At 42.6% G+C, this 72,089-nt stretch overlaps 1 protein-coding gene across 2 annotated transcripts; it reads right to left on the reverse strand.

Annotated features, from left to right (window-relative positions):
* Positions 1–4,253: 4,253 nt before the first annotated feature.
* Positions 4,254–43,116, reverse strand: LOC149119996 (uncharacterized). 2 transcript variants are annotated; one of them, XM_089323203.1, is made up of 5 exons: positions 42,724–43,116; positions 41,959–42,035; positions 12,283–12,409; positions 11,946–12,038; positions 4,254–8,523 (listed from the first exon to the last, which is right to left on the reverse strand). In XM_089323203.1, exons 2-5 carry the CDS (start codon positions 41,971–41,973, stop codon positions 6,182–6,184), a joined length of 2,577 nt encoding a protein of 858 aa, XP_089179329.1. In that variant the 5' UTR covers positions 41,974–42,035; positions 42,724–43,116; the 3' UTR covers positions 4,254–6,181. The 2 variants fall into 2 exon arrangements, with proteins under 2 accessions (XP_089179329.1, XP_089179330.1); XM_089323204.1 differs by lacking the exon at positions 41,959–42,035.
* Positions 43,117–72,089: the final 28,973 nt, after the last annotated feature.

The raw sequence follows: 72,089 nt of genomic DNA on the forward strand, positions 1-72,089 counted from the left end.
AAATACAGAAAATTTGTGCTCTCTTAAATCAAAGAAAGCTTATGCCATTGAATTCAGTAATTTTAAAACCAAGATAAAATTGTCTTGATCCAATGCATGGAAATTTTAAAGAGAATGACAATTTTGATTCTCAAAATATAAGGAAGCTATAAAAAAGTGTCATTGAAAGTGTAAAGGAATGTAATGTTCTAAAATTATTTGATAGGCCATAAAGATGGAGGTTGCTAAGACAACTTGAACATTATTTAGTGCATTCATGATATGAAAATATAAGTGCCCAAGAGAATCATCATTCCTTGGCAGTGCTAAGATTGCTTTCCATGTGGATATTGACATACTCAGATGAAATTAATAAAATGAAAGACAAAATAAAAAATAGAAACCTGATGCACATGGAAATTAAAACTTTGCCTTGCCATTAGTAACAATGTATATTTTAATGTGAGCCATAACTAAAAAATATGTGGATGAATATTTGGTGAAAAAACAGTCCAGAATAAACTGGAAAAATTACAGTATGATACAGACTTGCAGTTTGGAAAATTTCCACAATCAGAAAATAATTTACAGTTCCAGGAGCATCTAGAAACATTAAGAATGTATCCTATGCTGATGACCATGATGGTGCTGGCACTGCAATGTACTCAAATCCTATACACATGACAGTTGCTTGGACAACTTCCAGCATTTAGAGTGAGTTGATGACCACACAATTATAAATCAAACCATGGTACCCATCATTTCCCTGTTAGGAATGTCACAAATTGGGTTATTCATTACACATGCAGGTGATAGTAGTAAATGACAAAATAAATATGCATTCCATGGAAGACATTTAATTTTGATTATATGGTGTATAAATTAGTAATTTGGAAGAAACAGAGTCATAATCATATAGAGATGGGCTAATAATGGGATGGTGGAGTAGGGAGGGAGCTTACTGCTCTAGCCCAGGAGAAGATAGTTTTAAAAAAGTGGAAATAGAGTAGTCTCAGGGAAGAGTTAGGGAAAAAATGACAGAGGAAATTCTACTGACATGAGAGGGACATGGTGGACCCACATGGAGGGCATGGTGCCCACGGCTCATGACTCCAACAGCTGAGAGTCTATGCACTAGAACTGGAAAGTGAGGTGAGACAAGACCACAGTAGCCTGAGCCACCAGCAAAAATGTGGCAGGAACCTAGAGGGAATGAGGCTTATATATCTGAGGGAAAGTGTGCCAGCCAAACTAGAGGAGAGGAAAAAAAGGGACAGTACAGACATGTTTCTCTCTCTCCAATCACCTCACAAAGGCATGCAAGCTGATAGAGCAGGAGCCATTTTGGTCATACATAACATCTGTGCCAGCTTGTGTCTACACCAGGCAAGCAGCCAAGTGGAGACTCCTGATGCTGGTAGGGAAAAATAACAGGAAACTAGGAACTTGTGACTGTGTGAAACTTCTGAAGCAGGACTGTGAAAAAATAAAAAACTGAGGGTGTGTAGGAAGATTTGTGGTGTGACTGGGACTTTGAGCACTCTCAGTGGGAGAGGCCACAAGCTTGGGAGTTCCTGGTTACCTTATGAGAGACATTTCTGGAGAATCTGAATTTATACTGAGGACTACACAGATCCTTTATGTGGTTCTTTGGACAGAGCGGACAAATATTATACCTGCTGTGAGTCTAATTGGAGATCCTCTGAGAGTAATCTGATGTTTCTCTTATGCATTTTAGAATCTTCTCTTTTTGTTTCACTGTGGCAGTTTGATTACAATGTGTCATGGCAAGGTTGTTTTCTGATCATGTCTATTCAAAGTTCTGTTTGCTTCCTGTACTTGGATGTCTCTTTCTTTTTCCAAACCCAGAAAATTTTCTGCTAGTATTTCACTAAAAATGCCTTCTAATCCTTTGTCTCTCACCATGCCTGCAGGAACTCCTAGAACCAGAATGTTGGTCTTATTTTTTTTTTTATAGTATCCTATAGATTCCCAACAGTCTTTTTTAGATTTCTAATCTCCTGTTCTTGTGTTTGGTTTGACTGTATACTTTCCTGTACTCTGTCTACTAAGTCTGGTATTCTCTCTTCTGCCTCACTGATTCTGTTTTTAAGGCTCTCCACTGCATTTTTTATTTGTTGTATTGAATTCTTCATTTCATTTTGATTTCTTTTTAATATCTCAGTTTCATGTTCTGTTGAATTCATTTCATCTTGATTCCTCCTGATAATTTTTATTTCATGGGAGAGATTTTCTTTCATGTCCTTCATGGATTTCAGTAGTTTGTGCCTTTGCTTTTGCTTACTTCTATGAAATCTTATGACCAAATTTTTGAGTTCTATTTCTTGCATTTCTTCTCTCATCATCTTCATGACCTAGTATTGGAATGTCATGTTCTTTTGGGAGCATGATGATGTTTTCCTTATTCTTGCTTCTTGGATTCTTGCATTTGGCATTTGTGGAAATACTCTTTTTTTTTCTGGCGGTTTTTATCATTGTATTATGACTGTAGATAAATGGACTTTCTGCTTTCACTGAATCTCTAGAGGCTTGTAGTGGGTGTGGCCAGAGAGCTCTGTTCAGTTTTCAAGGGTAAAGGGTATGCCTAAGGTGACACACCCAGGTTTGGCATGGTAAATCTTTTTTTAATCAGAAGGGAATTATATTCTGTTCAGCTGAGTTCTTCTCTTCAATGGAAACCAGTGCCTGAGTACTAAATCAAGTGGGTATAATATTCACTATGTCCCAAGGACCACATAAGGATCTGTGCTCTCAATGTGGGACCTCTGTTCTTAGTGAGAATTAACAGTAAATCTAGTCTTCAAACACCTGTTTAGCTGGGAGCCTAGGAAAAAGTGCTCAGGCAAGTAATATTGTGAAAAATTAGTTCTAAGTAATATGAAAGATAACCCAGAGAAAACAGCAGTCCAGCAAATCATTCAACCTCACTGAAACTACCAGCAGCTACATCATTCATTTTCTATTAAATCTATTTATAATAAGATTTAATTTGATGAACACTTGCAAGAAGCTGTGGGGACTTAAACAGGGATGAAGAGCTATTTCTTATGGGTAGTAATGGAGGTGGAATGGATTAGTTGCACAGCTATTATCTAGATGGGAAATAAAAGAGTTACTGAAGCTAGATGCATCATAGCATTTGTAGCCCTGTTATCATGGGATAGCCAAGCAACCTAGGAAAAGTGTTCCTCCTGAGGGTATCCTGAGGCACTAACTGAATGTAAATCAGATTTATATTAATCCAGAAAGGACTTTGTAAATTGGAAGGAATAAAAGTACACATTTTCAATAAAAATGAGGGCCACCTGCAGGAGCAGGGAATAATGCAACAAAAAAAGGTTGTAAAAAATTACAAGTTAAATTAATACAAAAATGTACTACAGGGGCCAGCACTGTGTCACAGCAGGTTAATGTCCTGACCTGAAGTGCTGGCATCCCATATGGGTGCTGGTTTGAGACCCGGCTGCTCCACTTCCAATCTAACTCTCTGCTATGGCCTGAGAAATAGTAGAAGGCCCAAGTGCTTGGGTCCCTGCACCTACATGGGAGATCTGGAGGAAGCTCCTGGTTTTGGATCAGCACAGTTCTGGCCATTGTGGCCAATTGGGGAGTGAACCATTGGATGGAAAATTCTCTCTCTCTGCTTCTGCTCTTTTTATGTAACTCTTTCAAATAAATAAATCTTTTTTAAAAAAAAATACTACATTTATGCTCCTGCTTCTCTATTGCAATGGGTACCACATGGATAGACTTTATTCCATGTTCTTGTCTCATCTCAAGGCAATTAGGAATAGAATGAAAAAGAGTAGAAAAGTGGCATCATGAATGAAAAAGGTATTATGCACTCAGTAATACAGGAAAATTCAGATGAGTGTTGCAACTTATAGGGTTTCAGGTTGTCCCTTTAAAGAATGAGAGTAATGTATGTGGCAACATCTACTTGCATATTCAAATAGACCTTGGGTAGTGGAGTCTAATCCAGATGTGCACACAGATAAGTTGAAATTTCTCATGGGTATATAGGTCACCACACACTCATTCCCTTGTGTTGCACACAACACTTATTATCCAGGGCCGGGGTACCCTATTATGGCTGGAACATGTGTCACTTGATATGCCTATGGTCACATCATTGGTTTCCACTACAATAATGTGGGGAAAGAGTCCTGGGTGGCCAAAAAAGCAGCTATAAAACAAGTAACTTTGTAATTGATGAAGATGGTATTCCAAATAACTGTTGAAATAACTGTTACTCAACTTTTAAATATTTATTAACAAAATTTACACAAGAGAGCACAGTTCAGTTCATATACTTGATTCCACTCAGAATAATGAGAAACCAAAAGTTCCGGTTGCATAAGAGAAAAATTTCTGAAGAGCGGTTAACCACTCTCTGTCACAATTCATTATGAAAACTGCCCAATACTCACTAAGGTGTGATTCCACCAAAGAATTCTTCCAAACAAATTATACTTCAGGGACTTCTCTCTGTAATCTTGCTATGTTCTGTGGAAGTTTGCCTAATAATAAAGGTATTTCCCATTACAATAAGTCATAGGATTTTTTCTTTCTGTGAGTTGTCAGGTAACCATTGAGAGGTGACATATGGTACATGACTTTTCTATACATGTATGTTTTCTCATTTCGGGGTCTCTTCATGTGAATTGATTAATGGCAGAAAAAATTTTTCACATTCATTAAATTGAAATTTTACTGTATGAATTCTCTGGTGTTAGTTGATGTTTCTTTTTTTAAGATTTTTATTTATTTGACAGAGTTACAGACAGTGAGAGAGACAGAGATAAAGGTCTTCCTTCTGTTGGTTCACTCCTCAAATGGCCACAGTGGCCAGAGATGCACTGCTCTGAAGCCAGAAGCCAGGTGCTTCTTCCTAGTCTTCCATGTGGGTGCAGAGGCCCAAGCACTTAGGCTGTCTTCTACTGCTTTCCCAGGCCACAGTAGAGAGCTGGATTGAAGAGGGGCAGCTGGGACTAGAACTCACACCTATATGGGATGCCAGCATAGCAGGTGGAGGTGGAGGATTAATCTATTGCTCCACAGCACCGGCCTGATGTTTAATTTCTGGCTATGGTTTTTTGAGGTCTATTGCACTTGAAGAATATCGCCTTTTTTGAGTTGCATATTTATGCAAGCCTGAATTCTATGAAAATATACTTCCACATTCATTACACTCCTGAGAAACCACTTGTGTGAATTTTCTGATGTATAATGCCATTTCTGACAAATGGCTTTTTGTCACACTAATAATATTTCTGAACTTCTTCATTTTCTTTAAAAATTTATGTTATTTATTTGAAAGACAGAGTTAGAGAGAGACAGAGAAGCAGAAAGAGGTCTTCCATCTGCTAGTTCACTCCGCAGAGGGATGAAATGGCTGGAGCTGCAGCGATCCAAAGCCAGGAGTCAGGAGCTTCTTCTGGATCTCCCACGTGGGTGCAGGGCCATCTTCTACTACTTTCCCAGGCCATAGCAGAGAGCTGGATCAGAAGAGGAGCAACTGGGACTAGAACCAGTGCCCACATGGTATGCCAGCATTTCAGGCCAGGGCTTTAACCTACTGTGCCACAGCGCTGGTCCCAACCTTTCTTCCTTATGGGAGTGCCTATTGTATGGGATGTAATTTCCAGCAAAAGGCTCTGTCACATGGTTATGTTGACTTTGGAAAAAGTCCTTCACATTCATTAAGTTCTCTCCCTTGTTTGATCTACATGTTATGAGGTATTCCTTCTGACAAAAGGCTTTCCCACATTTATTACAAGATTTCCACCATGTAATAAATTCTCTGATGTTATATTGTGTGATTTTAGCAGAGTTTTCCAACATTCATTCCATTCATAAGGTTTCTCCCCCATGTGAATTCTGATGTTTTATGAGGTGTTACTTATGGATAAAGGCTTTTCCATATGCATTATATCCGAAGTGTTTTCCCCCATATGAATTAGATGATGTGCAATGAGGGCTGAATTATGGGAAGTCATTATGTCCAAGAGGTTTCTCTTCCTGTGCATTTTCCGATGCATTCTGAGATGTGACTTATTGCCAAGGGCTTTTCTACAGTCATTGCATTCATAAAGTCTCTCCCTGGCGTGAATTCTGTGGTGTGATATGAGCTATGATTTATAACATATGATTTATAAAGGCTTTTCCACACTTATTAGATTCACAAGGTTTCTGCCCTGTGTGAACTGTTTTGATATGAGTATAACTTATACAAAAAGGCTTTTCCACAGTCATTACATTTATGAGGTTTCTCCCCTGTGTGAATTCGCTGGTGTATGATGAGGTTTGACTTTCGTCCAAAGGTTTTTCCACAGTCATTACATTTATGAGGTTTCTCCCCTGTGTGAATTTGCTGGTGCACGATGAGGTGTGTCTTTTGTCCAAAGGCTTTTCCACATTCATTACAATTATGAGGTTTCTCCCCTGTGTGAATTTGCTGATGTTTCCTGAGGCCTGACTTGTGTCCAAAGGCTTTTCCACAGTCATAACATTTATGAGATTTCTCCCCTGTGTGAATTCTCTGGTGTATGATGAGGTGTGACTTTTGTCCAAAGGCTTTTCCACAGTCATTACATTTATGAGGTTTCTCCCCTGTGTGAATTCGCTGGTGTATGATGAGGTCTGGCTTTCGTCGAAAGGCTTTTCCACAGTCATTACATTTATGAGGTTTCTCCCCTGTGTGAATTCGCTGGTGTATGAGGAGGGATGACTTGTGTCCAAAGGCTTTTCCACAGTCATTACATTTATGAGGTTTCTCCCCTGTGTGAATTCGCTGGTGTATGATCAGGTCTGGCTTTCGTCCAAAGGCTTTTCCACAGTCATTACATTTATGAGGTTTCTCCCCTGTGTGAATTCGCTGGTGTATGATCAGGTCTGGCTTTCGTCGAAAGGCTTTTCCACAGTCATTACATTTATGAGGTTTCTCCCCTGTGTGAATTCGCTGATGTTTCCTGAGGCCTGACATTTGTCCAAAGGCTTTTCCACAGTCATTACATTTATGAGGTTTCTCCCCTGTGTGAATTTGCTGATGTATGAGCAGGGCTGACATTTGTCCAAAGGCTTTTCCACAGTCATTACATTTATGAGGTTTCTCCCCTGTGTGAATTCGCTGGTGTATGATCAGGTCTGGCTTTCGTCCAAAGGCTTTTCCACAGTCATTACATTTATGAGGTTTCTCCCCTGTGTGAATTCGCTGGTGTATGATCAGGTCTGGCTTTCGTCGAAAGGCTTTTCCACAGTCATTACATTTATGAGGTTTCTCCCCTGTGTGAATTTGCTGGTGTCTGATAAGGTCTGAGTTTTGTCCAAAGGCTTTTCCACAGCCATTACATTTATGAGGTTTCTCCCCTGTGTGAATTCGCTGATGTTTCCTGAGGCCTGACTTTTGTCCAAAGGCTTTTCCACAGTCATTACATTTATGAGGTTTCTCCCCTGTGTGAATTCGCTGGTGTATGATGAGGTTTGACTTGTGTCCAAAGGCTTTTCCACAGTCATTACATTTATGAGGTTTCTCCCCTGTGTGAATTCGCTGATGTATGAGGAGGGATGACTTGCGTCCAAAGGCTTTTCCGCATTCATTACATTTATGAGGTTTCTCCCCTGTGTGAATTATCTGGTGTACTATGAGGTCTGACTTCCACAAAAAGCCTTTTCCACATTTAAGGCATTTATAAAGTTTCTCTCTTGTGTGAATTCGCTGATGGTTTATGAGGTATGACTTCTGTGTAAAGGCTTTTCTACAGTCACTACATTCATGAGGTTTCTCCCCTGTGTGAATTTGCTGATGTTTCCTGAGGACTGAATTTTGTCTAAAGGCTTTTCCACAGTCATTACATTCAGAAGGTGAATTAAAACTGAGTGATTTTCCACAAGGTTTACATGTGTAAAGTTTTTCCCTTGTATTTAGTTTCTGGTTTATTGCAAGATGTGACTGGTGAATGACAGGTTCAACATACATAATGTACTTATAAAATTTCTTTCTTGTGTGAGTTTGTTGATGCATATTGAGGCTAGCATTTTCATGGATAGCTTTTTCTATTTGCGTTGCTTTTCCAAAAGTGACAGTTGACTTATTACAGTTTTCTGCCATATGAACCCTCTCAGATTTACAGAACATCTTTCTTGTGAAGACTTTTGCTTGTCCAGTGGGTCCAAATGGCTGCTTCATGATGCGAATATTGTCAAGCTGGCTAAGAGGCTCACAGAACTGGAGAGATTTTCCAGGTATCTTAGTGTTATCAAATTTCTCTCCAGCCTGTAGTTGATCAGGCCCACTGGGGGGATACACAGTGTGACATTTATTGCATTCCTCAGGCTTCAATCCTGAATACATTCCCTTTTTAATAATCAGTGTTGGAACATGGCTTGAATTTAAACTAAGTGTTTTTCTTAATTCAATTCTCTTGAGAGCTGATGTCTTGTTATTTTTCATAAAATCCTGATTCAGATTTTTGTCCTGACTTTTCTGGTTGATCCTAATCAGGTCATCCCTTTTCATGACCACTGAAATGAGAAAAAAGCAATCATGTCACTGAGTCACATGTAACTGTTTCTCCTGGCATACTCAATGTAAAGGGAATGAAGTTACTTGTTATCCAAGTGGCATAAGATGTTCACAAAATCAGTATGAGGTACTTATTTGTGACCATTATATGGTTTTTCTCCTTAATACATTAATATACCATGAGGTTTCCCAATGTTCAAACATGATCCTTTTTACTATGGGAATTTGTCAAGGATGGTAGAATGACATTTGTGCTATGATGTGTGGGATACCTGCATCTCAAAACAGTGTCAGTTTGAGCCCTGGCTACTCTGCTTTCAGTACAGCTCTCTGCCTATGTAAACTGGAAGGAACCAGATAATGGTTCATGTGCCTGGGAACCTGTGAAAAACCAGGGAAGACTAGAGGGATTCTAGAGTTTTGGCTTCAGACTAGTTAGACCTAAGTGTTGCAGGCATCTGGGAAGTGAGCTAATAGAGGACCTCTTTCTCTCTCTCTCTTCTCTCACTATCACTCTGCCTTTCAAAAGATGAAATAACTATAAAATATTTTAAAGAATGGGCAAATATTTAATAAAAATATTCACCCACTACCTAGCAACCATTTTTTTCCCTGTCCTTTTTTCCCAGTTTATTTTTATAAAAATTGTGTGCTTTTTCCTTCTCTGATATCTCAACCATAAACATGAAAAAGTTTTAATGATCATTTACTTGCAGGTGGAGAAGAGTGAAATGTGCCTGTACTTTAAGCAGGACAACATTTAAGGAGTAGGATTTAAATCTATGAGTGTCTCATGCTCAGTCTTCCTAGGTAAACATCATTTGTGGGATTTTTCAAATGAAAAACTACTTTGTCTTTACTCTATGACAGCTTCCCCAAATTCCTAAGGACACCCAACACCTTCAGCTTCTCAGAAGTACAACAGGTACAGAAAATTCCCAAAATACCACTTTAGTTAAACACTCCCAATCAGTTTGAAGAATTTGTTTCTGCAAACCGGGAATTGCTCATCTTCTTTGAAAAGTGGTTTCTAACTCATTCTGAAATCATCAGTGCTGGTTACCTCCTCTAAATTCTTTCTAGAAACATTCCTGTGTGATAATTTGAATTTCTGGAGGCATTTGATCAGTTGCCTCCTATTTTCACTGAAAGCTTCCTTTCCTATGTTTTTCTTATCTTTTTATTTGCTTATTTTCAATGATACTGAAAATAAGAGAAAAATCATACTTCAAACTCCACCCTAAAAGAAATCTGAGCCACTCAACATAACCCCACGAGGCTACTTGACCTTGGGTCTCAAAATCTCATTACTTTCTTGGTGAGTCCAGGATCACTTATTTTCATGTTTTATGTAAGTTCATCCTTAGTGTAGGATTTCTTTTTTCAAACATTTACTTTATTTATTTGAAGGCTAGAATTATAGAGAGAGAGACAGAGAGAAGTCTTCCATCTGCTGGTTCACTCCCCATATGGGAACAACAACCAATGCTGGGCCAAAATGAAGTTAGGAGCCAGGAGTGTCTTTCTTGTCTCCCACATGGGTACAGGGGGCCAAGGATTTGGGCCAACCTCTGCTCTTTTCTCAGGTGCATTAGCAGAGAGCTGGATTAGAAGAGGACTAGCTGGGACTTGAACTGGCACCAATATGCAATGCTAGTGTTGCAGGCTGGAGCTTTAACACACTGCACCACAGTGTCATTCCTAGCTTCATAATTTCTGATGTCACAGCACAGAGGTTTACTCATGACCATCTTTTTTTTTTTTAAGATTTATTTATTTGAAAGTCAGAGTTACACAGAGAGAGGAGAGGCAAAGAGAGTAAGGTCTTCCAACCAATGGTTCACTCCCCAGTTGGCCACAATGGCCAGAACTGTGCTGATCTGAAGCCAGGAGCCAGGAGCTGCTTCTGGGTCTCCCTCAGGTGCAGGGGACCAAGGACTTGGACCATCCTCTACTGCTTTCCCAGGCCATAGCCAAGAGCTAGATCAGAAGTGGAGCAACTGGGTCTCAAACTGGTGCCCATATGGGATGCTGGTGCTTCAGGCTATGGTGTTAATTCACTGCGCCACAGCACCGGCCACATGACCATCTTATAGCATTTGCTTATTTACTTCCTTGAGAGTAAGAGAAACAGAATGAAAGATAAAGACAGACTGAAACAGAGGTTTGCCAACTATAGGCTCACTCCTCAAATGTCTCCAACAGACTATAATTTTCTTATTTATTTGAGAGGCACAGAGGAAAAGAAAAGAAAGAGACTAAGAAAGAGAGAGTTCACATTTATTGATTCAGTCCTGAGCAAGTTCTATGCCTGGGCAAAATCATGAGTGGGAACGCAATCTGAGCAATGAGTTAGAAATAAGTTTCTGGGGGCTGGCATTGTGGCATAGCAGGTAAAGCCACCACCTGCAGTGCCAACATCACTTATGGGCACCAGTTTAAGTCCTAGCTGCTCCACTTCTGATCCAGCATTCTGCTATGGCCTGGGAAAGCAGTAGAAGATGGCCCAAGTCCTTGGACCCCTGTACTCATATGGGAGACCTGGAAGAAGCTCCTGGCTCCTAGCTTCAGATCAGTACAGCTCCAGCCACGACAGCCAATTGGGAAGTGAACCAGTGGATGGAAGACCTCTCTTTCTCTCTCTGCTTCTCCTTCTTCTCTCTCTCTGACTTTCAAATAAATAAGTAAATCTTAAAAAAAAAAAAAAAAACAGAAACAGGCTGGCGTGGCAGCTCAATAGGCTAATCCTCCGCCTGCGGCACTGGCACACCAGGTTCTAGTCCTGGTCGGGGTGCTGGATTTTGTCCCAGTTGCCCCTCTTCCAGGCCAGATCTCTGCTGTGGCCCAGGAGTGCAGTGGAGGATGGCCCAGGTCCTTGGACCCTGCACCCACATGGGAGACCAGGAGAAGCACCTGGCTCCTGGCTTTGGATCAGCATGGTGTGCCAGCCACAGCACACTGGCCATGGTGGCCATTGGAGGGTGAACCAATGGCAAAAGGAAGACCTTTCTCTCTGTCTCTTTCTCTCACTGCCCACTCTGCCTGTCAAAAAAAAAAATTAATTTTAAAAAAATAAGTTTCTGTATGTTGCCTAATTAACAAGCACTGAAGGAACTAATATAATAAGTGCATGAAGGAAAAGGTATGAAAGTGTAGAGAAGGACAAGTTAGAATTGGAGGAATGTATCAAACCTAGATAAAAGCCTTAGTAACATCAGAAAATGACTGGATTTTTTTTTTAATCAAAGAACATCTTCACTAAGAACAAAAGTTAGAAAGATATTGGTATCTCTAAATGCCTGTGTCTGATGCACAAAAGCAGCTGTCATCAGGAGTAAGGCTTGAGAGAAATTCATGGAAAGAACACCAATCAACATCTGCACACTTTCTGCCTTGGCTTCCCTGTCATGTGCAGACTGACCTGAAAGGCTCAGATTCAAGCATTCATCCACCATCCATGGCTCTTCTCCTCGCTCCAACTTGAAGATCAAGTCAGGTTTGGTAATGCAGTGCCCTATTAATGGAAACAAAGTAAGACTTTGTAAAATTACTATCTTGGGTTATTTAAAGGACTACAACTTGGTTCAGGAGCTATGCAACAAATGTTCCAATTTGAATCTTTTGTTAGATGGTAGATATTCAGATTATTCATGGACTCAATTTCTAATCCTGCCCAATATTAAACATTATAAAGTGTTCCCTTATTTGTCAAATAGCAAGAAAATGTTATCACTGGGCATGTGATGGGTGTCACTCACCCAAGGAGAACAGGCTGCTGTAGGTCTCCAGCATCACATCTCTGTACAGGATTTTCTGAGCATTGTTCATTTTCTGCCATTCTTCCCATGTAAAGTACACAGCCAGGTCTTCAAATGCTGTCATCACCTATAATAATACACTTCCAGTCAACATGTTAATTCTGTCACAAAACAAACACTGACAGTTGTATATGGATATGAAGGAAAAAAGGAAGGATATGGTTTCACATTAGACTTGTGGAGTGTTTAGAAAGCCACACGGAGCATTCAACAGAGTCAAACCCATGATCTACAGGCTGTGAGACATGCCCAAGCTGGAGGGAAACAGGAGGTTCAAATCACAAAGGCCACATCTGTCAAGGGGAATTGCACAGCAGGCTAGAAGAGGGGCAATACTGACTCTTGACTGGGCAATGTTAAGGAGAAGTATGTAGAAGCATTGAGAAAAAAAGGCAAGAAACCATCAGTGAAACTACGATGGGAATGAACAGAAAACAATTTCCAGGAAAACACCATGCATATCATTTCCAATATGTCAGAGGAAAAATATATTAAAAGACAGGGCAGACATTTAGCTTAGTGTTGTTTATGATGCCACCTCAGAGTGTCTGTGATTTCCAATGCCAGCTCTAGTTTCTAGCTCCCAGATAATGCAAACCTGGGGAAGCAATGGTGATGTCACCAATGAAGGAGGCCTAGATTCCATTCCTCAATCCTGGCTTCAGTCCTGCCCCATCTGTTTGGTATGGTTATCTAGGAAGTGAATTAATGTGTCAAAGCTCTCTATCTCTCAGTCCATCAACTTTTTTCTCTATCAAGCTAATAAATATTTTTAAGTAAGAGAGGAAATACAGGTAAGACAAAGAATACAAATTAGCTTTTGCCCTTGTCTATGATTATTCTAGTGATAAACAATTGAAATAACATTATACCTAATTAAAGTGAAAGCAATGGAAATACTTGCCCAAAACATTCAAATGATAAACATTTGAAATGACATTATACATAATTAAATGAAAGCAATGGAATTATTTGCCCAAAAAGAGAACCTGGGAATGTCTGCAGTACAATCTGCATTTGTGACTCACTGAGAAAAATGCTTAGAGATTTGTTTCAGAACCTGCAATAGTCACCAGAATTGTGATCCAGCAGGCTAAGCCTCCACCATCAATGCTGGCATCCCATGTAAACAGAGGACTTGAGTCCTTGCTGCTCCACTTCCAATCTAGTTCCCTGCTAACCTGATTGAAAGAGCAGTGAAAATGGCCTGAGTATTCAATGTGGGAGACCCATGGAGTCCCAGGCTCCTGGCTTTGGCCTGGCCCAGTCCCAGCCATTGTGGGCATTTGGGGAATGAAACAGTAGATAGAATATATCACCTTTTGTCTCCCTGTCTCTCCCAATCTCTGCAAGTCCACCTTTCAAATAAATAATCTTAAAAAAATAAATGAGCCTCCAGTAGATTCTTTTCTCCACACATTCCTTATCCTATTCCAGAATCCAATTCAACTTCTCAAAGGTATTAAGAACTCCATTACTCTAACAATTTGAAAACAAACTTAACTGATTTGTGTTCCAGCACTAGGTAACTCTTCCTCTTGCAGAATGCTAAGTGTTTACTTCATAGGTAGCACTAAAACACTGTTCAGTACATCATCTATGTGTAGAATGTTTCAGACATGACCCCAAAAAGGTAGCATATTGTGCTTAGTTTCAACTCAATTCATGTAACAAATATATATTTTGCAATAGCAACAGAAAGACAAGAGACCAAACTGCATTATTATAGATGACAGTAATGTTTCATAATCATGCCAAATTCATAATTCATTTCTGTATATTCTGTGATAACAAATTTTATGTTTATTTTTCTATTTTAAAATTTTGTAAAGATTTATTTATTTATTTGAAAGTCAGAGATACACAGAGAGAGGAGAGGCAGAGAAAGAGAGAGAGGTCTTCCATCTGCTGGTTCAGTCCCCAGTTGGCTGCAATGGCTGGAACTGCACCAATCTGAAGCCAGGAACCAGGAGCTTCTTCTGGGTCTCCCACATGGGTGCAGGGGCGCAAGGACCTGGGCCATCTTCCACTGCTTTCCCAGGCCATAGTAGAGAGCTGGAGCAGAAGTGGAGCAGCCGGGTCTCAAACTGGTGCCTATATGGGAAGTCGATGCTTTAGACCAGGGCATTAACCCACTGAGCCACAGTGCCAGCCCCATATTTTCCATTTTAATTAACTAGTATACTGGGACTGGCACTGTGGCTAGCAGGTAAAGCTACTGCCTTCAGTGCTGGCATCCCATATTGGTGCCAGTTCAAGTCCCAGTGGCTTCACTTCCAATCCAGCTCTATGCTATGGCCTGGGGATTCAGTAGGAGATGGCCTAAGTCCTTGGGCCCCTGAACCTATGTGGGAGACCCAGAAGAAGCTCTTCACTTCTAGCTTTGGACCAGTGCAACTTCGGCCATTGTGGCAAACTGGGGAGTGCACCAGCAGATGCAAGACTCTCTCTCTCTCCCCCTCTGCCTCTCTGTAACTCTGACTTTCAAATAAATAAAAAAAATCTAAAAAAATAAATAAACTAGCATTAAACACCAAAAATGAGTACTGACAAGCTGGGGAATAATTAAAAACAAAAAAAACACTTACAGGTGATATATTAATTTTCTTTCCTCTTAGAAACATGTGGAGGACCCAGAATCATACCTGGGAGAGAGGTGAATGGCAGGAGTTCAAAGAAAACTCAGGAGGCCAACGCTGTGGCATAATGGGTAAAGCTGCTGCCTTCAGTGCCAGCATTCCATATGGGGTCTGGTTCAAGTCCTGCCTGCTCAACATACAATCTAGCTTTGTGCTATGTCTTGAGAAAGCAGTGGAACATGGTCCAAGTCCCTGGGCCACTGCACCTGCATGGGAGACCCAGAAGCTCTTGGGTCTTGGCTTTGGATCAGCTGAGCTCTGGCCTTTGCAGTAATTTGGAGGGTGAGCCAGCAGATAGAAGACTTTCTCTCTCTGCAACTCTTTCAATAAATAAATGAAATCTTAAAAAAAAACCCTCTGGTTTCCTTCTGCACTGAACAGTGGGGAAAAAAAGGATATAATAGAATGAGTAAAGAATAATAAATACATTAACCAAGAAAACATCAGCTTCACTGTGGAGGAATAAACCTCTAAAAATAGAAATACATAGGAAAATGCACCCACCTATATTAAGTGGCAGAGATTAAACAGAAGTTATCATTGGTTTAACGAAAGCATTATCTACAAATTTTGTAAAATAATAATGTAAAAGGAAAAAGAAAAGTTGAGTGTTCAAATGGATAAGGTTATCAGAGATAAACATTATGTTATTAAAGTTTATACTAAAGAAAGTTAACAAATACACATAATGTATATTTAATGCAGTGCACTTTACCAGTAATGATTCCAAGTAGCACCTTTCCCTGTATTCATCCCTTCACAAAACCCTGGATTGGGGCTGGCACTGTGGCCTAGCGGGTAAAACTGCCACCTGTAGACTGGCATCCCACATAGGCACTGGTTTGATTCCCAGCTGCCCCACTTCTGATCCAGCTTTCTGCTATGGCCTGGGAAAGCAGTAGAAGATGGCCCAAGTCCTTGGGCCCCTGTACCCATGTGGAAGACCCAGAAGAATCTCCTGGACCCTGGCTTTGGATTGGCACAACTCTGGCCATTGCAGCCAACTGGGGAGTGAACCAGCAGATGGAAGAGCTCTCTATCTCTCTCTGCCTCTCCCTCTCTCTGTGTGTAACTCTTTCAAATGAATAAATAAATCTTTTTGAAAAAGACCCTGAATTTCACCATTTCAATTGATTTACCCCATGAGATACCAGTAAATGTGATAGAAATAGACAATTTGTTAAAATATTTATTTATATGAAAGAGTTACACAAAGAGAGAAGGAGAGGCAGAGAAAAGAGAGAGAGAGAGAAGGAGGAATAAAGAGAGGTCTTCAAACTGCAGGTTCACTCCCCAGATGGCTGCAATGGCTGGAGCTGTGTAGATCCAAAGATATGAACCAGGAGCTTCTTTCAGGTCTCCCACAAGGGAGCAGAGGCCAAAGGACTTGGGCCATCTTCTACTGTTTTCCCAGGCTGTAGCAAAGAGCTGGATCAGAAGTGGAGCAGCCGAGTCATCAACTGACACCCATATGAGATGCTGGCACTGCAGGCAGTGTCTTTACTTGCTATGTCACAGAACCAGCCCCAGAAATAGACAATTTGTAAAGTATTTGCCTTCTCAGATTTTCTTGTTCTGACAGTTATCTTCTGAAAAACCCTGGGGCCTGCCTGTTGAAGAGATAGTATGTAGGCTGGCGCCGTGGCTCACTAGGTTAATCCTCTGCCCGTGGCACTGGTATTCCGGGTGACAGTCTCAGTTGGGGTGCTGGTTCTGACCCAGTTGCTCCTATTCCACTCCAGTTCTCGGCTGTGGCCTGGGAAGGCAGTGGAGGATGGCCCAAGTGCTTGGGCCCTGCACCCACATGGGAGACCAGGAGGAAGTGCCTGTCTCCTAGCTTTGGATCAGCATAGCATACTGGCCATAGCAGCCATTTGGGGGGGTGAACCAATGGAAGGAAGGCATTTCTCTCTGTCTCTCTCTCTCTCACTAACTCTGCCTGTCAAAAAAAGAAAAAAAGAGATAATATGTAGCCAAGATTCACCACAAACCCCAGACACTTAAGTGAAGCCTCAATCAGTTCCCCAGATGACTAAACTCTCATTTCTGCTCCTGGACTGATCATAGGAACTGCCCAGCTGAGTACAGCCCAAAACACAGAGTCAGAACTGCAAATCAAATGGCTATTTGTTAAGCCATTGTGTTTTCTGATTTGTCCTACATCAAATGCTGATATATATCAGTAAGTATGGCAGAAAGTTGAATTACATGCAAACTACAATGCATACAACTTCAAAATTTCATTTCGAAGTTCCCATAAAACAGGGCCAGCATTGTCACATAGCAAGTAAACCTGCCGTCTGCAATACAAGCACCCCATATGAGCACTGGTTCATGTTCTGGCTCTTCTGCTTTTGATCTAGCTTCCTGCTGATGGCCTGAGAAAAGCAATGGAAGATGATCCAAATACTTGGGCAAATGCTACCAATGTGGGAGATCCAGGTGAAGATCTTGGTTCCTGACCTCATTCTTTCCTGGCCCTGCTCAATGCAGCCATCTGTGATGTGAACAAGCAGAAGGGAGATCTCTCTGGGTCTCTCCTCTATATACAATACTTTCAAATAATTTTTTTTAAAAACTTAGAAAAAAAGCTCCTATAAACACAATCTTTGCCTATCAATTAGACCTTAGAGGTTTCACCTCACCCTGGTTAGAATGGCTCACATACAGAAATCTACCAACAACAGACGCTGGAGAGGATGTGGGGAAAAAGGGACACTAACCCACTGTTGGTGGGAATGCAAACTGGTCAATCCACTATGGAAGTCAGCCTGGAGATTCCTCAGAATCCTGAATATAACCCTACCATTCAACCCAGCCATCCCACTCCTTGGAATTTACTCAAAGGAAATTAAATTGGCAAATAATAAAGATGTCTGCACCATAATGTTTATTGCAGCTCAATTCACAATAGCTAAGACCTGGAATCAACCCAAATGTCCATCAACAGTAGACTGGATAAAGAAATTATGGGACATGTACTCTATAGAATACTACATAGCAGTCAAAAACAATGAAATCTGGTCATTTGCAACAAAATGGAGGAATCTGGAAAACATCATGCTGAGTGAATTAAGCAAGTCCCAAAGGGACAAATATCATATGTTCTCCCTGATCTGTGACAACTAACCAAGCACCTAAAAGGAAGCCTGTTGAAGTGAAACAGACACTTTGAGAAACAGTGACTTGATCACCCCTTTTCCTAACTATTGATGAACAACTTAATACTTTATCCCTTTTAGTACTTTTTTGTTCTACTTAATACTTTGGTTGAACTCTTTAATTAACACACAATTATTCTTGGGTGTTTAACTTTAACTGAAAAGTGGTCCTTGTTAAATATAAGAGTGCGAATAAGAGAGGGAGGAGATGTACAATCTGGGACATGCACAATCAGACTTGCCCCAAATGGTAGAGTTAAAAACGTGCCAGGGGATTCCAATTCAATCCCACCAAGGTGGCATGTAACAATGCCATGTCACTAGTCAAAGTGATCAATTTCAGTTCACAATTGATCATAATGATAGGATTAAGAGTCAAAGGGATCACATAAGCAAGACTAGTATCTGCTAATATTAACTGATAGAATTAAAAAGGAGAGAACTATCCAACATGGGAAGTGGGATACACAGCAGACTCATAAAATGGCAGATGTCCTAAACAGCACTCTAGCCTCAGAATCAGCCCTTAAGGCATTTGGATCTGGCTGAAGAGCCCATGAGAGTATTTTAGGCATGAAAAGCCAAGACACACTGGAAAAAAAATTAAAAAAAATAAAGAGGTGGAAGGGACGGTAGCCAACCCGGGAAGAACCAGCAGCAAACCCGGGGAGGGCCGAGCAGACAAAAGAACAGCACAGGGTCCTGTGTCGTTCCTCCATGAAGAGGGGGAGCGACATAATGGTGCCATGACTCAGATAGGAAACTTAGGAGGGAAGAAACGGGAAGAAGTGGAAAATACCGGAGAGAGAGACTAGCAAAGAGCCTAGGGAAAAGCCGGACAGAAAAGGTGCCAGAAGAAGCTATCGAAAGCCTAGGCTTAGACTCGGATATGGACTGTGGGAAAGAAGTTAGGATTTAAAGTGAAAGCAAGAAGAAACTTAGACTCAGATACGGACTGCAGGTTGAAAGTGAAAGTGAAACCTATAAGAAACTTAGACTTGGATACGGACTGTGGGGAGAGGCCAGGAGAAATGAGGTAGGAATATTGTTGGAAGAAAACTTAGGGAAACATACCGGGCAGAGAAAAATGTTAGGGTGGATGAAGCCACGAGTGCAGGCCGAGGCAGAGACGTAAGCCACCTTGGAATTCTTCAAGTCAGCCCGGGGAGCAAAAGGCGAAAATCTGGAACCAGAGGCAGAGACGTGGGCCACCAGGTTGGAATTTGCCAGGTTAGTCCGGGGAACTTGGACTGAATACCGGTGGTGGCGGAAACGTAAGCTACGCTGTGTGACTCGCGGAAGCCGCCGCGTGCAGAGAGAGCACGGGGCGTGAATAGATAGGGAACGTGGGACTGGCGCGGAGGCCGTGGTGCAGGCGCGAAGGGGGCGCGGAGACCGCGGAGCATGTGCACAGAGCCGGGAACCTGCCACAGGGCAGGCGCCGGGAAGCCGTGCAGATGAGAGAAGTGCGGGCTGAAGCGGCACAGAGCGGAGAAGCCGCCGTGGGGCGAGGTGCGGAGAAGCAGCCTCGGGGCGGGCGCCGGGATGCCACAGGGATAAGAGAAACAGAAGTTTAGAAGTAAAATGAGAGAAATAAGAATGCTGGTAGATAGAAGTAAAATAGGAGAAATAGGAATGCCTGGAGATAGAGAAACAGAAAAATAAGGCCTCCCCACAACATGGCAATGAGAGAGCTTGGATTCAGTCTGCCTGATTAGGGAGGTGGTGAGCACCTGCGGGCAGCTAGCAGCTTATGCGCTGCAGGTCACCGAAGACAGGCACGAATTAACATCAATAAGTCTCCCCACAATACCGCAATGAGAAGGCTTGGATTTGGTCTGCCTGATTAGTAAGGCGGTAAGCACCAGCAGGCGGCTCGACCAGAGTATGAGCTGCAGGTCACCGAAGATAGGCACGAACCAACACTAATAAGTCCTCCCACAAGACGGCAATGAGAAGGGCTTGGATTCGGTTTGCCTGATAGGGCTTGTAAGCACCTGCATGCAGTTCTAGCAGAGCAGAGCATGCGCTGCAGGGCACCAAACTCAGGCACGCATCAGCGCCTAAAAACCTCCTCACAACATGGCGAAGAGAGGACCCGGATTCGGTTTGCCTGATTGATAGGACTTGTAAGCACCTGTGGGCAACTCCAGCAAGCAGAGCAGAGTGTGTGCCGTGGGGCACCAAAGACAGGCGCGTATCAATGCCAAAAATAAAAAGAAAGGGGGATCTGTGGGGAGCAACTCGGACTAGACTAAGTTACTGGAATTAAGACTTATTCTATGCATCTGCTCTCCCACAATATGGCGCTGAGAAGGGAGAAACAGCTTCTACACAGCTGCCTCCAGTTCAACCAATAAACAGCAGGACCTGCTCCTGATTGGAGGAGAGAAGCGTACTCGGCGTGTGGGTAGCAGAGTTGGGATTGGTGGAAGAGAACTATAAAGGAGGAGAGAGACAACATGCACCAGGAACATCTAAGGGGAACATCTGAGGGAACATCTGTGCAGCCCCCGAGAGAGCTGGCCGGCGGTGTGCCACTCCCCCGCGGAAGTGGGGAAAAGTGGCAGGGGGAACCGCCCTTCCACGGAGGTGGAAGGGACAGTAGCCAACCCGGGAAGAACCAGCAGCAAACCCGGGGAGGGCCAAGCAGACAAAAGAACAGTGCAGGGTCCTGTGTCATTCCTCCATGAAGAGGGGGAGCGACAGATTTCTGTACTTAATATGTTGTTCAATGTGAATTAATGCTATAACTAGTACTCAAACAGTACTTTACACTTTGTGTTTCTGTGTGGGTGCAAACTGTTGAAATCTTTACTTAATATATGCTAAATTGATCTTCTGTATATAGAGATAATTGAAAATGAATCTTGATGTGAATGGAATGGGAGAAGGAGCCAGAGATGGGAGGGTTGCAGGTGGGAGGGAAGTTATGGGGGGGGGGAAGCCATTGTAATCCAAAAGCTGTACTTTGGAAATTTATATTTATTAAATAAAAGTTAAAGAGAAAAAGAATACAGTGGGCAGAAGCATAGCCCAGGTACCAAGTATATAACATACTAGATTTTAAAATGATGCTTGATCTTACCTATTAAAATAATTTGTGGACCATCAATGGATTATATTTTACAGTAAAATAGTAATAATTTGGTGCATTAATATGGCTGGAAAACAGGGTGAATGCCTTGTAAAGTCTTTGTGAATATTTAAAACTGCACTATCTAGAAATTCTTGACCCAAAACATCCTGAATTCATCTATCCATCACATCCAGTTATCTGTATATTTTTAACAAAGCTATATTTAAAAAAAACTGCACTTAAGTAGAGGTTTCTGACACAAATTAGGCAAGAGACAAATATTAGGGTATCATGGAGCTCCTGCTTTTACTCCTCTTCTAGTCTAAATGAGAATTGCCATGAAATTATAGACAAACTCTTGAGGATTTGAGTGATGGTCTCATGGGCCATTGACTGTTGGCCCACAGCTACTGGTCATTTTTTCTATGTATAGTGTATGAATTGTGCCATGCAAATGCCTATATCAGCACTTATCTGGTAATTGCCTTTCAGTGACTTCATTCTGCAAATTGAAGGACCTCAGTCTTGAACTTCAATCTTACATAACCTCACCTCAGACCCAGAATAAAATTATTACTTAGTTCCCAGCATCATACAATGTAAACAGAAAATGAAGTTGTAGGCATCAAACAAGAATAGTATCATGAAATAGTGAATTCCCTTGTCCTTTCTAAAAATTATTGCTCCCCACAGTGGTAGCCACACACTTCTGACAGCAGGAGTTGCTGATTTTAGAATTATGCTGGAAAATTCTGTGGGGATTCCTGAGAAGAAAGTGGGAAGGCAGCACGCAACACTCAATTGTTGTTGATTGATCTTTTACAATTCATTTTCTCTCACTGATTTTAAATATACCTTTGTTTTTATTTGACAGGTAGAGTTATAAACAGTAAAAGAGAGACAGAAAGGTCTTCCTTGTGCTGGTTCACTCCCCAAATGGCTGCTGTCACCAGCGCTGCATTGATCCAAAGCCAGGAGCCAGGTGCATCTTCCTGGTCTCTCATGGGGGTGCAGGGGCCCAAGCACTTGGGCCATCCTCCACTGCCTTCCCTGGCCACAGCACAGAGCTGGACTGGAAGAGGAGTAACCAGGACTAGAACCTGGTGCCCATATGGGATGCCAGTGCCACAGGTGGAGGATTAACCAAGTGAGCCATGGCACCAAACCTTAAATACACCTTCTGACCAGCATTTATAATTTCAAGCACTTAGAAATAGGAGCTCTAACACTTGATTTTACTGAATCAATAATGAAAAATATAGTCCCTAAGATATAAAGAGAGTGAGGATCACAGACTGAAACTAATTCAGGATCCTACAAGGACTAAATTTGAGGTCAAGCTTGAGCTACTTATCACTAATAGAAGCAACCAGTGTTATCTGATCAAGTTTTACTAGATGGGAATGATATCCCATATTTGTGCCAGTTTGTGTCCCAGTCTCTCCACCCCGATCCAGCTCCCTGCTATTGAACCTGGGAAAATAGCAGCAAAAGATGGCCCAAGTGTGTGGGCCTCTGCCCACACCACAGTGCCAGCCCTAATAAGTCTTAAAAACCTAAAGAAATAAAATGTATAATATATCAATTATAGTTGTATATAGGTATAAATTTCTGAAAAGTACATAATTTCATCCTTTTAGTCATCTAAAACTTATTTGTAAATTATATAATTAAAAAAAGATAAAAAGACATTGATTCTTATGTCTCTTCAGCATAAGACATCAACTTTTCCAGGTTCTAGATGCACTTATTCACAGAGTTTCATAGAAGAAATCAGTAATGTGGCTCAAATAACAGTCTTACCCAGGGAATCCCCCTAAATTTAAACAGGGTGCTCAATTTCATTTTAGAAAAGTTCCAAAATATGTATCAGAAGAAAAAAATTATTTATTTGGTACATCTCATTTTAACTATAGTATTACCTAAATTTCCAATAGTCAGATGTACTCAAAAATTCCCACAGGTGGGAGAGATGGCCTAACACAGCAAGTAATTATTAAAATACAAATGTTAAGCTACAACTTAACTAGGGAAAATAACACTCCACAGGTCCCAAACTAAAATAATTAAGATGACATAATAAAAGGAAACTCAATGTCTTCATGCATTAAAATGTATTACATTAAACTTAATAAACAAAAAGGTGATTATTCCAGCTGTTTCCCACTTGGCAGCCCAATTTTACCTGTTGAATCTGGAAAAAAGTAAATGGCATCTCATGGTAGATTACTAAAATCTTAATGCTATATGCCATCGATTATGTCCACCATACTTTATATCTAATATTAACATATCTCATGCCTCTTAGTAGATAAATGACCTGCCTTAACTATTACAAAAGTGGCAAATGTGTTTTTGCTCAAAGCTTTTCCAACAGCTCCTCAGTCTAGTTTGCCTTCATTTTGGAAAGACACTTTTTCTAGGGTATACATGAGCATTTCATTGACTTGGCCATCAAACATAATTTTTGCAAAGAATTTAACTGTACCCAGCTTTTATCAGGAGCACAAGAATATATCACATTGATGACTTCCTCCCTTCATGAGACTATTTGCCACACTTGTGAAGAACATACAATGCTAATACCTTTTAGTCCTTCCTGGGTTTTGGTGCAATGCATGCCTCATTTAAAAAATTAATTGTCATGGATGCTACAAATCAGTCCAGCTTATATGGTCCCCCTTCCAATGAAAAGTCAAATTGAATTCTGCAGGCACTATCCTTAGTGCTCTCAGTGACTTCTTCACTCGTGGAGATCATATGCCTTCTAAATCCTCTGGATCATTTGTGATATCCACTGCTTCTCAAGGGCTGTGATGCAAGGAATAACCTCTCTTGGAACCTTGCTATGTGCCAGTAAAATTAAATTAGATTTCTATTAATTGTGCTAGACTAGAAAAACAGTCACCTACACACCTTGAGCCTGTGATTCTCCAAACCTTGTTATCTAGTAGGACTTTGGCCATGGATATAGAACAGTAAAACATGAGAATGGCTACTAAGGCCTACTTAATAGATGATATACCCAAACTTGGCATACTCCATTTGGCAAAAGGGATGACTTCCAATGTCTGCTGTCTATGTCCAGATGCCAGGGTACAGCAGGAGGTCACTATTCTAACAATAATAAAGAAAAACCATTTAAGTTCAGCTGGACACCATTCTGCTGACTGTTGATTTCATTACTATTAATCTGGATGCCTTCACTGGTGACAATCCAGAGACCCAAAGTAGTCACAGCATTATCTGCTAACAAAAGCTTAAACCAAGAGTTATGGATTAATATCTGTTATAACACGATTCCTCAGAACCCATCTAGTCCAAACCTTGAGAGTTGGAAGCTGTTATACTTGGCCCACCCATATATATAGGACGTAAATTGTGCCAGATGGGCTCTATATCCTTGTACTGCAAGGAAGATGTCATAGATATTGATGCTCCAAACTTACCCAGCTCCCTGCTAATGTGTCTGGGAAAGCAGCAAAGGCTTGCCCAAATGCTTGGGCCCCTGAACCCATGTGATATCTGGAAAAAGCTCCTATCTTACAAGATCAGCCTGGTCTAGCCCCAGTCATTGCAGCCATTTTGGAGGAGAACAAACCAGAAGGAAGATCAGTCTCTCCCTTTCTCACTCTAACACTGCCTTTCAAATATATAAATAAATCTTTTAAAATGTAATCATTTCAATAGATTCCTCAGTGCTCAATCATGATGACTTTTACTATCTTAAGGACATTTTCATTTCTTTTTTAAAGATTTGTTTATTTGAAAGGCAGAGAGGAGGACGGTGTGCTGCAGTATGCAAAGCTGCCATCTGTTATACTGGCATCCTATATAGGCACCAGTTCAAGTCACACTTGTTCCACTTCTGATTTTGCTTCATGCTAATGGCCTGATAGAGTGGAAGATGGCCCAAGTACTTGGGCTCCTGCCACCCCCATGGGTGACTCAAAAGACGCTCCTGGTTTCAACCTGGCCCTTCACCGGCCATTGGAGAAACCAGGGATGTGAAACAGATGATGGAAGATCTCTCTATGTCTCTCTCTCTCTCTCTGTAACTGTGACTTTCAAATAAAGAAGTAAATAACTTTTAAAATGATTTTAGAAAGGGCAGAGAAACACACAGAAAGTGGGTGAAGAGAGAGAGGAAGAGAGGTCTTCCATATGTTGGTTCACTCTCTAAATGTCTGCAACAGCTATGGCTGGACCAGGCTCTCAGGTCCCCTAATAAGTAGTAGATCTTGCACTTAGGTGAAAGGAACTGAAGAATTTGACCCACTACCCCATGCTTCTCAGAGATATTAAGCAGGAAACTAGTTTGGAAGTGAAACACTGAAAACTTAGATTAGCACTGCAATATAGAATGTGGGCATCACATGCAATGACCAACAAATTAGAAAACCTGGAAGAAATCAAGACACATGCTAGGTAAAAAAATTGAGCCATGAAGACATATAGAAAACCTAAACAAACTAAAAACCAAAACAGATATTGAATCAGTAACAAAAACCCTCCAAAGAAAAGCCCAAGACCAGAAAGCTTCACTGCTAAATTCTACCAGACTTTTAAAAATAGAACTAATTGGCCAGTGCCGTGGCTCAATAGGCTAATCCTCCAGCTTGTGGCACTGGCACACCAGGTTCTAGTCCCAGTTGGGGCACCGGATTCTGTCCCCATTGCCCCTCTTCCAGGCCAGCTCTCTTCTATGGCCTGGGAGTGCAGTGGAGGATGGCCCATGTGCTTGGGCCCTGCACCCCATGGGAAACCAGAAGAGGCACCTGGCTCCCGGCTTTGGATCAGCATGATGCACCGGCTTCAGCATGCCGGCCACGGCGGCCATTGGAGGGTGAACCAATGGCAAAGGAAGACCTTTCTCTCTGTCTCTCTCTCACTGTCCATGCTAACTGTCAAAAAAAAAAAAAAAAAGACTAATTCCAATTCTCCTTTAGCTATTCAAAGCAATTGAAAGAGAAGAGTATTCCCAAACTCCTTCTGTTTGACCAGTGTCACCTTATTTTCTAAACCAGAAAATGATACAATAGAGAAAGAGAATTAAAGAACAATATCTCCGATACCCACAGATCCCAAAATTCTCAACAAAATACTAGCTAATAAAATCCAACAACAGATCATAAAGATAATTTACCTGGACCAAGTGGAATGTACCTGTGGTATGCAGGGATAGTTCAACATATGCAAATCAATAAATGTGATATGTGACACTGGCAAACTAAAGAATAAAAACCACATGATGATCAATAGATGAAGAGAAAGTATTTGATAAAAAACAGCCTTTCATTATAAAAACCTTAAGCAAGTTGGGAATAGAAGGAACATTCCTTATCACAATCAAGGCAATATATGACAAATCTTCAACCAACATCATATTGAATGGGAAATCGTGGAAGCATTTCCACTAAGATCTGAAACCAAAGTTGCTCTCCCTCACTACTGCTGTTCAATACACTACTGACAGTTTTAGCCATGGCAATAATGCAAGAAAAAGAAATCAAAGGAAAACAAATTAGAAAGGAGAAAGTCCAATAATTTGTTTGCAGATGACATGATCCTAAATATTGGGAAACCAAAAGACTCCACCAAGAGATTATTGAAACTCACAAGAAAGTTTGGCAAAGTTGTAAAATATGAAATCAACACACAAAAATCAATAACCATTATATACACAAAAATGCCATGGCTGAAAAATAACTTATCAGAACAGTGGCATTCTCGATAACCATAAAATTTTTTATTACCTTGGAATAAATTTAGTCAAGGGTGTGAAAGATCTCTATAAGAAAAATTACAAAACATTAAAGAAAAAAAGAAAACACAAAAAAAGGAAAAATCTTTTATGTTCATAAATTGGAAGAACAAATATCATCAAAATTCCCATTCTACCAATAGAAATTATTTTTAATTTTACTTTTACAATCATTTATTTATTTGAGAAGAAGTTATAGACAGAGAGACGGAGAGACAAAAAGCGATGCCTTCTAACTGTTGGTTAATTCTCCAAATAGCTGTAATGACTGGTGCTGGGCTGATCTGAACCCAGGAGCTAGGAGCTTCCTCCTCATCTCCTATGTGGATACAGGAGCCCAAGCACTTGGGCCATCTTCCACTGCCTTCCTAGGCCACGAGCAGAGAGCTGCATCATAGGACCAGCTGGGACCCAAACTGGCATGCATATGAGATGCCAATGCCACAGACAGAGGCTCAAACTACTATTCCACAGTGCCAGCCCCTCAAAAGCAATTTACAGATTCAACATGATCTCAATCAAAATACCAACAACATTCAGAAGGAAGACCTTTCTCTCTCTCTCTGTCTATAACTCTACCTGTCAAAATAAAAAAAAAATAGAATAATTTTAAAAATAAAAGAACATACAGCATCACCTGATGGTTCAGGAGCATGACAAGTAGGGCCCTGTGGTGGCTTATTACTGAATAGTTGCTCAAGTTGATCTGAGGTGTGTTTGTTGTCAGCCATTGTTTGATCATTATGTATTTCACCAAGGGGGTCATTTATATGCCATGCAAACTAGAATGAAGATTCATAATAAAACTCCTGAGTGTCATAAATTTTTATCAAAATTAACAGGTCAGTTAGGAGCTCTTAATAAATAGTTGGGGGCTGGCACTGTGGTGCAGCAGGTTAAAGCCCTGGCCTACAGTGCTGACACACCATATGTGCTCCAGTTCAAGTCCCAGCTGCTCACTTCTGACTCAGCTCTCTGCTCTGGCCTGGGAAAGAAGTAGAAAGATGGCCCAAGTCCTTAGGCCCCTGCACACATGTGGGAGACCTGGAAGAATTTCCTGGCTCCTGGCTTCAGATCAGCACAGCTCTGGCCACTGTGGCCATTTGGGGAGTGAACTAGCAGATGGCAGAGGTCGACTCTCTTTCTGTTAGACTGAACTTGGATGGGACTCAATTATCCCAATGAGAGACTTCAATGATGCAAAAGCAAAGAGGTTTATTGTTCTAGCTTGATCTAGGGTCCACTCCTCCAATCATCACAGTGGTCATCTGATGAGGACCCATCCCATATACTTTGTGGGGTTTATATAGAGTTTTCAGAAACATTCTACATATTATAGCACCATTCAGCAAATCATCTCATTCTGCAGGAATTTAAAGAACATCTCTTAAAATTGATTAGTAAATCCAGTGGTGGGAATAGACCTAGTAAAGGTGGTTAGATGGCTTTGGGGTTGATGCTTTTTAAAATGATTGGCTAAAGTGTAGGGTTCAAACCGCTAGGGTGTATGTTCCAAACTACAGGGTTTTGGGATGTTATCAATCGCTGTAATGGCCTAAAAAGACACCTGGAAAAGATTCAGATTCCTTTTGAAGCATTCATCAGTAGCCTCAACCAGTTTTTATTGTCCATTTAATGGCTCCAATAATTTATGGGTACATAGGGCTGATGTTGGCAAGATCCTAAAAACACCCTTTGAACCCTGCTTCAGCAAATGAAAATACAGAAAATATATATTGGAAATAAGCTTTATTAATTTACATACATGAAGAGAAGTTTTTAAAAGGCATACTATTTGGACAAACAGATTATATTATTTTGCTGTAAAATTCTAAATCTAATGAAAGAGTCCAGAATTGTCTAGATTAGAGATTATCTTTTTGTTTTCCTTAAGGCTTATAAAACAAATATAAATGTCCTAAAGTGCTAGATTAACCTGAAAAAATTATGTTCAAAACACAATTTTTATTCATTAGAGTTTAACACTGACAGAAGGGAAAGTCATTCAGTAAAGAGGTAGAAATGCTTTCAGACTTAATATTAAGAATGTTGGTTTCCCAAATGCTTTTTCTTATCCATTCAGCTTAAGGCGAATTGGTATTTGCTGCATCAGCAGTCTGACTGCATGTCTTAGGGAATGAAAAATAGAGGTCTGTAGAGATGCCTGAAGAGTTGGTGCTTTTAAGTTAAGATTCTTCTCAGCTGCTGAGGAGTACATTCCATCGAGTGCATAACTATGAATGATTCAGAAGATTTATAAGACTTAAGATACTCAGTTGTTAACTTTATGAATTCTGTGGGAAATTATGGACTTACTGTGTCACCTGAGTTTGCTGTGTTAAAAAAATGAATACAAAGATTCTTTTTAAATAAAACTTAAAAAAAGTATAGGCTTGTATTGAACAAGATGTATCTAAACTTCATAAAATGCTGCTATTTTAATATAAAACATACATAAGCATATGTTTTAAACATAAATAATTGATTATAAAAGCTTATGTTTCTACTCAAATACACTTGTGAAAAGAAATGACAATTTATCCCCAAAATAATCTAGAATTTCCTAACAGTATCTAACTTAAATAATGAAGGAAAACATCCTAAAACATCTTTTGTTTGTGTGAACTTAATTACAGTACCTTAAATTAGCATTCTCCATCCCAAAGGTTATTAAAAGTTTTGAAAGGGAGATAAACTCCATCAGGTTGGTAGATTTTCTGTTCTAAATTCTTCATGTACTTGGGGCTGGTGATGTGGTGTAGAGGTTAATCCTCTGCCTGTGGTGCCAGCATCCAGTATGAGTACCGGTTCTAGTCCCAGCTGCCCCTCTTCCAGTCCAGTTCTCTGCTATGGCCTGGGAAAGCAGTGGAAGATGGCCCAAGTGCTTGGGCCCCTGCACCTGCATGGGAGACCAGGAAGAAGCAGCTGGCTCCTGGCTTTAGACCCATGTAGCTCTGGCCATTGCAGCCATCTGGGGAGTGAACCAATGGAAGGAAGACCTTTCTCTCTGTCTCTCACTCTCCCTCTGTCTGTAATTCTACCTCTCAAATAAATAAATAAAATCTTAAAAAATATATTCTTTAAATATTCATATTAATTACAACCTCTTATTTTAGAAAAATTAGGGTTAATGGTTTATGACTTCTGCTAGTCTGTGATTGTTACAAAGTAAAACTTCTAGTCAAGGTATGAATTTGTAAATTCCTTATTGGCAATCAAATTATTATAACAAAAATTGTCATACTGAGTTAATAGTCTTTAAATAAATACAAATTAGGAGAATATTTAGCAACTTAAAAACACCTGGCGGCTGGTGCCACGGCTCACTAGGATAATCCTCCACCTTGTGGCGCTGGCACACTGGGTTCTAGTCCCGGTTGGGGCATCGGATTCTGTCCCAGTTGCCCCTCTTCCAGGCCAGCTCTCTGTTGTGGCCAGGGAGTGCAGTGGAGGATGGCCCAAGTCCTTGGGCCCTGCACCTCATGGGAGACCAGGAGAAGCACCTGGCTCCTGCCATCAGATCACCACGGTGCGCCAGCCGCTGCATGCCAGCTGCGGCGGCCATTGGATGGTGAACCAATGGCAAAAGGAAGACCTTTCTCTCTGTCTCTGTCTCTCACTCACTGCCCACTCTGCCTGTCCAAAAAAAAAAAAAAAAAAAAACAACAACAACAACAAAATACACCTGGCTATCAAAATTATTCAGATGCAGACAAGATAAGACTCCTTGTGGGGTAACCACATGCTGAATATCTGGTTTTTTATTTACATGTCACTGTCACAGGCTGAACAGCAACAGAACACAGTATGAGAATGATGACCACTCCTCTAATTCTAGAGACATATGTGCCCTGTCAGGACTTCATTGGCCTAACTCATCAAAAGACTCAGGAATAAATGTTTCTGTTTTCAAGAGAATTGTGGGGCTGGTGCCATGGCACAGTAGGTTAATCTTCCACCTGTGGCACTGGCATCCCATATAGGCACTGGTTCTAGTCCCAGCTACTCCTCTTTCACTACAGCTCTTTGCTATGGCCTGGGAAAGCAGTAAAATGTGGCCCAAGTGCTTGGGCCCCTGCACCCATGGGCAACTAGGAAGAAGCACCTGGCTCCTGGCATTGGATCAAGCAGCTCCAGCTGTTGTGGCCATTTGGGGAGTGAACCAGTGGATGGAAGACCTTTCTCGCTGTCTCTACCTCTCACTGTCTGTAACTCTGCCTCTCAAAGAAATAAACAAAATCCTTCAAAAAGTCTGTTAAAGTGAATTACAACCACCATTGTATGTTTTCTTTCACAACTTCAAGTGGACATAGCTCATAAAATAAAATAAATCATAGGCTGATGCCATGGCTCACTTGGCTAATCCTTCACTTGTGGCACCAGCACCCCAGGTTCTAGTCCCAGTTGGGGTGCTGGGTACTAGTCCCATTTGCTCCTCTTCCTGGGCCCAGGAGGGCAGTGGAGGGTGGCCCAAGTGCTTGGTTCTCTGCACCTGCACAGGATAACTGGAGGAAGTACTTGACTCTGGGCTTTGGATCGGCAGAGCACTGGCCATAGTGGCCATTAGGGGAGTGAACCAACGGAAGGAAGACCTTTCTCTGTCTCTATCTCACTGTCTATAACTCTGTCAAATATAAATAAACAAACAAACAAATAAATAAATAAATCATAGTTTCATAAACGCTAAAGCTTAGACAATTGGTACCAATGAATAGCTTCTTTCATAGTCTCTCTTTATAAATAATTAATAAACCAATTATTTTCTTCCTACTCTGCAAAGCCAGTCAATGTAATTGATTTTGAACTTAGAGTTTCCAAATCACCCAGAAATGCACAATGTTAATGCTTTTGCAGCATTATAAGAGCATAAAATAATAGCAATTTTTAATTCTTACACTTTTTAACATTAGAGAGTTCTAAGACATTAAATGGCATTTTTTTCTAACCCATGTAAGACTAACAATATGCAGAAAAACATGAGGATTTTTGTTATGCAGATAAATAATTGTGCTTTGCCTAGAATCATGCTTCAACTGTGGTTATTCTTCCCCTCCACTGAAGCCAGGAAGAAGAGAGTCCTGTGAAACTAATGAAATGCCCCTGGTGTTCTTAAATGATTACTTTTTGGCAGGAACTTCCAAGGAACAACACCACAGTCATAGTGAACTTCTTCTATGGTTGGAATCTTCTCTTTGCTTCCAGGAGACCAAGAGAAGCCACCTGGAGATCTCAGAGAAGGCCACGTGGGAATGGAGAGTCATTCATCTCCTCTGGAAGCAGTTGTGTCTGTGAAATTTTTTGCTCATAGTAAATGTGACAGGTCTCTATCCATTGATAAAGAAGAGACTCATCATAAAAATTAGTAATACATAAAAAAAATCATTGAAATCTCATTTTTTTCTGCCACAGGCAAGTGGAACAACATCTCTCACAGTAAAACAGACTGTAAAGAGTCTATCCAATATCTCTGGCTCTCCTCACATTCTAAGGACAGACCTCGGAGAACTTCCAGCTGCCTCTTCCAGAAAGGTAAATCAATAAATAAACTGTTAATAAAAAGAAAAAGGAAGTAACTTTTTTTCTGTATTTCTGGATAGGATTCCTGTCTTTGAATCAATATCTCATGATTTTTATTCATTTTTCCTTCTTTGGAATTGGAGTAGGAGTAGGCAAAAACATGCATGAAAGAAGGGGGAAAAAAAAGCTTAAAGTACTAGATTGTAAAGTAGGAACAAATGGACAGGAAGGCTGGAGGTGAAGGGGTAAAGACTAGGTTAGGGAAAAAAAGCCAGCTTATTAAATCCTTAAAAAGAGAAAGGAAGAAAGGAGGGGGCAATAGAGAAGTATGGTTATGTTCTTCTGGAATTACCATCTTATGCAATCTGTTCTCTTTGTATTAATAAAAATAAAAATGTTTAACAACTGAAAGTTCATTCCTTTATTGCATCATTACTGCCTCATTCCAACACTCTATAAAAGCAGAAACCAAAGGCAGGCATGGGTTGCAGGGTGGAAGTGACAGTGCTAGCTCTATTTCTCTAATGTCAATCTCTGCACCCCAACTTCTGATCCAGCAAAGTTCTATACAGTACCCAGAATCAGCTTCATAAAATAAACCACTTAGGGCAAAAGCTCAGAAAAAATCAATGTCCCCATTATTCTTTGCCTATGAAGCACTCATAAAAATTAGCATGCTGCTAAAGAAAATGAGATTGTGGCCCAGCTATGTATAAAGAATGTAGGGATGCAAAGTCAGGAGGCAGTTTGGTGTTTTATGAGCACCCAAAGTGAACTGCAGATGATGGAAGGGGATGCATTACAGAATGGGAGCTGAGTAGGCAGCCCAGCCAGTAGTGACCACCAAGCCTTTAACCTGAGATTTGTGAGTATTTGTGAAGTGTACAAATGAGTTCTACCTATAACAACAGTAATTACTTTTGCCTTAGGACACAAGGCAAAGCACACTTTTTCCAATTTTTATCTGTTTTTCATTTTATTTGAAAGGTAGAGGGAGATGGAGAGGGAGAGAGATTTCTTCCATTTTCTGGTACACACCCAAATGCTCACAACAGCAGGCAATGTTTAGCCTGAAGCCAGGATCCCAGAACTCCATGCAGGCCTGGGTGAGTTCAGTTGATTCTGAGGACACACAGTCTTCAGTGACACCTGTCTTTATAAAGACACGTCTCAATACAAAATAAAACTCCCTACTCAGGCCTCTTGAGATCCAAGAGAAAACTCAAATATTTTCCAGATGAGTGCAAAACAGAAATCTGGAGCCAACAAGTTCCCTGCCTACCTGAGAATCAGCCTGCTCACCAGGGAGATCTAGGGAAGAGGACCACTTGGGACCTGTGCCCAGAGTCTTATCTCTTGAGTGAGCATAAAGGCAGCCCAGTCATTGGGCACTGGCAGTTTTAGACCACCTTAATCCTGAAGTGGGTACACAAACTAGTCAACTCCAATTTGGGCTGAGTTATCAGACTGGCAGTCTGGCCAAAGATTGTCACCCATTAAGGAATCTGGACACAGGAATGGCCAAAAAAGAACCATCAGGAGATGCGCACAATAGCAGTCAGAGTACTAAGTGGGTAATAAATGCACAGATCTCAGACCAAGGCAACAGGCAATGCCAACCTTCTCTTTTGTTGCAAAGTTTTCTTATTTTATCTTAAAGGCCTTGAGAAACAGATCTGTAGACATCTCATGTGTAAGACAAACATGCATCATTCATAATTGGCCTACAAATATTAGCATTCTTGGCCTGAAAATAAGCCTCAGGAACTAGCTCAGGGAGGGGCAAGGAAAGGGAATCACTTCTGTCTCATTTCTAGGGAAGTACACTTCCTCCATGAACTGCTTCTTACAAAATATTTCTCCAATTTTCCAGGAGAAATACATCAACTCTGAAAAGGCTACTTTTTTTTTTTTTTTTCCATAGAGCCCAACACCTGTCTTGGGAATCACCTGTGATGCCAGGTAGATGGATAAGAAAGCCAATTGGAATCATCTACTAGAAGAGAAGATACTTTACCCAAATCACTATATTTTACTCTACAGAAAAATGCAAACTGAATCTCAAAGAACTCCAGTCGATCAATCCCCTGGTTTAAGCAAAGGGCATATTTGCATTACTCCAGATATGCAGGCCTCTCTTTCTGCTGTACCTTCATGTGGACTATCTGCATAGGGATACAGAGTGAGGGGGAGGCTGCAGCAGTAAAAAAGGTCAATGTTTCAATTATGAAACTGATTTTTAATTATCTCAAATTCAGTCATAAAAATTCTGCTCTAAGCAAGACACACATAAAGCCAAGCTCATCCCTTTCTCAACAAAAATTTAATGCTAACTGCATATTTAGGAGTCTACTATTGCATTTAATTCCAGTACTTCTCTACATCTTATTTTTTAAGATTTTATTTATTTGAGAGGTCGAATTATAGACAGTGAGAGGAAGAGACAGAGATAAAAGTCTTCCATCTGCTGGTTCATTCCCCAAATGACTATAACTGATGGAGCTGCACTGATCTAAAACCAGGAGCCAGGAGCTTCTTCTCTGTTCCTCCTTGGGTACAGGGGCCTAAGCACTTGAGCCATCTTCTACTACTTTCCCATGTCATAGCAGAGAGCTGGATCAGAAGAGGAGAATCTGGGACTAGAATGGTACCCATTCATGTCCCAGCTGCTCTACTTCTGATCCAGCTCTCTCATGTGCCTAGGAAAGCTACAAAGTTTGGTGCCTATGCTCCTACTCCCACATGGGAAATGTGGAAGATGATACTGGCTCCTGACTTTAATCCAGTTTCAACCCCAGGTGCTGTGGCCATTAGGGGTGTGAAACAGTGGATAAATGATTTACATCTCTCTTTCTCTCTTTGTAACTCTGCCTTTCAAATAAATGAATATTTTTAATTTTTTAAAAAATTTAACAAATGGCCCTAAATATTCTGACTCATCTTGACATGTAACAAGAGCCAAGAAAGTTGCTGCTGACTTTATGTAGTGCCTCCTCAATCCATTCTATAAGAAAAAAAAAAACATGTATTTCTTTTGCTGTCCAAGCACTCAAATCCAAAAGAAATAATACTACCCAGTACAGCTCTCTTTAAGGCTGCTCTTGCACTGAAGAAAAGTAAAGGAGCAAGGGACCCAAACCCTGTGTGGCCGGCTGGCAGTCCCCTCCTCACTCTGCATCTGAGTTTCTGGCTAGAGATGGAGACAAAGGCAACTCCAGATGCTGCAGTGGTCCACAAACAGCCTCAATCACAGACATGCCTTGTGTGTGTGCAACAGAAGGAGAGCACAGAGCACTATGTAAGGGAGGAATACAATGAACAAAAAGGAAAGGATGTGAGTGGACATAGCAAAGAATTTCCCCACTCTGCTGATCATGATCTCGAGGATGTCCAGACCAGAATTCCATTTCACTTTGGAAAACCCACTCCTTGAAGTTTTCTCCTCCTAGGTGTATTCTTCTGTGAGGACTCTGTCCTCCTGTGAGAGAGGGCACCACCACAAATTGAAAACCAGTCAAAAAGCAGAGTGATGGCTTTAATTCTCAGAGGTGAATGGACAACCACATCTATGAATTCTGCATTAAAAAATAAGCTTCCTTCTGCTCTGGAAACTAATGTAGGTTTGGGCTAAAATGAGAAACACAGAGACCAGCTGGGTCTGTTAGGTGAGAAGAAAGGAAGCTTGATTTCCAGTTGTTACTTTGTAGCATGTTAGTTTTGAGAGGATTTCATGTTCCACTTCTGCTTGAAGAAATGGAAAGGTAGAATCAGTGCCAGCCTAACACACAGCAGCTTTAGCCACTGATGACATCACAGCTTGCTCCCCAAAAGTGACAGTCAAAATAAACTCAACAAATGAGAACCAAAATAAAACAGAAGAGTCTACCATAATACCAACATTTGTTCAGCAGATATTACCCAGATCTTGACACACAAGTCACCAGGATAAAGGGTGGGTCTGGCTTTGTGGCACAGTGGATTAAGCCACCACCAAATAAAATGCTGGGATCCAATATGTGTGTCCATCCTTTAAAAAAGATTTATTTATTTGAAAGTCAGAGTTTTGGGGGCCAGTGCTGTGGCACAGCTGGTTGAGACACTGGCCTGCATCCCTTATGGTCCCTGGTTCAGGTCTTGGCTGCTCCACTTCCAATCCAGCTGCCTGCTAATGTGCTTGGGAAAGTGGCACAGTATGGCCCAAGTCCTTGGTCCCCTATATCCATGTGGGAAATCCAGAAGAAGCTACTGGCTCCTGGTTTCAGATCAGCTCAGATCTGGTCACTGTGGCCATTTGGGGAGTGAACCAGCAGACTAAAGACCTCTCTATCTGTCTCTATCTCTATCAGTAACTCTGTCAAATAAATAAAATAAATCTTAAAAAAATGTCAGAGTTATGGAGAGGAGGGAGAGTCAGATGGGATGGCATTGTGGACTAGCAGGTAAAGCTGCTGCCTGCAGTGCTGGCATCTGGTATAGGCACCAGTTCATGTCCTGGCTGCTCCACTTCTGATCCAGTTCTCTGCTAGTGGCCCTGGAAAAGTAGAAGATGGCCCAATACCTGGGTCCTTGACACCCAAGTGGGAGACCTGGATGAAGCTCTTGGTGCCTGGCTTGGGCCTGGCCCAGTCTTGGCCATTGCAGCCATCTAGGAAGTAGACCAGCAGATGGAAAATCTCTTTCTCATTCTCTCCCTTTCTCTATCTCTGCCTTGTAAATAAATAAATAAATGCTAAAAAAGAGAGAGATCTTCCATCTGAGATGGCTGCCATGGCCAGGGCTGAAGCACACAGAAACCAGGAGCCAGGCACTTCATCTGGGTCTCCCACATGGGTTACAATGGCCCCAACACTTGAGTCATCTGCTGCTGCTTTTCTCAGACCATCAGCATGGAGCTAGGTTAGAAGTGGAGCAACTGGGACATGAACAGCTGTTCATCTGGGAAGCTGGCATTGCAGATGGTAGCTTTCCCCACTGTGCCACAATGCCAGTCCCATGAGTGCCAGTTTGAGTCACAGTTGTTCCACTTCTGATCCAGCTCCCTGTAATGCAACTAGGGAAGCAGAAACAGATGGCACAAGTACTTGGGTCCTTGCACCAATGTGGGACACTGGGTTGGACTTCCAGGCTGGGCCAGCATTATTCATTGCAGTCTCTTGAGTGAACCAGCAGATGCAAGATCCCCATCCTTCTGTCTCTGCCTCTTTCTCTGTAACTCTGCTTTAAAATAAAATTTTTAAATCTTAATAAAATAGAGAGGGTGAGAGAGTAGCCACAGTAAAGCAACAGAGCAAAGCTACAGTTGTGCTGTCCCTCAGCAGCCTTCTGCCTTAAGTGGGAAGTCTCTGGCTTACAGACACTGACATAAAAGACACATTCACAACACATTCCAAAACAAGAGATGAGAGGTTTACAAGGCATATTGACTTTATGATGACTTTCATTCATTAGGTACACTGGGTTTAGATATATGCCTTTTGTGCAGCCAAGTTAACCCAGGGTCTAATTCAAAGAGACATAATGAGGAAGATGTGCTGCCAGGGGAGAGAGCTGCAATATCCCACTGCTCTTGTAACATCATAAAGAGAAGGAAAAGAAACGGCGCCATGGCTCACTAGGCTAATCCTCCGCCTTGCGGCACCAGCACACTGGGTTCTAGTCCCGGTCAGGGTGTCGGATTCTGTCCCGGTTGCCCCTCTTCCAGGCCAGCTCTCTGCTGTGGCCCAGGAGTGCAGTGAAGGATGGCCCAAGTGCTTGGGCCCTGCACCCCATGGGAGACCAGGAGAAGCACCTGCCTCCTGCCTTTGGATCAGCTCGGTGTGCCGGCCATGGTGGCCACTGGAGGGTGAAGCAACGGCAAAGGAAGACCTTTCTCTCTGTCTCTTTCTCACTGTCCACTCTGCCTGTTTAAAAAAAAAAAAAGAGAGAGAGAGAGAGAGAGAGAGAAGGAAAAGGGCTACTTATGTCCATGCTTATAAGGAGGACAGAAGCACAAACATTTCAGAAAGGGGGAGCAAATTACAAATATAGTAATTTTAGGAAAATAAAAGGAAGTAAATTTCAGAATATAATGTGGGGTAGAAACACACCATCAGTTCATCAATTCTCACAGGGATCCAGGAAAACTGCCCTGCCTACCCACAGACCAAATGTTTCAAAACACATTTTTTGATTAAATTCAGGAGATTACGGGACTCAGCACTCTGGGTGTTCAAATGCCAAATTAAGTTTTAGTTTTCACTACGGGCAGATGTAGCCAATCACTCAGATCATGAGAAAAACTTTTCCATAAGAAGGAACATGAAATATTCAGTCACACAGAATAACTGTGCTTAGTGCTCAAAGTGAACCCCAAGATAAGCACCCAGAAAACCTGTTAGGTCTTGGGGCCAGCACAGTGGTGTAGCATGTAAATATTTATTTATTTATTTAAAAGGCAGAGTTACAGAGAGGCAGAGGCACAGAGAGAGGTCTTTCATGCACTGATTCACTCTGAAAATGGCTGCAATGGCCAGAGCTGGATCTAGCTGAAGCCAGGAGCCAGAAGCTTCTGTCAGATCTCCCATGCGGTGCAGAACCCAAGAACTTGGGCCATCTTTCACTGCTTTCCCAGGCCACGGCAGGAAGCTGGATCTCAAACAAGCACCCATATGAGATGGCAGCACTGTAGGTGGCAGCCTCACCTGCCATGTCACAGTGCCAGTCCTCAAAATAATCATATTTTAAAAAGCATTTTAAATGAGGGATGGGAGAGTTTGTTTATCCAAAGCAAGGATAGCATAAGATAACTACTACACAGAAGAAGCTCCTGGCTCCTGGCTTTGGATCGGCACAGCTCTGACCACTGTAGCCAATTGGGGAGTGAACCAGCAGATGGAAGACTTCTCTCTCTCTGCCTCTCCTTCTCTCTGTGTATAACTCTGACTTTCAAGTAAAATAAATAAATATTTAAAAAAAAATAACTACTAGTACTCATTAACTTCAAAAATATAGAAATTTAATGAAACTCAAAATATAACCAAAATCATCATCTACTACACATTATAATCTTTGAGAGTTATATTAGAAAAAAATTAACCCCTCCCCCATTGAAGAAATGCACATGGGACTGATATAGTAAGTTAAGCAGACCCTGGCAGTGCCAGCACCCCACATGGGCACTGGTTCAAGATCTGGCTGCTCCATTTCCAATATAGCTCCCTACTAATTCACCTGGGAAAGCAGAGGATGATGGCCCAAGTGTTTGGGCCCCTGAAATCAAGTGTGAGAACCAGAAGAAGCTCCTAGCTCCTGGGTTCACCTGGCCCAGCCCAAGTCATTGTGGCCTTTTGAGGAGTGAACCAATGGATGGAAGACCTCTCTTTCAATCTCTCTGTAAATCTGCCTTTCAAGTAAATAAAATGCATTAAAAAAAACCCTATATAATGTAGTATTTTGGTGATTCCCTCATACAAGGAAAGCTCAGATAAACTGTAGAGAAATCCTCCTGGCTTCATGCAATTCAGAAGGAGGATTGCTTCTGTCACCCTGTGGTAGACATCAATGAGAGTTATTAATGGGAAGATGAATGGACACATCAGACTGCTTCCTCACATGGCACCTTTTCTTAAAGACATCACTGCTGCATTACCAGATTATGTCTCTTGTATGAAACATGTCTTTCCTAAAAATTTTAAAGAACTTGCCAGAAACTTATTGCAGAGCAGGGAATGATGTGCCAAGGACAGTGAGTTAGCCTGAGTAGTCCAGGAATCCTGTTCTTGGCTGTTTTCAAGTTCGTATTAATGTACACACAACATAGTTGCTGAGAAAGTGTCTTACAGTTGTTTCCTGGGTGTGAAGCAGCTCTTCTCAGCAGAAACACATCACTGCTTGCCCACTCACAAGCACTGTGATAGGGAGTACATGGGAGAAAAGGTCAAAACACGCTGGGTTTGAGAGGAAGAATGTTGTCACCCTAGCAACCTCTATCCAGGATTCCCTTTCTATTCTTACCTCCTAGGTAACCTTACTATGCTAAATGAGTTTCACAGATTAGTAATCTGGTGACAACAGGACTCTAACAGAGTCTATGAATCATTCAGTTAATCAAGTGAAAACTTCATTACACTGAAAGTTAGTCTATAGCAATAGTTTTCAGGGCCACATTTCTCTTTTTTTAAAAGATGTTTATTTGAGAGGTAGAATTACAGATAGTGAGATGGATAGACAGACAGAAAGGTCTTCCTTCTGCTGGTTCACTCCCCAGTTGGTCAAAATGGCCAGAAGAGCTGCACTGATCTAAAGCCAGGAGCCAGGAGCTTCTTCTGGGTCTCCCACATGGGTGCAGAGGCCCAAGCACTTGGGCCATCTTCTACTGCCTTCCCAGGCCATAGCAGAGAGCTGGATCAGAGGAGCAGCTGGGACTCGAACTGGTTCCTATATGGGATGCTGGCACCACAGGCAGAGGATTAACCTACTGAGCCACAGTGCCAGCCCAAAGCCACATCTTTTACCATACTGTGTGGGCATCTCTGTGGGGGAGAGGGGCACATTTTCTCTTTGCTTCCTTACCCTCTTCACATTAACACCTTGTACAAAGGCTTCCACAGACCAGTCATTTTGAAAATCTATCACTAATATCCTCCCGTGTTGAAAATGTCATGGGGTTAAACTCAGAACCCAGAATAAGAAAAGTAACTTGAAGCTGGTGTTGTGGCTGAGCGGGTAAAACCATATGGGTGCTGGTTCAAGACCTGGCTGCTCCACTTCTGATCCAGCTCTCTGCTATGGCCTGGGAAAGCAGTGGAAGATGGCCCAAGTGCTTGGTCCCCTGTACCTGTGTGGGAGACCTGGAAGAAGGTTCTGGCCTCTGGCTTCAGATCCATGCAGTTCTCGCCATTGTGACCATCTGGGGAGTGAACCAGCAGATGGGAGCTCTCTCTCTCTCTCTCTCTCTCTCTGTGTGTGTGTGTCTTTGCCTCTCTGTAACTCTGCCTTTAAAATAAATAAATAATTTTTTTTTTAAAGTAACTGGCCGGCACCGTGGCTCACTTGGTTAATCCTCTGCCTGCAGTGCCGGCATCCCATATGCACACCGGATTCTGTCCCATTTGCTCCTCTTCCAGTCCAGTTCTCTACTGTGGCCCAAGTGCTTGGGCCCCTGCACCTATGTGGGAGACCAGGAGGAAGCACCTGGCTCCTGGCTTCAGATCAGCACAGCGTGCCAGCCATAGTGGCCATTTGGGGGGTGACCACCAGAAGGAAGACCTTCCTCTCTAACTCTGCGTGTCAAATTAAAAAAAAAAAAAGTAACTGGCCCCCTTAATTAAAACCATATGGACTGTAAGATAATCAGCTTGGTGGAGCATTGAGTGACTGTAAAGAACTAGACAAGAAAAACTGATACTTTTCTGTATTTATGTTTTCATAGCTCTCCACTATGAAAATGCAGATTGAAGTAGCTCATTATTAACTCACACGGTAGACTTGCATTAATTTCAGTTCACTTCTCACTTTGCAAAGGGATTAGCAGCAGGTAATAAAAGTTCACATCCCTAATAACATGAGAAGAAAGAAGGGTTGAAGACAGAAATCGAAACGCAGGAAAATAAATCAGTTACATTTCCATGGCCTCAAGCTCCAGATTGAAAAAGAGTCTGTTAATTAAACACGGAGGAGCGATCAATCCACAAAGCTACTGCACAAGCTTCACGTGCTGCTGGGAAAGTCAGCCAAACACACAGCGCCCCAGCTGAAAATGTGTCCGCGGGGTCCAGCATGGGGGCCAGGAGCCAGAGCCTACTCTGATCTTCCATCTCCACCTCTCCACTGCCTCAGGCTCTGGCTGAGCGCCGCCGAGCCCCGCCCAGCTGGAACTACCAGGGGATATAGCCCGAGGCCAGCCACAAGGCATTCTCTGATCCACCCAAAGTGAGAACTGGGCTTATTTAAATCTAGGGAATGGGACTCCTTCCTTCAGTGTGCTCTCAACTGCCCTGCTGGTGCTGTTCCTCATCCAGTGTACTTTAAGGAGAATTTGAGAGAGGCAGCCCGTGGGACCGGCCGTGCATCGGGAGACTGGGAAGCGGCGGTGGGAGACACAACACCTGGGCCCCAGACTTGACTCTGCCAGAGAAGCTCCCAGCATCACTGAGAAGCAAGTGATCGAGGTCTGGGAGCCGCCACCCGCCATCGCACCCTCCCCTCTCCCACACACATCTGTGCCCCTCCTGTTCTCCATACTTGCTGTGGAAAATCTCGGGAGCACGTCCCCTTCCTTCAGGACACACGGGGAGCAAAGCGGAGAGTGTGGGACAGGAGAAGTCGCTGGAACTTGGGGCCCACGGTGGCAGATGCAGAGGCACAGAAGCAGCGGGCGGCAGGTCTGGGGTGTGTGCTCCCGAACCGCCTGCAATTGCACTTGCAGAGCAAGTCTCCCCAGTGAATGTGGGAGAAGGAGCAGCGCGGCCTCTCAGGGACCTCTCTGATCAGTAAAAGAACTTCTGTTCCCAGCCCCGAGCCACAGGGAAAGGCACGCATGCGCACGTTCTCCCACATGCACACGCACAGGCGTTCAGAGCAGGAAACGTTAGAGCACCGGGTGACTCTGGGAAATGGAGTCCAGGCCAGGGCATTCCTAGATAAACTTACTGGCCCTCTCCCAGGGCTCAGTGCGGGGTGGGTGGAGACAGGCTGGGAACCAGAGAGCGTTTGCTTTTGTTTACATCCCTCCTTCCCTTCCTTCCCACCCCAGATCTCAAGGGTCAGATGCTGTTCTTCCTTTCTTGAACAAAATCTTAAGAAGTGACAGCCACTGCTGCTGAGTCCCAAATCCCGGTTTCCTCACACACGCTGTTTCCCTCAGGAAAATCCCCTGCTGCTTTATTCCTGGACAGCTTCTCTCAAGTAACGAATGACAAGGATTTCAATGTAACTCTCAGCACAGGTGTACACGGCACAGTTTAACATCTAGATTTGAGAATACAATTTTTACTTGTGTCTTTTATTTGTGGTTCTTTTCAAAGCATTTTACACCACCCTCTAATTCACCAAGTACAAAAAAAAAAAAAAAAGGAAGAAAAAAAGAGAACTGGATACAGGACTAACATTGCCAAGTATCTTCTAGAGTCCAGATTAACAGAGTAAATGCCTTACTTTGTATCAATTATACCTTGGGTTAATTCTGGAGACCATATTCTCAATTTACAAAGAGAAAGCTGAGGTGGAAAGAGATTAGAATTGAATTTGCCCATGGAAGTATGGTAAAAAAAAAAAAAAAAAAAAAAAAGTCTAGCTTAAAGGCCAACCAACATGAAATATTGGTTTAAGAAGTCTTTCGGGACCAGCACTGTGGCATAGTGGGCTAAGCCTCCGCCTTCAGCACCGACATTCTATACAGGGGCTAGTTGAAGTCCCTGCTGCTCCGCTTCCAATACAACTTTCTGCTGTAGCCTGGGAAAGCAGCAGAAGATGGCCCGAATGCCTGGGACCCTGCATCCACATCAGAGACCCAGAATTTCCTGGCTCCTGGCTTTGGATCAGCTTAACTATGGCTATTGCAGCCATTTGGGGAGTGAACCAGTGCATGGAAGACTTCTCTCTCTCTCTCTCTCTCTCTCTCTCTCTCTCCCTCTGCCTCTCTGTAACTCTGCCTTTCAAATAAAAAAAATCTTCTTTTAAAAAAAGAAATATTTCTTTTATCTTGGAGCTCAGTTTCTAAAACCCCAGATTTCTCATCTCTAAAATAAAAAGTGAGGGAGAGGAAGAGTATCTACAATCCTAATCTTCACTGTAGAGAAACACATAGGATTATAACTTATCTAAAAAAGAAAGGAGGTTCAAAATTGCTATTGCTGTATGGCTATTTTTCTCATGCTTAATATCAAGATAGCATATAAATATTATGCATTCTTAGGTATATTTGTGGTGTTTGATTTTTAAGATTTTAAGTAGAAATGTAAATGGAAGCAGGATGACATGGAGTTCTGTTTGTGATTACTTCTGTCAATTATAATTCATGGGATTAGAATTGCTGGATTAGGAATGCTTAAATGTATCCATTCATTTCACACTAATGTTTATTATGTCAGGTGATATTCTTTGTGTAGACTGCTTTTTCTTGCCAGATTGAAAATTCAGGAGGGCAAGAAACATGTTTGCTTTGACATTGAAACTCAGCATCTTGATAGAGTCATTCTTTTAGTTGAATGAATAAATGAGGCTATAAAAATTAAACAAATACAATTTCTGTTCCCCAATAACTACCTAGTTGAAGAGATAATGAAATAGATATCTATTTGATAACACACACAATTAGATGAATGTATAATTTGTTGCTCAGAGACAACTTTGATAATAAAAGAGACATATTAATAATGACACAGGGTTGAAATGCATAAACAGAAACCATCCAGGGCCAAGCAGCTTAAATGTTCACCCTAGCTTTGTAAGGCATTCCATTCATTATTTAGTAAGCATTTACTGAGCATTCTTTTGTGTGGTGTGTTGAAAGAACTACCAGCCACATGATTTTCCTAGTTATTGGAGTAAGAGAACCTGAGCAATCAGAAAAATGTTTGGATGAAATAAGAGGCTTTACACAAAGGTAAGAAAAACAAAAAGCAGAGAGGTCAATTAAAAAGTATATCAAAGGTAATTTAGTAGGACCTGAACCAAGGTATGCTGGTAGTGGGAATGAAGAAGAGGTAACAGATTACAGGGAGATCCAAAAGGCAGAAACAATAGGATTTCAATGGTAGACGAAAGCAGGAGGGAACTCGTGTGTAAATCTTCATTTGGATTTTATTATTTAATGGACAAGGAGTTCTCAGTACATTCATGTTCATCAGTAATAAAAGGCTACCTCCAACTGACTTATAAACTTCCCCTAAATCCAGCACACAATCTCATGGGTAGCTACTATCTATAAGCTTATGTTGATCATCAAGCCAAATATTTTTAACTGCTACAATCTACAATGGTCCTCATTATGATGCAGTTACTTAGAAACTAGAAGACATAATCCATTTCTCTAAATAAAAAAGTAAAATTCAGGGGCTGGCGGTGTGGCACAGCAGGTTAACACCTAGGCCTGAAGTGCTGGCATCCCATATGGGCCCCTGTTCAAGACCTGGCTGCTCCACTTTTAATCCAGCTCTCTGCTATGGCCTGGGAAAGCAGTAGAGGATACTTGGTCCCCTGCACCCACATGGGAGACCTGGAGGAAGCTCCTGGCTGCTGGCTTTGAATCAGCACACTTCTGGCCATTGTGGCCAATTGGAGAGTGAACCATCAGATAGAAGACCTCTCTCTCTCTCTCTCTCTCTCTCTCTCTCTGCCTCCCCTCTCTCTGTGTAACTCTGATTTTGAAATAAATAAGCAAATAAATATTTTTTAAAAAGAGTAGTAATGGTCAATATTTATAAAAAGGCCAGCGCCGTGGCTCAATAGGCTAATCCTCCAACTTGCGGCACCGGAACACCAGATTCTAGTCCCGGATGGGGCGCCGGATTCTGTCCCGGTTGCCCCTCTTCCAGGCCAGCTCTCTGCTGTGGCCAGGGAGTGCAGTGGAGAATGGCCCAAGTGCTTGGGCCCTGCACCCCACGGGAGACCAGGAGAAGCACCTGTCTCCTGCCTTCGGATCAGCGCGGTGTACCGGCCGCAGCACGCCGGCCACAGCGGCCATTGGAGGGTTTAACCAATGGTAAAAGGAAGACCTTTCTCTCTATCTCCCTCTCTCACTGTCCACTCTGCCTGTCAAAAAAAAAAATTTATAAAAAAAAGTTAAGTTAAAAAACCCCCAAACTCATATATTTCAAAGCTAAATTTGGAATACCTAGCTAATTCACAATTTATAGATTCATCAACCTTAGGTAACTAAAGCACAATTAAGCAGAAAAGAAGTAAAAAAAATTCCTTGGGGAGGGGCCAGCACTATGGCATTGTGGGTAAAGCTGCTACCTGCAGTGTGGCATCCCACATGGGCATCGGTTCAAGTCCTGGCTGCTCCACTTCTGATCCAGCTCTCTGCTATGGCCTGGGAAAGCAGTAGAAGATGGCCCAAGGCCTTGGGCCCCTGCACCCATGTGGGAGACCTGGAAGAGGCTCCTGGTTCCTGGCTTCAGATTGACACAGCTCCGACCATTGCAGCCAATTGGGAATGAGCCAACGGATGGAGGACCTTTCCCTCTCTTTCTTCCTCTCCTTCTCTCTCTGTGTAACTATTTCAAATAAATAAATAAATCTTTAAAAAAATTTCCTGGAATAGCCAAAATGCACATTATAAAGTCCAAGTAAGGTGTCTAGCCACTGGCTACCATCATGACTCATAAAAACTCACTGTCCTGGCTACTCTGATATGAGTGGATGGACACAAAGCAGAAAAGAAAGCAATAGGTTTGAGCAGTGAATAAATGGAAAGGGCTCCAACAACAATGCTGCAGAGCTCTGTGGCTCCTAACTGAATGGGATATGCAGGCAGGCATCTCCTTAATTCCTGCCATGCTCTCAGTTGTCATAGGACCATAGAGCTGAGCACAACAATCAGAGCTTTCAAGTCCAACATCCACAATTCACTTAGTGATAGTGGAGCCCTGTAGCTTCGCTTCATGAGTACAACTAAACCTCCACACTTGATATGTCATCCTGTTAGGATCCACTGGAACTGGAGAGCGTATGGGGTCAGAGGGAGTAGAGGAGCATGGTGTGTGGGTCTCATGGTGGTGGTAGCTGTGCAGAGGGAGGGGTGGAGGAGGAGAAGAGCAAGAGCCCCTAGCACTGTGGGAACGAGGAGCAGAGGAGGAAGGGAGACAGGGGTGACTTGTCTGCATTATGCCTGGTACTCTCCTGGGTATGACTGATGCAATACGTATAATGTGAATATCATGTTTACCCTAAAGGCAATTTCAGTCCTGGTGGACAAATGACAAGGACATAGATAATTAAAAACAATGTGACAAAAGTTGTGGGTGCAGAATACAATCACCTACATCATTTGTGGATGCCATGCCCATCAGGCAGGAACCACCAGGTTAAGGTCAGATCTCAGGGCTGGCATTGTGGTGTAGAGGGTAAAGCTACCCCCAAAAGTGCCAGCATCCCATATGGGCACTGGTTCAATTCCCAGCTGCTCCACTTCTGGTCCAGCTCTCTGCTGTGGACTAGGAAAGCAGATGGCACAAGCCCTTGGGCCCCTGCACCCTCATGGGAAGACCTGGAGGAATCTCCTGGCTCCTGGGTTCTGAGCAGTGCAGCTCTGGCTATTGCAGCCACCAACTGTGAAGTGAACCAGTGTATGGAAGACCTCTTCTCTCTCTGCCTCTCCTTCTATCTCTGTGTAACTCTGACTTTCAAATAAATAAATAAATCTTTTTTTAAAAAAGAGTCAGATCTCAGAGGTAACAGAGCCCAGAAATGACACCATGGTATGAAATGAAAATAGGCAGATGGTAGGTAGAAGCTTGGTAACTAAAGCTGTGATCAGCACATGGATCTTGACTGGCAGGCTGTCAAACCAATCATCAACTTGGACTAGGCTGGGATCTCCCAACTTCTATCCTAGTGCCCATGTCTTGGCAGAGAGGCATAACCAAGAAAGAGAAAATCATCTCTGGCTTTGGCTGAGGGAACTGTGGGAGCTCCCCACATTTGAAGCCAGAATCTTTTTAACCCTGAGATTTCCTCTTTCATAGGAAGGCTCATTCCTGACCTTGTCTTCTTAGCATAAACCTCTCAAGCCACCAGACCTCCCATAGCCCCACATCACCGGGCACATGTGAATGTAAATGGCTGAATGAAGAGAATCTTGAGGTATCATGTAAATGGAAGACTCATGAATCTATTCTCACCTTATGGGTGTACTTGAAGGTGAGAAAACTGAGGCAGGGGACTTTGGTCATGTTCAACCATAGAGTCCTCCTTACAAAGCAAAAACAAAACAAAACAAAACAAACAAACAAACAAAAAAAACACAGAAAATCCTGTTCACACTTCAGAAGTGCCCAGCCATCCAGCCCTGAGTACATGCTCCTGGAACAATTGCAAATCCCCTAAGACCAGAGTTGGGCAGGCACTGTCTTGACAATGTAGAAAACATTTGGGGAGGAAAGGCCCTGCCCCTCTAGAGCCCATTGGTTAAAGGATCCAGCAGAAGACTCAGAGGCTTGCCACATCACACATCTGCCCACAGAATAGGATGGTCACAGATGTGCTGTGAGCTGTGGCCTCGTGGTACTGGCTGTAGCTGTTGACACATCAGGGATGACTGGTGGCAGTGGTTTGAGCTAATCCTGCCTCTGTCTGGCCAGCATTGCAGTATGCATGGAATGAGTCTGCTCCTGGAGTGCCTGATGAAGCCAAGGGATGTGTGTAGACCTACAGAGGAAGTATGCAGCACTGGCCTCAAGGTTGGAAAGTTGCCATAGCAACAATATTTTCAGAAGGTGATGTGGCAGGGGTAGCCCTGCAAGGCAGGGTGGACTCCTGACTACATGTCCATCCCCTTATGCTCCTCTGAATTTAGAGGAGCCTGAATTGAGTACAACAAGCTGGGTGGGTGATATTGAGAGACCTCCAGATGAGATTCTGGTTAATGTATGCAGGTTATGGGTCATAATGATAACTTAATGTGCAATATTGGGTGCTGTCCCATGTGTTCACTCACATGCCTGATATGAATGAGGGTCAGACAGAGGGAGAGTGGGCAATGGGATTTTCTTTTCTTTTCTTTTCTTTTTTTTTTTTTTTTTGACAGGCAGTGTGGACAGTGAGAGAGAGACAAAGAGAAAGGTCTTCCTTTTGCTGTTGATTCACCCTCCAATGGCCGCAGCGGCCAGTGCGCTGTGGCTGGCACACCACGCTGATCCGATGGCAGGAGCAGGTGCTTCTCCTGGTCTCCCATGCAGGTGCAGGGCCCAAGCACTTGGACCATCCTCCACTGCACTCCCTGGCCACAGCAGAGAGCTGGCCTGGAAGAGGGGCAACCGGGACAGAATCTGGTGCCCCGACCAGAACTAGAACCTGGTGTGCTAGCGCCACAAGGTGGAGGATTAGCCTAGTGAGCTGCGGTGCCGGCCGCGCCGTGGGATTTTCAAGAAGAACCTATGAGCAAGTGAAGCAGGCTGATTTCTCACCTGGGGCTACTAGAGAAGAAGAAAGGTTTGCAGGCTAGAAAATGAGCAAAGAGACAGGAAACACAGCATCTCCTTTGCCCCTTCCCCAAGATGCACACCCAAGGTTAGCAATTGCCTTCCTCTTAAATCTGAATTGGTGCTAGTAATGATGTTGGAACTTGTGAATAAAGGGCCTAATGTGGCTAATATTCTGCTTATCTTTCCTACACATGGCCCAACAAATGATATTTGCTTAAAACAAATATAGGCATGCACATAGCTTGAGACTTGACTGAGAGTTCTTGCAAAATGTAAGTACTCCTTGCTGACTTGAAAGATGCTGAATGTGTGGCTCCATATTGGGATTGGGAGTTCTGTCATTAGAGCTGGATTTTGCCATTGGTGGTGCACATCATTTTCTCAACTAGGTCTCTGACAACTCCTATGGCATTCACCCTTGCTAGACATTTCCTCAGGTTCCCAGCTGAAAGGCAGCCAAACATGAATCCCATTATCTAAAGACTAGCATCTGTGGTCTCTTTGCGTGAGACCCTCAGCTGTCGGGCTGGAAGAGCAACAGCATCTCTCCACAAGAAACACTGGAGACAGGCCTGATGAGCCTGTCTGTTTTTTAGCAATCAGGCTCAGAATTTATAGGGGAAGAGGGGAAGAAAAAACCTTGGGTGGCAACAGCAAGTCTATAGAGCAGAAGGGGCAACATGCCAAAAGACCTCCAACTAATTGACTTAAAGGTCACTTAGCACACATAGGCCCCTGGGCTCCTTTGTGCAACCAGCCCATGTCTGGGAGTTGCTTATCAGCTCTCTGTTTATGAACCACAAAAGCATAGCCACAAGGCTTCCAACAGGAAGAGGGGATGGAGGAAATGGGCCTGGAGCTCCTGCCACTTGCCAGCAGCCAGGCTGTGGGGTCCCTCCTGGGAGGCATAGCGCACCATGCCCTCTCAACCTCCTGCATGGGCAGGCCAGGCAGTCCCATGGGATCACCCACAGAAATCTATCCGAACTGCAAAAGATTGTGATTGGCTAAATTTTATTATAGAATTTATATCAGAAATTTCCCACCAAAGTCTGCTTTATTCTGACTTTGTCAAACACAGTGATGGAGAAAGGACAAAAATCCTTATGTCCATGTTGATCTCTCACCTACACAACAAGCAGTCCCCTGTTTCTCTGACTTGCTAATACAGCCTCTCCCCCCCACCCCACCTTGACCAGTCTTGCTCTGCCTCAACTTTTGGACACAACACTATGTGAAAACTCTGCTATCAGCCTGAGATCTCCCCCACTCCTCCCAAGCTGTCTCCCTCTATCTCAGTGCTCAGCCTCAGAGCCCAGCCTCAGCCCAAACCCCTCCCAGCTCACACTGTGACCTCAAAGGACCTTTAAATCTAGCCCAAGCTCTTCTCTATCTCAGCAGCCCTGCTTTAGCTCAGACTTGCAAGCTCCTTCCCACCAATTTGTGCTATATAAAGCACCAGTCTGTAAGACAGGGGGTTCTCTCTGCTGTGTTTGCTGGGAACTCTCTGCCACGCATTCACCTTGGAGTGAATCAACCTTCTGAATAAACCTGGTCTGCCTGTGGCTCCATGCTCTGTCTCCTCTTTCTTGGCACACAGCTTGTCTTGTTTTGTGGACTTGTGCATGGAGATTTAAGATTACTACCCCAATCCCCGACCATTTGAAAGCTAATTTATAGACATGGACTTGGCATGTGGCTCCATTAATGTGTGTCTGTGGTCTTAGAAGTTCTTTTGGCTGCTTTTATTGGGAGGTGACTGTCAGGAAATAAACTGCTAGGAAGAAATTGATGAGATTTCCTTTGAATTCTGTGGTGCTTCACTGAAACTTGGAACACTTTGGTGATCTAAGATGAAAAGCTCATTAACAATTCTTGCTCAAAGATGCTAAAAATAATCAGCTATCTAGATCATAGACCTTGGATAAATGTTCTCTCCAACTTGAAATTTCTTTTCTTTTTAATTTGACAGGTAGAGTTATAGACAGTGAGAGAGAGAGAGAGAGACAGAGAAAGGTGTTCCTTCTGTTGGTTCACTCCCCAAATGGCCGCAATGGCCAGAGCTGCACCAATCTGCAGCCAGGAGCCAGGTGCTTCTTCCTGGTCTCCCATGCAGGTTCAGGGGCCCAACCACTTGGGTCATCCTCCACTGCCCTCCTGGGCCACAGCAGAGCTGGACTGGGAGGGGAGCAGCTGGGACTAGAACCTGGTGCCCATAGGGGATGCCAGCACCACAGACAGAGCATTAACCAAGTGAAATTTCTAGAGAAGACTTCACTTAAATGTTTTCAGCATTGATGTTTTCAGAAAGGAAATACAAAGAGCTACCCTTTTCCTTTGACTTAGCTGAACTTAGTTGTGGGAAGGAAGGGGAATGTGGAACCCAGTGACTTGTGATGTCTGGAGACCTAAGCTCCTAATGGCTACTCTCATGATTTCCTACAGCTTTTAAATCTGAGTGAAATCAGGTGAGAAACTCTAGTGTGCAAGCAAAGCATTCTGACAATCAGTATGTGGTCCACAGTAGAGACTAGGGTACCTGAGGAGTCAAATAGTCATTTTTCAGCATGGTGATTGCCTTAGAGCCATGAGCTTCAGCCCCCTGGGTGTAAGAAATTCCCAATTTTTGGTCCCCCAAATCCAGAGAGGATTCCGTACAGCTCATGACAAGAGAAGTTTTGACCAAACATGTGAAGCCCTTTTTGCATTCTTGATAGGGTTTCTCAGGATCAAGGTTCTAAGCACTTTGACCTTGAGATTTCTAGCTGGACCCTTGGATATGTCAAAGGATAATTTTGTATTTTCTAAAAACACTTGAAATCAGTTTAGCAGAAAATATTCTTAAATAGAGATCTTAGGCTACTTTAGACACTAATTTCCAGAATGCTGCAGGAAAGAAAAAAACTAAAAATCCCATTAAACTGCTAGTAGAGGGGCCAGTGCTGTGGCACAGTGGGTTAAAGCCCTGGCTTGACACTCCAGCATTCCATATGGGCACCAGTTTGAGTCCTGGGAGCTCCACTGTTGATCCAGCTCCCTATTCATGTTCCTGAGAAAGCAACAGAGGATGGCTCAGGTCCTCGGGCCTCTACATCCACATGGGAGACCCAGAAGAAGTTCCTGGATCCTAGCTTCAGATCAGCTCAGCTCCAACTGTTTCAGCCACTTGGGAGTGAACCAGCAAATGCAAGTGCTCTCTCTCTCTGTGTCTCTTTCTCTCTCTGTAACTGTCTTTCAAATACACAGAATTAGTTACATGAGATTGAATTAATCATATTTATGGATTTCTATGCTTTTATTTAAATGTTTTTGGTTCTGCATTTCAGTGTTTCATCTAGATTCAGGAAGATTTCTACAATTTCTATTGGTTACTATACTTTAGTATAGTTTTATAAATAGATGGAAATGTTTACCTTTCCACCTACTTAATTCCTCTAAAATGCAAAACTTTTTTGGTTTCTTGTGGCAACGTTATTGTATGAGCTCAGTAAGAATCCATTACCAGGGCCGGCACTGTGGCATAGCAAGCAAAGTCGCTACCTGCAGTGCTGGCATCCCATATGGGCAATGATTCAGGTCCCGACTGCTCCACTTCTGATCTGGCTCTCTGCTATGGCCTGGGAAAGCAATGGAAGATGGCTCAAGCCCTTGGGCCCCTGCACCAGTGTGGGAGAACCAGAAGAAGCTCCTGGCTTCAGATCAGCCCAGCTCTGGCCATTGTGGCCATTTGGAAGAGTGAACAAGCAGATGGAAGACATCTTTCTCCCCTCTTGCCTCTGCCTCTTTGTAATTCTGGCTTTCAAGTAAAAATGAATAAATTTTAAAAAAGAAGAATCTATTATCATCATACCACAATATCCTTGAAAACGTTAGCATATACAAAAATTATGCACAGAATATCTGGCATCATGAACTCCTACCCTTGCAATTAGTGAATAGAGTTTTCACTTCTTAGTGAACCCCAAAACTTGAAAATACCAGATATTGCTGGTAAAGAAAATATAAGCCTGTCTTGGATTCAATTTTTAACTTTCAGAATTTTTGGATCAGACATTATACATATTTAATGTAAGTAGTTAGCACACTGTAATACTCCTTCTTTCAGATCACAACTCTGTTCATTGTTTTTGTTTTATTTCAAAGATTTAGTTTTTCATTTATTTGAAAGGCAGAATTACAGACAAAGAGGGAGAGACAGAGAAAGAGAGGTCTTCCATCCATGGTATACTCCACAAGTGGTTGCAATATATGGAATGGGGCAAGGCTGAAGCCAGGAATCAGGAACTTCATCTGCGTCTTCCCCATGGGTGACAGGGGTCCAAGCACTTATGTCATCTTCTACTGCTTTCCCAGGTCCATTAGCATGGAGCCAAATCAGAAGTGACTCAAATTGGCACTCATATGGGATGTAGGCATCAAAGATGGCAGCTGAACCACTGGGCCACAATACCAGCCCATGTTCATGGGCCTGAAAACTTTCACTGAGGTTAATAAGCATTTCCTGTGTACTTATATGATGTTAATTATGGTATTCTGCTATTCGCTTGTAACCTTGTTCATTGTTTTCACATATAACTTCTGTATAGCTTATATGCATAGATGTAACTCAATTTGTTATCATCTTGTTGGTTTTGTTAAACACTTTTATTTTGAACTTTGGGCCTATTGAATGGCATACTTCTACAGAAGTACAATTCCCAGCAAAATAATCCTGCCTAGGTACTTCAGGGCAACGACTTCTGTATACAGAACAGATAGATTAAGTTTAGCAATGGACTACAGATAAAGTTAGCCTGATGACCACTCCTAAATCTTCCTTGTTAATCAAATGTGACTAAAAACATATTTACACTGACTTCTTCTCATCAAATGTTTCTATCTTGACATGGGTCTGCATGAAAAACCAGGTCAAATACAACTTTGCAACAAGAGACAGATGGAACATGATTGATCAGCTGTGATTTCAGAACTAGATCTTCATCATAAGGAAGAAACAAAAGTCAAGATGTAGTGAGTCACTGGTGTGAACTCTAAAGCAAATCAGATAAAGCAAAGAAGTTATAAAGATTTTTAATGAATGATGGATAGTAACTGGCACAAAAAGACTCTGCTAGAACTACAATCTCTAGAGTGCCCTCCCATTTTGAAAAAGAGATGACAACTAGATAAGATACTTAATATTCTCACACCTAATGCTACATCTATATGCTATTTAAAATGATTGTCATTCTATGAGTCTGCTGTGTGGACTGCTTCCGAACTCAACATGTCTTAAAATGCAATGTCTGGCCTCATTCTAAGTCTTTTTTATTTTTGCTAAATATTTATTTATTTATTTGAAAGATAGCCTTACAAAGAGAGAGAGGGAGAGACAGAGAGATCTTCCATCTGCTGGTTCACTCCCCAAATTGCTGCAACAGCCAGAGACGGGCCCACCCAAGTCAAGAGCCAAGAGCTTCTTCCAGGTCTCCCAAGTGGTTGCAGGAGCCCAGGACTTGGGCCATCCTCTGCTCATTTCCCAGGTGCATTATCAAAGATGGATCAGAAGTGGAGCATCTGGGACTCAAACCCATGTCCATATGATGCTGCCAAGGCAGGCGGTGGCTTTATCCTCTACACTAAAGTGGAAGCCCCATGCACACAAAGTCTTAATCAGTGACTCTTCCTGGCTTTAAACTGAAAGTTTTCTGGCAGAAAAATCACTAATTTCTCTGGTTTCATTTGAGGTACAGAAATACTAGCATGTTGCTTTTATTACTGCTGTAGAATGGTGATGCACCTGCAAGATAAAGCTATGCAGAAACTGGCTGTGTAAACCTTCTATTTATGCAGAAGATCACTACAGCTAAACCCAGAACTTGGGAGTTTTTTCTTAAAGAAACACCTACAGCAGCTGCTGTTGTGGTGTAACACGTAAAATGCCAACTATGACTCCAGCATCCTATATGAGTACTGATTTTAGTCTTGGCTGCTGCACTTCCAATCCAACACTTTGCTAATGGCCTTTCAAAACCAGTGGAAGATGACCCAAGTACTTGTGCCCTGGCTGCCCAGGCAGGAGACCATGAAGAAGCTCCTGACTCCTGGATTTGGCATGATTAAGCCCTGGCTGATGCCACCATCTGGGGAAGTGAAACAGCAGGTGGAAGATCTCTCCCTCTCTCTCTCCCTGTTAATTAATAAGTAAGCAAATAAAGAAATTAAAGAAATGCCTACAACCTCCTCTCTTTTCATCCTTAAAATACCCTCACATTACCCCATAAATTTCATGAAGCACTCCAGGCTCTCAATGTTATCTGGATAATTTCTCTTCAAATGCAAAAAGAATTGGTTGACTTTTCCAAACACTTTGTATTGAAGAGACTACTTATTTTTCTTCATCTGTTCTAGACACCGTAAAAGTCAATTAACTGGCCAGCTCCGCAGCTCAATAGACTAATGCTCTGCCTGTGGCAACAGCACACTGGGTTCTAGTCCCAATCGGGGTGCTGGATTCTGTCCCAGTTGCTCCTCTTCCAGTCCAGCTCTCTGCTGTGTCCCAGGAAGGCAGTGGAGGATGGCCCAAGTGCTTGGGCCCTGCATCCACATGGGAGACCAGGAGAAGCACCTGGCTTCAGATCAACGCGGTGCGCTGGCCGCAGCGGCCATTCGAGTGTGAACCAATAGAAGGAAGACCTTTCTCTCTGTCCACTCTGCCTGTCCAAAAAAAAAAAAAAAAAAGTCAATTGACTATGGGTTAATGACTTGTTCTCTATTCTGCCCCATTGCTTAATGTATGTGCTTTAATGCCAGTGATATGCTATTTTGATTACTATAGCTTTGTAAAATATATTAAGTAGTGTGACCATTCCAGCTTTCTTCTTTTACTTCAATATTGACTTGACTATTCATTATCCTTCACAGTTCTGTACAATTCTGGGGACTTTAAAATATTTTGTTAAAGAGGGGCTGGTTGGCACTGTGGTTTAGTGGGTAAAACCACCACCTGCAGTACCAGCATCCCATAAGCGTGCCAGTTCAAGTACCGACTACTCCACTTATGATTCAGCTCTCTGCTATGGTCTAGGATAGCAGTGGAAGATGGCCCAAGTCCTTGGAGACCTGGAAGAAATCCTGTTTCTTGGCTTTGGATTAGCACCCTGCCACAGCCTTTGTGGCCATTTGTGGAGTGAACCAGTGGATGGAACACTTGATTCTCTGTCTCTGTCCCTCTGCAATTCTTTCACATAAATAAATCTTTTAAAAAGTTTTGTTAAAGAATAGCATTGAAACTTTGCAATTGCACTGAGTCTGTATATTGCTTTGGATAGTAAGAATATCCTAATACTATTCTAACTTATGAACTTGAGTAATGTTTCAATTATTTCTGTTGTATTCAATTTCTTCACCAACATTATAAAATATTCAGCATTCAGGTAATTATCTCCCTAGATTAAATTCACTCCTATATATTTATTTTTTCTGCTAGAATTTGTTTTTCAAAAAATTGGTTCTTAGGTTATATAAATTCTCTTAATTTTGTATTCTATAACAGCTGCAAAGAAAAAAGCATCTGGCAAAACAAACCCAGATTCATTATTTAAAAATTTCAAGAGAGAGGGCCAGGGGCTGATGCTGTGGTGCAGCAGATTAAAGCCCTGGCCTAAAGCGGCAGCATCCCATATGGGTGCCAGTTCTAGAACCAGCTGCTCCACTTCCAATCCAGCTCTCTGTTGATGGCCTGGGAAAGCAGTAGAAGATGGCCCAAGTCCTTGGGCCCCTGCACCCAAGTGAGGACCTGGAAGAAGCTCCTGGCTGTTGCGGCCATCTGGGGAGTGAACCACTGGATGGAAGACCTCTTTCTCTCTTTCTCTCTCCCTCTTTCTCTCTCTCTCTCTGCCTCTCTTCTCTCTGTGTAACTCTATTAAATAAATAAATCTTTAAAAAAGAGAGAGAGAGAGACAAGGCCAGTGTTGCAGTACAGATGGTTAGGCCACTGTCTACAGCACCAGCATCCCACATGGTCACTGATTCAAGTCCCAGCTGCTCCACTTCTGATCCAGGTCTCTGCTACTGTGCCAGGGAAAGCAGCAGTGGATGGCCCAACTGCTTGCACCTATGTTGGAGACTTGGATGAAGCTCCTGGCTCCTGGCTTTGACCTGGCCCAGCCCTGCCATCAGTTGGGCATTCATCTGGGGAGTTGAACTAGTGAATGGAAGATCTCTGCCTCTGCTCTCTCTTTGTAACTCTGACTTTCAAATACTAAATAAATCTTTTAAAAAAAGAAATGCATCTCAATAAAATAAAGGCCATAAATGACAAGCTCACAGCTAACACCACAGTCAACAGTGAAAATTTGAAAACTTTTCCTCTTAGGCAGACATCGTGGAATACTGGGTAAAGTCACCATCTAATGCCAACCTCTCATATGGCATTGTTTGTGTCCCAGATGCTCCACTTCTGATGAAACTCCCTTTTAATGACCAGGAAATGTCAAAAGAAGATTCTCCAAATGCTTGGGCCCTTGTAACCCATGTGAGCCCCAAAAGAAGCCCCTGTCTTTCGGCTGGCCCAAGGCTGGCCATTGCAGCCATCAGGAATGAACCAGAGCATGGAAGATTTCTCTCTGTCTCTCCTGACTCCTTGAAAATATAAACATTTCCAGGGCCAGCGCTTGGTGCAGTGGATTAAGCCCTGGCCTGAAGTGTCAGCATCCCATATGGGTGCTGGTTCTAGTCCAGCTGCTTCTCTTCTGATCCAGCTCTCTGCTGTGGCCTGAGAAAGCAGTAGAAGATGGCCCAAGTCTTTGGGCCCCTGCACCCATGTGGGAGACCTGGAGGAAGCTCCTGGCTCCTGGCCTCTGATGGCATAGCTCTAGCTGTTGCAGCCATCTGGGGAGTGAACCAGCAGATGGAAGACTCCTCTATCTCTCTCTGCCTTTCCTCTTTCTGTGTAACTCTAACTTTGAAATAAATAAATAAATCTTAAAAAAAGAAAAGAAAAACATTTCCTATAACAACAAAAAATACAAGGATGTCTACTCTCATCACCTCAATTGTGTATAGGACTGAAACATCTAGTGGGAGCAATTAGTGAGAAAAAGAAATAAAACTGGACCTTAGCTATTTAGAAAACCCTAATGATTCCATGAGAGGCTATTCATTGTCCTGAATTGTGCAGCATGTCAAGCCATTGTTTGTGCTGCCAGCATTCCCTAACAGAGCCCCAGCTCTAATCCCAGCTACTTTGCTTCTGATCCAGTTTCTTGCTAATATGCCTGGGAAAGCAGCAGAGGATGGTCCAAGCCTTATGTGCCTGTTACCCAATGTAAGAGACAATGATGGCTGCTGGCTTCAGCCTGCCAAAGATCTGGCTGTTGTAGCCATTCAAGAAATAAACTGTCATTCTTACTCTCTCTCCCCATCTGTCTCTGCCTATCTCAGAGTCTCCTGCTTTTAAGACAAATAGGGACCAGCACTGTGGCAGAGGAGGTTAAGTGGCCTCCTGTAATAACAACATCTCATATGGATACCAGTGTGGGTTCCATCTGCTCAACTTCCATTCCAGTTCTCAGGTAATACACCTGGGTCCAAGGTTCAAGTGCCTGGGCCCCTGCAACCACATGGGAGACCTGGAAAGAAGCTCCTGGCTCCTGGCTTTGGCCTGTCCCAGCCCTGGTTATTGCAGAAGTGAACCAGCAGATGGAAAAACTGATTCTCTCTCTCTTTCTCTCTCTCTCTCTCTTTCTCTGTAACTGCCTTTCAAGTAAATAAATATTATAGCAAGCAAAGATAGCAAATAAATATTTTTCAAGATTTCTTTCATTTATTTGAAAGGCAGAGTTACAGGGAGATAGAGAGATCTTTGATCTTGGTTCACTGCCCACATGTCTACAGTGGCATGGCTGGGGAGCCAGAAGCATAGGTTACAGAGGCCCAAGCACCTGAACCTTCTTTCCCTGATTTTCCAGTGCATTAGCAAGAAGCTGGATAGGAAGTAGAAGAGCCAGGACTCTAATCAGTGCACACGTGGTATAGCGGAATGGCATGTGGTTGCTGGACTAAAATAGATAGATCTTCAAAAAGGAAAATTTAAAAAACTATTAAATCCAAAAATGCATTACATAAAGTTGCAGGATACAGAATCAACCAGGTTGTAGTAATTGTGCTACATCAAAAATGTTTGAAGCAATGCAGATTTATCTTGGAGAAGGACAGACTGAAAGATTAATGCCAACCGGCGCCGCAGCTCAATAGGCTAATCCTCCACCTGTGGCACCGGTACACCAGGTTCTAGTCCCGGTCAGGGCACCGGATTCTGTCCCAGTTGCCCCTCTTCCAGGCCAGCTCTCTGCTGTGGCCTGGGAGTGCAGTGGAGGATGGCCCAAGTGCTTGGGCCCTTCACCCCATGGGAGACCAGGAGAAGCACCTGGCTCCTGCCATTGGATCAGCACGGTGCACTGGCCACAGTGCACCAGCTGCAGCGGCCATTGGAGGGTGAACCAATGGTAAAAGGAAGACTTTTCTCTCTGTCTCTCTCTCTCACTGTCCACTTGGCCTATAAAAAATATTAATGCCTTGCTAGTGAATAAATGTGGAATCTGATGTCACAGAGTAAAAGATGTAAGCATTGTGAACGTGTATTGTTTCCTAGGCTGCCATAAAATCATGACAAAATAGGTGACTTAAAACAACTAAAATGGGATAGGCATATAAAAATGTGGAATAAATATATATTCTTTTTCTGTTCTTGAGGCTGGAAATCTGATATCAGGGTGTCGGCAGGGCCATGTTCCTTCTAATGGCTCTAGAGAAGAATGCCTCCTTGCCTTTACCTAGCTTTTGATGATTGCCTGCAATCATTGACATTCAGTGGCTAGAAGCTGTATCTCTCTAATTTCTGCCCCTGTTGTCATGACATCTCCTTTCTGTGTGTCTTTATATGGCTTTCTTTTTTTAATATTTTATTTTTTTGACAGGTAGAGTTACAGACAGTGAGAAGCAGAGACAGAGAGAAAGATCTTTCATCTGCTGGTTGACTCCCCAAATGGTGGCAACAGCTGGAGCTGGGCTGATCCAAAGCCATGAGTCAGGAGCTTCCTCCAAGTCTCCCACATGGGTGCAGGGGCCCAAGGACTTGGGCCATCTTCTACTGCTTTCCCAGGCCATCAGCAGAGAGCTGGATTGGAAGAGGAGCAGCCGGGACTAGAATGGGATGCCGGTGCCACAGGTGGAGATTAAACTTCTGTGCCACAGCACTGGCCCCTGTGTGATCTGCTTATAAAAACAATACATATTGGGGGCCAGCACTGTGGTGTAGCAGGTAGGGCTTCCACCTGCAGTGCCAGTATCCCTTATGAGCACCACTTTGAGTGCCAGCTGCTCCACTTTTGATCCAGCTCTCTGCTGTGGCCTGAGAAATCAGTAGAAAATGACCCAAGTCCTTGGGCCCCTGCCCCCACATGGGAGACCTGGAAGAAGCTCTTGGCTCCTGGTTTTGGATTGGCACAGCTCCGGCCATTGCAGCCAATTGGCGAGTGAACCAGTGGATGGAAGATCTCTCTCTCTCTCTGCCTCTCCTTCTCTCTCTCTGTGTAACTCTGACTTTCAAATAAATAAATAAATAAATGTTCAAAAGCAAAAAAAGTAGAGAATGAGATTTTGACAAAACATAAAATGTCTTTTCCTCATTTAATAATCAGAAATGTAAAATATTCTCTTGTAGTCTGTTTATTTTAACAAGCTGCTCAACCAGATAACTTGGAAATCAAACCTGATGATAAAGTACTAAAATTTAATTAGAAATTAGAATAATGTTGTTTCCAAAGGCTTGGACTCTGTCCCAAGTGTGGGGAGCGGGTCCCTGTGGGGAGCAGGGCCCATCTCCTGCAACATGGTGAAATAAGTACTGAGACTACCAAGACTAGACTAGACTACTGAGACTATTGAGACTAACTCTAAGCGCCTGATCTCCCACCATATGGCGCTCTGAGGAAGTAAACAAATCTTACACAGCTGCTTCATCAATTAGCTGATTCCTGATCCAACCTCTGATGGGAGGAGAACAGCATGCTCAGCGCGTGGGCAGCAGAGCACGGATTGGTGGAAGAGGACTATAAAGGCAAGATAGAAGCGGCAAGATAGAAGTGGAATGCGGTTAGAATGCAGTTAGCACAGGAGCAAACTTGAGCACACAAGGCAGAGTCATTCGCTTAAACAACAGTGTCCAGTCTGGTGTAGCTCCCCCCCCCCCCGCGAGCCCGCTGGGGAGCGACAAGTGGTTCCATGACTCAGATACAGATGGGGACAAAAAGCCACGGGGAGCGAGAGACAAAAAGCTGCGGGCGAAAAATAGAGAGAAATAAGAAAGCTGGAGAAAGGAAAATAAGAAAAAGCCGCAGGAAGAAAACCGCAGGGAGAGAAAGAAAGCTGAGGGGAAAAAAGCTGTGGGGGGATAAGAGAGCCGGGAAATAGAAAAAAAAAAAATAAGAAAGTCTCCCCACAACATGGTGATGAGAGGGCTTGGATTCGGACTGCCTAGGGTGATAAGCACCTGCGGGCAACTCTAGCAGAGCAGAGTATGTGCCGCGGGGCACCGAAGACAGGCGTGTATCAACACCACAAAGAATAAAAAGAAGGGGGAGCTGTGGGGAGCAGGGCCCTGTGGGGAGCAGGGCCCATCTCCCCACAGCAAGTGCCAATTAAAATAATGAGGACATGGTTTTGGGGAGAATAAAACAGAGTAGTTAATCCTTTGCAAACGAGGACACAGAAGTCTATCAAATCTCAATGATAGTTACCAAATAATCAGGCCCTTGCTGCTTGCTGCTCAGATGGTCAATTCATCAGAGTGTTGGTGAAAGGAAAGGGTTAATTTAAAAAATCCAGTACTCTTGGGGGAAAGAGATCCCCCAATCCAAAGTGAGCTCTTTCCCAACAAACCAACAGGACAGTTGCAGAGTGAGGTTGGAAATAGAACAATGAGTCTATTTGATTAACAATTATGCAGATTTTCATGCTTTGTTCTGATGAGGGTCCTACCTTGGCAGAGGAGTGTAGCATGGATCCCTCAGCTGGCAGTTCTTGATACGGAGCTCAACATCAGTTGGGAGAGCTCAACATCAGTTGGGAGGAGACTTTCTTTAGCTGGGTCAAAAGTCTGCCATTCCAAATCATCCCCTTTCAGTGGACTCCTAAAATTCTTATGAAAACAATATTCACAAGACTAGGGTTAGAGTAGATGCCTTCAGGAAGGTAAAATGTGGGAAGGGAAGGTGCCTGTATTATGGCTAATAATTCCTCACTGTCAAGTTTTCTGATCCATATGTATGGAATAGGCTACTTTCTGCTGAATGAAAGTAATGTAGGGGAATTTTTGGAATGGAAAATTGACATTATTTTGACCCTTGCTTTCTCCCTTTGAAGAGAGATAAAGGCAAGAACATTTGTTTAGCTTCTGGCTCATACATTCATTTGTAAAGTTTCTGTAACATAGTGACTTTAAACCCTAAGTAAATTCCCAATAACATTATTAGAATGTTAGTCCTAATTTAAAATTCCTCCTAAAATAGACCTGGTTCCAGATGGTATCCAGGAAATGAATTTGAAAGCCAGTCTCTACCTCCTTGGGAAAGGGGAGCCACACAGGTAGTTTCCACATGTTTTACCTTACAGGTGCCTTATCATTTCACAGTAATAATCAAAGCAACAACATATTAACATTACTCTACCTAAACAGCAAATCATAAAACTGTTGGCAGCTTTCACTAAGAATTTTTAACCTCAAGTAAGTAAAGCCATTGACTAGGGCTCAGTTTGTAGGTCAGACATAGTATTAAACTGGATGGGCATGTTAGCTAGGAAAATGATCCCAGAGCTATTGGGATTTTATACACAATATCTTGTTTTGATGGAGGCACAAATTTCTTCTTTGGATGGCCATGAGGGTGTTTCAAGCCATTTGGCTTTGGGGGATTGCCTTCCTCAGTAGGGAAATTTAAGCTCAGTTCTATCTCTCCTTCACCATCCAATAGGCACCTGCATAATAAGAAAAAGCATAGTTTCCTACCACTTTCTCTCTATATAACCCTGCTGTTTAAATAAAGAAAATCAATCTTTTAAAAAAATGAATTCCAGATCCGAATTTCTAAAGGGGATGTCAATCACATACAGGCTTGCTGGACTATAGTGTTCCAAGCATCCATGCACATGTCCCTTGGAAGGCTTTAGAAGAAAGGTGGCTGACACTCATCATTTTTAGATTAATGAGCAGGTCGTGTGACTGTGAGCTGGGAACCTCCCTGTTGTTTATGAGGTTGCAATGGTGAGATGGGCTGTCTAAGAGTGAACTGCTCTGCCTCTCCATAGTACATCATCAGTGGCTGTTATTCTTACATGCATTAGGCAGTCTTGCCTAGCAATGTCCAGATTTTTAAATATTTAAATTTCTAAATTTGAGTCAGTATTCTGAGTCCTAGTTCTTGCTTCTTGATTACCAAGAATTCCAAAACCTATCTCAGATCTGAAAACCCCAGTATGGGTGCTGTATATAGATTCTAGCATAATGTGAGAGTATAAGATGAGAGAACTCCAAACATTGTATTTAGTTAGCATACCTTAGAAATAGTGGCAGTCTGTAGAGGTTGCAAATCTACCTACCAGGGTGGTGAGACATTTAAGGGATTTTAATAATTCTCCAAAAATTATTAAAAGGAAAAACAGCAACATGATAAAGGCTGGCTTCCCATGAGTCCTAACCCTATTCATCTTCCTGCACTATACACCCTCACCCATCCGTGATCCATACCCACCCTGCATAGCTTGTCTGGGCCGCAGCTGAGAGAAATTTGATGGGGAGCTGATGACAAATGACCTAAACAGCATATTGATATAGGAATCACCCCGTAAGACCTTTGGATCTAGCTGAAAAGCCCATGACATCATTTCAGTCACGAAAAGCTAAGACACTGTGGCAAAAAAAAAAAAAAAAAAACAAAACAAAAAAAAAAAACACTACATGAAGAATCTCTGTGAGTTAGACCTCAGTGGAAAGAAGGGGCCATCAAAGGAGGTACCTTTCTCTGAAGGGAGAAGAGAACTTCCACTTTGCTTATGGCCCTGTCTGAATACCGACAGAGTTTGTGGACTCAAAAAGCTTCCATAGCCTTGGCAGCACATGAGAAGAGCCTCAGGTGATCACTGACTTCATAATTAAGAGTGTCAATTGTTAAATCAACAACAGGAGTCACTGTGCACTTGCTTACCATGTAGGACCTCTGTCCTTAATGAGTTGTACTATGAGAATTAATGGTAAAACTTGTCATCTTCAAAAGTACTTTATACATTGTGTGTCTGTGTACGAGCAAACTGTTGAAATCTTTACTTAGTGTAGAGTTGGTCTTTGGTATATAAAGATAATTAAAAATGAATCTTTATGAAGAATGGGATAGGAGAGGGAGTAGAAGGTGGGACAGGGAGAAGTGGGGGTGGGAGGGTGGGTATGGGAGGAAGAACTGCTGTATTCCTAAAACTGTATCCATGAAATTTGTATTCATTAAGTAAATGCTTTATAAAAGGAAAGGAAAGGAGAGGAGAGGAGAGGAGAGGAGAGGAGAGGAGAGGAGAGGAGAGGAGAGGAGAGGAGAGGAGAGGGGAGGGGAGGGGAGGGGAGGGGAGGGGAGGGGAGGAAAAAAAAGAGCCAAGAATGGGACAAATATCCCTAAAGCTCCTGCATTTTCTAAATTGACAAGGACTCCTCACTGTCTCCTTGGGCATCAACAGCCACAGACACAGTTGCTGGATGGTTTAAGGGATTTAAATGATTACTCCATCACATTTACCAGATCTCTCACAAAATCTCTACTATAGGAAACCCACTTAACAGGGGCTGATGCTGTTGCATATTGGGTAAAGCAGCCACCTTCAGTGCCAGCATCACATTTGGGTGCCAGTTAGGGCCACCCCCTGCTGCTTCAGTTGTGATCCAGCTCTCTGCTGTGGCCTGGGAGAACAGTGGAGGATGGCTCAGGTGCTTGGGGCTGCATCCAGGGTGGAGGGAGTCTGGGAGGAATCTCCTGACTCCTAGATTCAGATCAGCCCAGCTCTGGCCATTGCAGCTACCTGGGAAGTGAACCAGTGGATGGAGGACCTCTCTCTCTCTCTCTCTGCCTCTGCTTCTCTGTAACTCTGCCTTTCAAATAAAATAAACATTTTAAAAAATCCACTTAACAGCCAACTTCTCTTAAATTTAACACACATACAGGACATGCAGTATTACAATAGAACACCACTTTCTTAGTAATAGGAGTGTAACTATAAGCTGCTCAATCAGCCACAATGCAACTCAAGGTGCTTTTGGATGGAAATTAAATTGAACCACTCATCTTTCACCAAATGAATACTCTTCCAAATTGGTGTGTGTGAACCTCTGGATCTCCTCACATCTGGAGCTGAAGAGTCAGCCCGCTACTCTGCATGGAGCAGGTAGTGGCACAAGCCAACCTTCAGAGCTGTCCCTGAGCTGTAACCCCACTGTCTGTGTGAGTGTGTGTGTGTGCATGGGCCCAGTGTGTGCAAACCTCTGGATCTCCTCGCATGTGGAGCTGAAGCACCAGCTCCCTAGCCCCCTTGCTAAGTGACACAAGGAGACTACAAGATGCTCCAGCCAAGATGCCGCCTCACCACCTTGTCTGGAGTCCCTATCAGCCTACTGCCAGAGTAGACCACAGAGGCAGACCAGGCCTCTGAGCAGGGGACCTCTCCAACTTCTCTTCACCTTCCACTGCAGTTTAGTTCACAGGTTCCAGAGCAAAGAAACAACCTGATATGTGTTAAATATCCTCCAGGAACAAATCTGAGTGAAACCTACATTTGTTCTCAGGAAAATAGACTTTGCTTCACCTTCTACTGCAGTTTAGTTCACAGGTTCCAGTGCAAATATGGAATAGGAAACAATCATCAAGAACATGAACATAAAACTCACTTGCTGGGACTGGCATTGTGGTACAGCACATTAAACTATCACTTATGATGCCTGCATCTCCTATCAGAGTGCCAACTTGAATCCTAGCTGTGCTCTTTCTGATCCAATCTCCTAACCTGTGCCTAGGAATTAGCAGATAATGACCTGATTACTTGACTCCTTGCCACCCACATGAAATACTCAGATGAGGTTCCTGACTCCTGGCTTCAGTCTGGCTCAGGCCCAACTGTTGAAGCCATTTGGGGGAGGGAACCAGTGAATGGAAATCTCTCTCTCTCTCTCTTTATTCCTCCCCTATGTGTGTGTATCTCCTTCCCTTTCACTCTGCCTTTCAGCAAAATAAATAAATCTCTAAAAAATCTCCCTTCAGGATCAAGCATCTGGGGGATACTGCACTTTAGGAGGAAATGGATTGATTTGTTCAGAGTACTCAAAGCAGCTTCTTTATATCCCAGTTCTTTCTCTGTCCACACTTACATTTTTATAGCACTTATGACAGCATTAGTGTGAGTTTTCATTCATTTTCTCATATGTAGTGTGTGACCTATTACAAAGCAACCTTTCTGATTGTATGTCTTTTGCTTCTCCATCCCAAATACTTAGAATAGTGTCTAGTGCCTGACAGGTGAAGATCATTTGTTGAATGAACAAACTGAACTATTTACTAAATGTTAATGAAGGAGGTTATGTTCAATCAGTCCATTTATAAAATAAAGCTCAGCTGACTATGAAATGTTTATATTGTATATAAAATATATATGAATTTGCAGTCTGCCTTTGAACTCCGTCATAAGCATCAGTATCCTTGTCTCCTTAATTGTTGTGGGCAGTAAGAAGACTTCTGTCTGCTCTGTTTAAAGATCCCCATGGTTCTCAGTGTTCAGAGAGCTTTTCTGCTGGTGACCTTTCATGTCCACCTGGTTTCTCTTTGTACCAAGCCTGGACTTGAGGATTGTGATTGTGGCTATGGATCCCAGCTCAAAACTCAAAATGTACCCACTGAAATATTTTCTGATTTCCTCTTCAAGCCAATGGCTGTTTGACACAGTGTGGATTGACATCCACATACGTGTGACTTTTCCCATTTTTCTGGAATTGATTTCTATTTTAATTCCATTGCAGTTATGAAAGCAATGATATGACTCCAATTTTCTAAAAATTATTGACACATATTTTCTGAAATAACAGATGATCCCACCTGGAGAATTGTTGACAGCTGTTGAGAAGAACACATGTTCTGCTGTCAGGTAGAATGCTCTCTGTCTAACTGTTAGGAAAAGTTGATTTATAATATTGTTCAAATCTACCACTCTTGAAAGTGGAGTAGTAATACATTCTGTTTGTTCCATTGCTCTTTATCCCTTCAGAGCTGTCAACATTTGCTTATATATTCTGGTGTCCTGAGGTTGGGTATGCATGTTGTTCAACCTAGAAAAGTACACAGAGGAACACTCAACAATATCAATAATAACATAGGAACAAAATGAGGAATTCAAAAAACACATAGAACAATGAAGAATCAATCAATTTTCAAGATGTAGAAAATGGTGAATAAAAAGAAATAAAAATAAATAGAAAACTTCTACTTCAAAGAAACACAATAGAAAAAACATTTTGTTATGTAGAAATGGAATTGGACTTGCATGACCCTCAAACTCTGATGCTTTTCCCTGGCATAAGTCCACGTCTTCTACTGAGAGCATCATCCAATGATTTCTTCAGAGTGATCCATCCCACCTGTCAATGCAAGTGTTAAGTGACCATAAAACTAGCTCCTGCTGCAGGGGCAAGGGTCATGCTTGTTCTTCCTGCTGTGGTATTGTTGGTGCATGAGGAGTTGGGGCTCAGGTGTGCACATCTTATGAGGGAATGCACAGGCCCCAGGATTTAGCCCTGGCTGTTGACACAACATCTCTCTGTTCAGCACAAGGTACACCTGCTTCCACCTAAGTGTAAGATGCCCAAGGGTGACCAAATTATGTCTCCCTCAAACACAGCCAGGAGGGAGGGAACCCAGGCCACACCCACACTGAACACGGCTTCTGCACTCTGTCATCAGTGTCTTTAGTGAGAGAGGATGGCATCGGATTCCTATTTCAAAAAAAATTGATGACATAAAACTCATCAAAATGGAATTAGGAATGTTATTGTGAAAATGGGCAAATATAAGAGATTGTACAAAATTAGTAAGTATTAACTGCACTTCTGAGAGAATATGTTAATTTTTTTGAGATGTGTATTTGGCCACTTTTTTCATATCAACTTTTTTTTTTAAAGATCTGTGTTATTTATTTGAAAGGCAGAGTTAGAGAAAGACAGAGAGAAATTTTCATTGGTTGGTTCACTCCCCAAATGTCCACAATGGGCCAAACCGGGCCAATCTGAATTCAGGAGCCAGGAGTTTCTTCCAGGTCCCCAATGTGGGTGCAGGGATCCAAGTATTTGGGCCATCATCTACTGCTTTTCCAGGCACATTTGCAGAAAGTTGGATGGGAAGTGGAGCACCCAGGACTTGAACCGGCACCCTTGTGGGATGCTGACATTACAGGCCAAGGTTTTAACCTACTGTGCCACAGGTCTAGCTCCTATTTGACCACTTTTAAAATGTACTATTATTGTGGTCCTGACAAAACAAAATACAGCTGATGAATTTTATCATCTTAAGCATTTCGAAGTGTATAGTTGAGTAGTGTTGAGGATATGCACATTGTTGTGGGATGAATATTAGGAACTGTTTTTCCTTATGAGACTGAAACTACCCATTGAAAGAAAGTTTTTACAATTCCACCACCACCAACTCCCAGTAACTGCCATTCTACTTGCCATTGCCCAGACTATGGAGTCTTTAGGAGATACAGTGATATTTCAGGGTCACATAACTGAAAGGATAGAGGGAACCCTCTTGGAACTCAGTTTGTCTGCAAAGCTGGGTCCTGATTGTACCCAGGCACTCCCTGGGGTTTTCAGATTGAGCTATGTGTCATAAATGTGTGTGATTATTGACATGGCATGAGGCAGATGGAGGATGAGTCTTTGGAGAGGTCCTTTCTGCTGAGGAATCCCAGGAAAGAGAATCCCAAGAAATGAAATCAATTTCTTGATGAAAGTCTACAATAGAACCTGGAACTCAGGGTGTCTAAGCTTTCTTTGCTGAAGCCCCATTGGAGAAAGCCATCTGTTCTCTTCTGTCCTGACTTTCTAGGGGCCCAGACTCAAGAAATCTAGGATGTGAATACTTTATAACTTTGCAGATATTGACTCAGCTCTTGCTATTGATACCTCAGGCATTTGGGCAGGAAGGACTCCATGGTGACATGGGTTGTCCCTAAGAAGGAAACTCTAGGCAAGGTCACCATGCTGATCCCACTTGGGCATTGCAACACTACTTCCCCTTTTGTGGGTATTTTTGGGAGCTTCATGTAGGCTGTCCTGTCCCATGTAGGAACAATTTATTGGAAGAGTTAAAATCTGGGTTAGCCTGTTAGGTCTACACTCTAGGTCATGGCAGGCAGAATGGGTAGAGGAATGTTGTGCTGGCACTCATCTTTTATGTGAATCCCAAGCTAGAGAAATGTTCAGATGGAAATCTGTGCTTGACCTTGCTAACAGAAAGTTACCTGGAACAGAAACAGTATTGAAAGCCAGATGGGGTTATGATACCTATAGACCTGGCTTTAGAACCACTGCAGGAAGTTGAAAATGTACTTAACAGTCATACACTTCTCCCTGGGTGATGGGCAATTTCACCACACTGACAATGAAGCCCAATGCTGATTCACCTTGAGTGCAAGTACAGAGGGATCTTCATAACTGTGCAGAGGGATCTTCATAACCATGGCCAGTAATGGCCAACGCGACCTCCTGCTCCTGTTCTTTAGAAACAAACAAACAAAAAACCCAGGTGCATAATTTGATGAAGATATATATTTTCAGCTACATGCACAGTGTAAATGTAATGTAAAATGATGCAACCACCACAGAAAACAGTATGAATGTTCTTCATTACATTGAAAACAAAATTTTTATATTATCTGATAATCTCAGTTCTTATTAAATATCTAAAAGCATTGAAAGTTCAATATAAATAAAGTATTGGCACTGTTTGCCACAGCATAATTCACTGTAGCCAAGACTTTTAGTGTGGCCTGCACTCACAGTGCAAAGTTATGCAGGCACAGAGAAAAGAAAATCCTGTGCCATGGATGAACAGTAAGGTTATTTTCCTAAGTGAAATTAACCACAAATATCAGTCCCCAAAGACAAATACTGTAAGATTCCAACATATGAAGTATTTAAAGTAGTCAGAGGGGCCAGCGCTGTAGTGCAGTGGTTTAAAGCCCCACCTGCCATGTCGGCAATCCATATGGGTGCCTCTTCAATTCCTGGCTACTCCACTTCTGACCCAGCTCTCTGTTATGGCCTGGAAAAGCAGTAGAAGATGGCCCAAGTCTTTAGGCTCCTGCACCTCTGTGGGAGATCTGGAAGAAGCTCGTGGCTCCTGGCTTCAGATTGGCTCAGCTCTGGCCGTTGTGGTCATTTGGGGAGTGAACCGGTGGATGGAAGATCTTTCTCTGGCTCTACCTATCTCTGTAACTCTTTCAATTAAATAAATCTTTTTTTAAAAAATAGAATACGAGGGTCCAGCGCTGTGGCTCAGCAGGTTAACGCCCTGGCCTGAAGTGTCGGCATCCCATATGGACATCAGTTCTAGTCCTGGCTGCTCCCCTTTCGATACAGCTCTCTGCTATGGCCTGGAAAAGCAGTAGAAGATGGCTCAAGCCCTTGTGCTCCTGTACCCATGTGGGAGACTCAGAGTAAGCTCCTGGCTTTTGGCTTTGGGCCGATGCAGTTCTGGCCATTGCAGCCAACTAGGGGGTGAACCATCAGATGGAAGACCTCTCTCTTCCTCTCCTTTCTCTGCATAACTCTGACTTTCAAATAAAACAAATAAATCTTTAAAAAAAATAGACTATGAGAAGCATAAATTAGAAGGGTAATTATGGATGGTAGAAAAGGTATGCTATTCAGTAGAAATAGAACTTTTAGATGAAAACAATCCTAGAAATCTGGTGTGTGTGTGTGTGTAGACACATGTATACATCACTTACCTTACACTGACAACTGCCCTTGTGAGATACAGTACTCAAGCCCTCTTCTATCTGACCTTGTATAAGAAAAGGGCTCCCTCTGTTGGTCTTTGGTCACTCTTCAGGTGTTTGTGAGTAGGGCTGGTGGCAGGCTATTCCCAAGTGAGTAGAGAGTCATGACTGGTGTCATCTAGGAATGTTGGGAAAGACTGAAATGCCATATCTCTTTTCTCTCCCCAGCTTGGTCTCCTTAGTTATCACACTGTATTTGGGTGACAATGCAGGAAGATACACCAGTCTCTGCTGAATTTATGACAATGCAATTGCAATTGAATCCTATGAATGGATCTTCCTTTATAAGAAAATGGGCAGCCTCTCATCTTGGCCTGAGAGTTCTAAATGCATCCAACAATA

The sequence above is a fragment of the Oryctolagus cuniculus genome, chromosome 21 (genome assembly GCF_051225735.1).
Source record: "Oryctolagus cuniculus isolate XC-2025 breed Fujian yellow rabbit chromosome 21, ASM5122573v1, whole genome shotgun sequence".
In the NCBI taxonomy this organism is placed as follows: domain Eukaryota; kingdom Metazoa; phylum Chordata; class Mammalia; order Lagomorpha; family Leporidae; genus Oryctolagus; species Oryctolagus cuniculus.

Bases quoted from the DNA above. Each gene is read 5' to 3' on its own strand.
- LOC149119996 (XM_089323203.1), bottom strand. The intron at 12,039-12,282 runs GTGAGTGACACC...TTCCATTAATAG, and splicing joins CAGCAGCCTGTTCTCCTTGG to GGCACTGCATTACCAAACCT. The intron at 8,524-11,945 runs GTCAGTCTGCAC...TTCTCATTTCAG, and splicing joins CTTGAATCTGAGCCTTTCAG to TGGTCATGAAAAGGGATGAC.